The following is a 72,089-nucleotide window of genomic DNA, read 5'->3' on the forward strand; positions in this document are numbered from 1 at the left end:
CCAATGGGTAAAAAGGGTGACGACTTCGGACCAATCAGAGGGTGACACACGTACTGCGGTCCAATCAGCAGCGAGCACATGTCCGACACGTGTAAGCCTCGCATGCGAGGGTGACGTGTCCAAAGATGACTCATCCGAAATTTCTCGAAAATTGTGCCAAATCTTGTAAAATCCATAACTTTCTCATACGAGCTCCGTTTTTGACGTTCTTTATATGCACGTGTAGAGAAAATTATGCTCTACAACTTTCGTTTAGATTTCGTCGGAAAATTTTGACTTTATTTTTATATTATTATTTTTAACACACCGGGCTAGTAAATCCGTTAAAAATTCATAACTTCTTCATCCGACGTCCGTTTTCGTCAGACTTTTTACCGTTTTACTACCAATGACGAGACCTTCGATTCTCGTTTAGGTTGTGTCGGCTAAAAATCACTCGATCTAAAATTCGAGTTTTTAGCTGTCTACTACTAAGTTGAAAATTAGAAAAATCATAACTTCCTCATACGAAGTCAGATTTGGGCGTTCTTTTTATCGAACTTCTCGGTTTAACGAATACTACGAGTTTCGTTTAGTTTACTAAGGCTAAAAAGTAGTTTATCAAAAACTCACTTTTTACGACATTCAGCACCGTGCCAGTTTGTCGCGAAACTTCGACTGTCATAACTTCTTCGTTATAACTCGGATTTCGGCATTCTTTATATATCCGGAAACCTTGAGACATATACTACAACTTGGTTAAGATTAATCCTTCAAAATAATCTTCCATCAAAAAGTCGTTTTTGATGCTTATCGTCTCTAAATTGACTAGCCCAGATCTACGGGCGTTACAGAGGAGATATGGCTAAAGAACTTCATTGGAGACCTTGGAGTTGTACCAGCTATAAAGGAGCCCATGGAGATTTTTTGTGATAACGAGAGTGCAGTTGCCTTATCAAAGGAACCAAAGGATCACGACAGATCTAGGCACATCGACAGAAAAGACCATTTCATTAGACATCGTATAGAAGAATAACTCATCGTGGCAAAGAGGGTATCATCAGATGAGAACCCAGCAGATCCCCTCACAAAGGGACTGGGTAGGGTTAAACATGTACATCATGCGAGGCGCATCAGGTTGTAGGTTGATATTAGTTTTAGTAGTTAGATAGCTTTCAAAACTTGTAATAGATGAAATGTAACTGACATTTGATGTTTAAATAAAAGGTGTTTTTTTGTTTACTAGTATGGTACTGTCTTGTGTCAATCATTCACTATTGTTTCATTTTTGCATGTTTTGACTTCCAGAATAAATTTATTATTCAAATTCTCCACTGTCGATCATACTTTGGAAGTAGGTATTGAAATAAGACTGTCATGAATTGGGTTTGTAGATTTGTCTAAATTGTATTAGACATAGCAATGGTTGCTGCACCATTCATGAGTGCTCATAAGGTATGAGTATTGGATTCAACCAACACTCATTTGTTTCTCTTCATGGAATTCATCTCGAGTGATCGTGAGACGGTAATATCATATGACTCTTCAAGCAAAGAGATATGAGTTGTTGAAGTGTGAGTTGGTTGTACATTGATAGTACGAAACCACATCAGTAACTTGATGCTATAAAACGTGTTGGTGTGTACAATTTTATGAATAGTTACTACAAGCATATGAGTCTAAGCTCATCTGTTCCTTCTAGTCCTTGGAGGATTAGAGGTGATATCTTGGGACCCTCGATGATTTTGTTTTCACTTACGCGTCGGGCCCGGTCAGAACTAAATTGATGTGTTCGATTAAGTTCTATGTCAAACAAATCAGAAATCGGGAAACAAACTGCTAGACAATAAGTACGACGGTGTTCCATGTATTTGTCCAGCTAATATCTTGAGAACAGAGGATTATATGATAACTTATCTTAAATGGCGCATCATCCTAGTTCCGCGAGACTTTGAAAAAGCTACGATTGCTGGCCGGGTTCTGAAGTCATACCTGTAACAATAGTTATTAGACTTATCCAAGTGGGAGAGGTTTGGATATAGTGTCTAAGTCCATAACTATATTTGGTAAGTACTTGACCCGACATGGCATGGTCTATTTGGGTTGCATGGCATCATAACAATTAGATAGATAAAATGAGGAAAAATGTCACTTATGATTTATTAATATATTATAAGTTCTAATATATTAATATGAAATCATATTATTTAATTAGTATTGATCAAGAATTAATTTGGAATTAATTTTGTGATCAAAAGGAGACTATTTAAATGTATGAGGATTGATTGTGTATATCATTCATTCTTATATGATGGGCTTATGATCCATGGTTAACAAGATTGGGCTAAAACCCATAGGGTTCCCCATGGATGCTCCATGGAGGTTAAAACCCATGGATCATGGAGTAAGTGAAAGGTCATGCACATAAGGGTTTGCATGGTGTAACCCTAATTGCATGACACTATATAAGGAGCCTCATATGGAGCAAATTCGGCACTTAGATAAAAAAGGAGAGGGCTAGCTGAAAATTGCATAGAAGTGTTCTATTCTCAAGTTATTCCAAGAGTTTTTGGTGTTGTGTGAAACATTTGAGGCATCACACTTGGGGTGCTAGGCTCACAACGTCTTAAGGAATCTAGCAACAAGAAAAAGGTATGTCATTCTACTAGTTGTATATTACATATACCTCATGATGTGCTAGATAGGATGAAACCTTGGAGAAATCAATATTTGCATGTATAATAGAGAAAACATAGATCCAAGGTTTCTAGGGTAGCATGTACACCATAGGAGTGTTAGAATGTTCAAAACCCAACAGTTATAACCTATAATTATGTATAGAATTTTGGTAATAAGTTTATTTATGTTGCCTCATTTAACGTTTTGAATTATTGAATAATATCTACCAAATACTTTGAGCTAGTATCCATCCACCACATCGAAATCATGATGAAGGGTTGACGACGGTCCTCTCATCCACTCTTTATTTGAAATTGTTTTCTACAATTCTCAATTTCAATTAAACCTTTATACAAATATTATATGCCTTTATTAAATCATCAAAGTTTTTGACTTGTACAAACGAGAAAACTGTTAAGATTGATTCATCCCTCGGTCAATTTAGAAACGAATTATACTAAAGGTACATTTGCAATATTTGTATTGTACGTATGTGATTATTTCAAATACGATCTATCAAATCGAAGCCATAGTAGTGGACATAATATTGTGTGATTTAAATGTATATTGTAATGATTTAACATCAAGAACAACACCAATACAACATGGATGTATGAAAAAAAAGATAGTCAAGGTTTTATGTCTTCTGTTTTCCTACAAGGAGTGAAAAAATTCATAGGCTTTGCTACCAATAAAGAAAGGTTTGTGGACCAATATAGAATTAAATTTCCATGCATAAAATGTCGTAACATACCATATGTAGAGCCTGATACTATAAAGCATGACTTGTATAAGTTTGGTTTTGTTTTATATTATTGGTTTTGGGATATACATGGTGAAACATCTGTTGATGAGAATACGTCTTCAAGGGTGGATGAATCATACACAACTTTGACTGGAGATCATGAATGTAGTTATAGAGAAATGGTTATAGATGTAATGGCTCTTGATTTTTTTACTAGTAATCCTAAGGAGGAGCTAAATGCAGAAGATAAATTTGTTTTTTGATATTCTAGAGGAAACAAATAAAGAGCTGTGGTATGGATGTTAAAAAGTCACACAATTGTCTGTTGTAGCTAGACTATTGAATATAAAGTCAGAGTATCGCATGCCTGACCAATGTTATGACACTATCTGCCAATTGATGATTGATGGGTTAGCGAAGGAGAATAATATGGTATGTAGTTTATACGAGAGCAAAATTTAATACAGGCACTAGGTTTTCATGTGTAGGTGATTGACTTCATTAGATCTAGATGTATGATATATTGGAGGGGAGACAAAGAGCTTTATCAGTGCAAATTTTTCAATGTAGATAGGTACAAACTGTCAAAAAAAATTTGACACGTTCGTGCGTACCCTTTAAGAGAATGAATTACTTTCCTTTGACTCCAAGGCTGAAGACACTGTATGCTTCACAAGCCACAACCGCTTCCATGCAATGGCACTCCGATGATCATGGACATGATAATTGTGTAATGTGTCATCCATCTGATTTTGAAGCTTAGAAGCACTATCACATAATTGATCTTGTATTTGCATCCGTAATACGTAATGTTAGATTAGGACTTTGTACATATGGCTTTGCACCACATGGAGTATTTGGAAAATAATATTCATCTTCGCCTATTATTATAACACTTTATAATTTTCCACTTTCTATGTATATTAAAGAGCCTTACATGTTTTTTATTGCAGTCGTACCAGGACCGAAAATCCTAAGAATAAAATAGATGTATTTCTGCAACAAGTTGTTACAGAATTGAAGCAGTTATAGGTTCAATTACGATTAGCTTTGATGTGGAAAATTAGCGATTTTCCAGATTATGCAATGTTGTCAGGATGGTGTACAATAAGTAAGCTACCATGTCCACATTGTGGGAAATGTACACAAGCATTCAGGCTAAAGAATGGTAATAAGATATCATGGTTTGACTACCATAGAAGATCCCTCTAGGAAAATCACCCATATAGAAAGGATAAGAATAAGTTCAAGAGGAATTGTGTAGTGACAGAAGATCCTCCTCCAAATAAGAATGGTGAACAAACTTTAACGAAAAATGAAAAATTAGGATTGTTAAAGATGACTGAACTAAATGTTGATTATGTTAACAAAGCATGCGACAATGATGGTTGGAAAAAGAAAATCATATATTTGGATTTGCCATATTGGAAAACTAATCTCATTAGACATAATTTTAATGTTATGCATATTGAGAAGAATGTATTTGAAATCTTTTTTTACACTGTAATGGATGTCAAAGCAAAGAGAAAGGAGAATTCAGCAGCAAGAAAAGATCTGAAAATCTATTGTAGGAAGAGAAAAGGAATGGGAGAAGAGAAAATAGGGTACTATGCTTTAGACAAGAATCAAAAGAAGGCCATATGCGAATGAGTGGAGAAATTGCGTTTCCCTGATGGTTATGTTCTAATTTGGGGAGGTGTGTTGATTTGATATCGTGTAGACTATCCAGAATTGAAAGAAACGATTGCCATGTTTTATGAAAAGATTGATGCTAACTGCATTTCGTGAGATGTTGCCAAACTATGTGTTGGAAGAATTAACGGAGTTGAGTTTTTCTTCAAAACATTAACTACAACATCAATCACTACACAAGACATGGAAAGGATTGAAGCCAAGATCCAAATAATTCTTGGTAAATTATAGACCATCTTTATCCTTTGTATATTTAACTCCATGGAACATTTACCCATACATTTGCCATATGAAGCTAAGATAGTCGGTCTCATCTAATATCGGTGTATGCATCCATTTGAAAGGTTTCTCTGTTACATCAGAATTAATGTTGCAATTTTTGTAAATCGTAACTATAACTTAATTTGCATCTGTTTTACTATAGATATCTTAACTAGTTAAAAAAAAGATGTGAAAAATAAAGCTCGATTGGAAGGGTCCATTTTGAACGCATACTTGCTTCATGATGCATCAGTATTTTGCTCTCATTATTTGGAAAGTGGTATACGCACACATAACATAAAGTTTCATCGAAATGATGATAGCGGAGAAGAGCAATCTGATGATGATGACAATGAAACTTTAGATATATTTTAATATCCTGGTCGTTATTATGGAAAACTGAGGGCTAAAATGTTTTCTGATGAGGAATTCATTGCTGTCCATTCTTACATACTCCTTAACGAAGTTAAGATCAAACCTTACATAGGGTAATATATACTTTCATGTTTTAGATACTATATTTATTTGTTGTTTAATTGATCCAAATAACATTAACAAGATTTTGTTTACTAATTACATCATAGTAGCTTTGAAAATGTAATTTAAGCGGTAATACAGGAAATTTGAAGATCACTTGAAAGGATCTTTTGGGGATATAGATGAGCATGAGCTTGCAGCATATGTGGAGAAGAACTTTACAACATGGTTTCAAAACTATATGGGTGTTTATTTTTTTATTTTTTTAGTTTTATTATATCTTATATATGGTTATAATAATTGATTCACCAATTTTCATACAGGTATATAATAACAAGATAAAGAACAAGTATATATTTGACCTTTGCAGAATGCCATTGAGGACATCCAAATTATATAATGTTTACTTTGTCAATGGTTATAAGTTTCACATAGAAGCTCACAGTAGGAACAAATAAAAAATGAATATTGGATTGTGTATTACTAGCAAAAGAGATGACTATTATGGTCAGGTAGTGGAAATTTTGGAATTCGAGTACCCTGGTTACCCAACGAAAAGCACAAGTTTATTTAAATGTCACAGGGACGATCCAACAACTAACGTCGGAGTTAAGGTTCACAAACAATACAACTTGGATGAAAGAAACGTCAAAAGGAAATACAACAAGTTTGAGCCGTTCTATTAGCCATGCAAGCCACTCATGTGTCTTATGTTATGTTGCCAAGTTTGAAAACAAAGAACTCCAACTGGTTGGCTGAATTGAAAGTTAAACCTCGTAGTAGGACTGATGTATATGAAAATGATAATCAAAAAGACAACTATGATGATTGGGATATGTATAACATCGATTCAGATGATGAAAGTTGTATTGATCAAGAAAGTGAATTTTATGATGATAAAAATGATGGTATTCCTGACAGCGAGGGTAGTTATGAGTATAGTACATCTAGCAATGAAGAATAAGAGGAGGAAGAAGAGGAAGAGGAATTAGATATTGAGTAAATCTTATATTGATTCTTTAAGGATGGTTACATTGTATAATATCTTGTTTAGTAAATGTGATGTTATGTATTGGTGCCCTTGGAGAGAACTAAATGTTGTTTTATCATTCTTTGGTACATATCAATCTTTTACTACAAGGACACATGTGTTTTGAGATATATTATTATGTACAATATTTTCATTAAATATCCAATGCAATTCACTTTTAAGTAGTAATATATTCTCTTTAATTTGGAATGGTATAATGTTATTCAAGATAAAATATAGTACATAACAGCATATTAAATTTCAACCATAAAAGAAACAAATTATATAATCACTTCAAATACATATCATTCAAACCATAGGTTACTAGATACATTTATCATAATGACAATTCCTCCATTCGAATTCCAATCATTAATAATTCAATTATATAAATATAAAGATTAAGCAAAAACATCGTAACAAAGAAACAAACAAAACGAACTAGCATGAACTTGATAATTCCAAATTAACAATCTTCAACTCAATGGCTATTACCATGTCCATTATTATCTTGAATAACAATATGAAGAGGGCCTTCATTAACATGAAAATTAACGGGAGTGTCGGGGGGGGGGGGGGGGGGGGGGAGGGGGGATCCGAAATGACATGTTCACCATTGGCTTAAGCTCTCAGTTCATAAATCTTCTCTCTATACTACTTGTTCGGGAGTTATGGGTCAATCCAACAGTAAAAACCCATAATTTTTGTCTTCATCATTGTAGTTTCTGTAGCCAATGAACCTCCGACCATGATTCTTTCGTGTCCATGTCGTCCACATTTCAACCGGATCTCCACATCCGCACAGTCTCATGTTACTACTTGAAGATGACGACATCGATTTTCCCTAATTTCTCTTCTTCTGCTTGTGGGTTAGCGAATATGGGTGTTGGAAGGCCCGCTTTATGCAAATAAGTTTGAAAATATGGAATTTTAATGTAATATACTTTTCAAATTATAATTCCTAACAACTTAGCTACGCTTGTTTTTCCTTAGGAAAGAAGCAAGATAAATATTATTTTGTAGCCCAATTTCATAGGTAAATAGCTATCAATTCTACTTCCATAGCAAAGCAAATATGGAATTTTATTCTGTTGAAAATTTTTGTTGCATATTAACCATGATATTTAATTCCATTGTAGAATTACAACAGAAAGTATTTTTGTAAAAAATTTCATTGCAACTTTGCAACGACTGGTTCTCCCATAGATATATCAGTAGCAATATACCAACAGATTTCGAGTCAATAAAAATTTTCATAGCAATTCCCATGTTGTCTACCGAAAAATAATTTCGTAGAAAATATGGTATAAAATTGGCTAGGGAACGCCATTCCATAACACGATCCATTGCAGAATAACAATGGAAATATGTTCCATAGCAATCTTCCCTAACAATATCGGTTTTTTCTTGTAGTGAAAGATAATTAAAGTAAAATGTATTCTGAACATCGAAGTGAATCATAAAAAGATAGATCTGAATAAAAATTTATAGGATTCAGTCCAATCAGGCCGAACCCTTCCTTTTTTAACCAAAAGTACTTGAAGTATTTAAACATAAAATCGTAAGCACAAACCTTTACGAGTTCCCTAAACTACCACATACCATACATAACCATAAACATGCAACACGACCTATTTCATCCATCGGGCCTATTTCATCCCAAGTGAAGGATATTGGCCAAATCATAGACTTATAATTACTTCTACAACGACCTACTTCAACCAATGGGCCTATTTCATCCCAAGTGAATGCTACAGGAAAAATTTATAGTCTTATAAGACTCCTATAACTGCCATGGCCTTCCCTATGGCCTTCATGAAAATATAACACCAAGAGTCACAAAGACAACAAGCATATACGACACCTAGTGTCCTACATAGTATAATGAGAAAATTCACCTCACAATCGAACTCAGATATATACCACAACTCGGAAAAGCATGAAACTGGTGCTACAACCGACCTAACAAGAAATTTGACCAAAAGTCAACTACGTCAAAAAGTCAACTATCAAAGTCAACACAGAAGATTGCCACGTTGTGGCCCGCCTATGGCTACGTCGAGGCAGCTGAACGTCAAAACAATCATGACATTTCCCTTCGCCACATCATGGTTGCTTCATCTGGACAAGTTAATGGTATGAGTCCTTAATTTATAAATCCCTTAACTCATACTCTTAAGTAAACTTCTTGGGACCCTAAAGGTCCATGAAAATCAAAACTTTATGGGCATGCATAACCCATGCATGTACTTTACGCAAAAAAGGTCAAAAGGTGGAAAATGAACAAAATGTCATGCATGGCTACCAAGACGTACTCATCTAACTTCTAGATCCAGAATGTATTATGCTTAAGGGACCTTGATGGGCCATGAGGTTGAAAACTTTATCTCATCAAACTATTCAAAACTCAACTAGGAACCAAAACATGAAACAAATCCTAGATCTACAAGATAGGGACTAAAATATGAAGGTTGATGACTTACAAAGAGTTTAGAATATGCACAAAGGACGGAAATGGCTTATTTGTTGAATTCATGCAATTGAATTCCTTCTTCTTACTGCAAAAACCACCAAGACAAGCAAATTGAGATCAAAAGTTGCAAAAAGGAGGTTAGGGTTGATCAAGGCCCGAAAGTTAAGGGTTTGCCACAAAGCATGCCACCACGTCATGGCTATTTCATGACCACATAATGGTGTCTAAAAGAAAACAAACATTTCATTCAACAGTGCCATGTCGTGGTGATCCTTCCACAACGTTGTGTGCGACATCCTCTAATTTTCAGAACCAAATAACTTTCGTTACGCTTTAAAAATCGTGATACTTTTTTTTTGAAGATCCTAGTATATAAAAATCTTTTGAGAACAAGGTTTCCTCAAATAAAATCCTAAGGATATAATAGTTAATACAGATACATAAGTTATAGCGTAAAGACCTAATGCACAAAAATTGAGTGGGTTAGGTTGGGAAAACTGGTGAGATACATAGAGATTTTGAATCCCACAATGTTATAATATATATATATATATATATATATATATATATATATATATATATATATATATATTGTGACAACCCGAAATTTCTATTATGTATAACCATTCACTTCAATAGAAGTCAGAATAGTTTCTACTAACTTTCAAGCTTTCTGGAATAAGTTTGAGGGTTTTAAGGTTAGTACTTCAGGAGATATCAGGAGAGAGGATGCCCTAGGGTTTATTGTGTAGAAATAATGTCCCAAAACTCCAAGAGTTTGGAGTTTACGGCCTAAACAAGGTGTTTACGGCCGTAAACCCCAAGGGTATAAATATGGCACTTAGCCATTTTTAACAATTTTTCACAATTACAAAGCTAGAACTCAAATCCTCTCAAGTATCATCCGATTTTTCTTCTTGATCTTCAACTTTGTAAGTGTTTCTATCCCTAAAAAGTTGATATCCTACTTAATCAAGTGATCTTACATGATTCCATCCGTGAAATCATTCCAAAAGTGTAGATCATCAAGTTTCACCAAGAACACCAAGAACACACACTAGTGTTCTTGGACTTTTAACACCTTTTCAAGCTTCTACCTAGTAAGTACTCTTACCCTAGTGTATTATAAGACTTTTTACACTTCTAATCATCAATAAAACACCCAAGAATCAAGATCAAAGGTGTTTACGGTCCAAAATGTTCTTGGACCGTAAACCCTAACAAAGGGGCTAAAGAGGCCCTAGTCCCGTACCAAGCCTTGGAAACTAGCCTAGACCCCTTCCTTGATGTGCTTAGTACTAGAAAACATCAAAAGAGCATAAACCACTTGGGTTTACGGCCGTAAACCCAAGGAGAAGTGGTCCAAGGACCGTAAACTCCCTAAAGGAGTGAAATGGTGCCCTAATCTCTTCCTAAGGCTTAAACATGAAGTAGGAATGCTTCTTATGATCTTAATGGCTTCAAAACACAAAATGGTCAAGTAGCATGAGTTTATGGCCGTAAACTCATGGGTTTAAGACCATAAACTCAATGAGTTATGGTCACCAAACCGTAAACACATGGGTTTACGACCGTAAACTCAATAAGAGTTGGTCACAAAACCGTAAACTCTAATGGAGTTTACCCTTGAACCCTAAACTCAATTACAAGGTCCTACCACCCTTAGATGCAATCCTTAGGACTTATAGCACTTAAATCAAGTGTTTTACATGTCTTAGGATGTCTTAAATTTGGTTAGTTAGTTGTTTTATGACTAATTAGATACATATATGTGTGATTATATGTTAACTAGGATCTTTGTGTGTGTACAAGTCTTCACTTGACACCTAGCATCCTATCCATTCCGTTCATCCAAATCACCCACTACGGGTGAGTTCATACCCCCTTAATCAATCTTTTAAATGATTTCAAATGCTTTCATGGGAGGGGGGAATACAAATAGAAAACAGGAAGTTATAGAATCAATCACATGTGATTTATAACTGTGTTTTCAAACAACTGATTTCACATACTTGAAAATGTGATAAACACAATGCTTTTCAGTTATTTTTACTTTGTTATCAACAAATTACTTTTGAATTATTTTATAAACTGACATCAAGTCATTATTATTTACTGCTCAAAACTCTTAAATGTTTTACAAAACCTCTTTCAATTTACTGTTAAAAACCATATCTATACACTTATGTTTCATGTATATATGTATTGATATGAGAGCTTTCACTCTTTCTTCAGTTCCAACACTCTTGTGTAGCAAGGGTGTATAAACCTACTTGGACATTCAATTTACATTCCAGTAAACTATTATAGGTATAGTTTAGGGGATTTAAATTACTATTCCTATTACAAGGAATTACAGAGTCAGTTCATTCATGAGTGTATACTACTATATGAAGAGATACTATTACATGTTATCCAGAGAGAAAAACTATATCTATACAGAGAGAAATACTATATATATACTTTACGGGACTGACCATCCTACACATGGCTGTTGCTACAGCGGGACCTGTTCATCGACGGATGATCTCGGTTGTACTGTTCGGCGAGTTTCCATGTCGTGTTTATCCTAAGGCAAAAGGATACGATTTCAATGATTATATAATTTTCCCTATTACTTTTATTTTGTGACACATTCACATAAACGATGAGGTAGACTATATTTTTATAATAATAGTTGTATAGGGAAAAATCTTCATTGATACAAAAATGCAAACTTTCAAAGCATTCAGGTCTTGGTAGAAGACTACTTTTTATACTAGTAGGAAATATGGGATTTTCTAGGGTTTTCACACTTATACTAAATGTTTTATTAAACATTTACAAGTCTTTCATAACAGCTTTTCGAATCAATGACACCATAATACTTATGAATTCACCAGCTTTATGCTGATCTACACTTTCAAAATAACTTGTATTCTCAGGTCACCAGTAGACAGGTACGATGACCAGGTTTTGAGAAGACGGAGTGCAGACAAGACTCGTCTTTTATTTTGATTACATATTTTTGTGTCTTATTACTATGAAAGAACACTCATGTATTAAAACTTTACTTTTAATGCAATGGATGATGTTGTTTGCTTGTTTACTACTTTGCACTGTTATGATACTTTACATGACGTCCTCTACCCCCGAACGTTTCCGCCGTTCCGGTTTTAGGGTGTGACAGATTGGTATCAGAGCTTTGTTTATACTGAATTGAGTATATCAACCCATGAAAGATATATTAACTATAAATACAATGGGATTAAAATACTCTGACCAAGAGTTTATACTTTTAAATAATAAAATATTTAACTAAGTATACATGCCTGCATTCATACTAAAATCAGTGTCACAATGGCAAGAACAAAAGTATTACGATTGTTGAATATCACAAGTAAGCTCGGGGATATATGGTCAGTCCTGGGAGTGGCATAGCCTGATAAACTATGCTGGTCCGAGCAGTGATTAGCATATGCCCAAGAATGGTTGTGATATGGCAACAAGTCTAAAAACTTACCAACATTACCACAATGAAATACCATAGGGGTATTAGGGGTTACTATAATTACTTATCTGAGAACTAAAAGGTCTTTATCAGTAGGTCAATAGTTGCTGAGTAGATACACTAAGGTTATATGCACCTAGGACGTCATAGACTTAAAATCTGTGAATCTTTGCTTTACTTCTTGTTCCTTGTTTGGTTGTGGGCTTACAGTTAGGGTCACTTATTCGAAGGTCTATCCTGTCCTGAGTACATATAACTGGTATGCACTAAACAAGTGTTGAAGTAACTGATAAAGATCATCTTATAATTATCTTAGTTAGTATGTCTATTAATTTCTTCTTATATCCCTTTTCTAGCGTAGATATCATGGCTGGATTCCATCCCCACGGCGACCCGTACTACCCTAACCACGACAATGCTAGATGGCTCGGAGAAGAGCCAGAGAATGATCACCCAATTCCTTTGGATGATCACGAAGTTGAAGGCTTTTCTGATAGTTCAGACTCAGAACCAGAAGTGAACAATCTACCCCCAGCTGCTCATGACCCAAACCCTCGTCCAACATTTCAAGGACCCACACCTCTGTGGGCCACAAACTTGAATAGATGGAGTCAGGAACAGAGTCAACCCATCCCCGACAATGAAGACAGAAGCTTCTACAACCTCACTGAGGGAGGTTCAGCTGACAGGGTCCTACCCATCATGGTTCGTAGGATTTCCCGGAACATCAAACAGGGTCGAGCCGCTATCGACCGAGTCATGGAGATTGACGCCAACTCTGGTCTTAACACAGTCCGTATTCGCCAACTAGAGTCTGCTCATGAAAGGACTCTGGTACACAATGCAGCTCTGCAGAGAGAACTTGCTGGAACCCAAGCTGAAGTCAGGGAACTTCGAAGCAAGTAAGATCTGACAGGCGTGTGAGGGACATAGAACGCCTTCTGTCGGGATCAAGAACTAACTCTAGTAGTTCTCGTCGCCGATAGAATCTCATCGACTTCTCTTTTGGATATAACCTAGTTATGTAAAACTCTGGTCTAATTTTCTATCTTTGTAAATCTTAGACCTGTTAGGTCTTGATTAGGTCGTAGTCCTGTCAAAATTTTCCATCTTGGTTGATGTTAGGCCTCCTACTAGGCCATTTTTCCCGAACTTGTTACATCTGTAATTCCAGTAATATTGACAGGTACCTAATCTCATGGAAATTATTATCCAAATGCTATCATCTGTTAGTTCTAGGTCTACATTCAATCGTGCTGTTGGGCTATGAAGAGTTAGTCCATGAGTCATTTTCATCAACTTTCCTAGTAAATTCTTATCAATATCTTCATCTTTCTAAACTTACAGTTAAAAGATGCCTCCTCGCAGAAATCCGAGGCGTAACAATAATAACGAAACACCGATACCACCACCTCCTATGTTCGACGCTGCTATGTTCCAAGCAGCTGTAACGGCGGCCATAGCAGCTGCCATGTCACACATCAATACTCCTGTCCCTAGTGGATCAGGAACTGGTGCACCTATTTCTAACCATGGCGAGAGCCATGGGCACCCCCGGGAATGCACCTGCAAGGATTTTACGAATGCCAAACCCAGAAATTTCAATGGAACTGGAGGGGTTATGATCTTAAGGCAGTGGATCGAAAAGACAGAAGCAGTCTTTGAAATATGCGCCTGTCCAGAGAACAATAAGGTCAAGTTTGCTACTTGTACCTTTTCTGATAGGGCTTTAACTTGGTGGAATGGCCACGTTAAGTCACTGACCCTAATAGTGGCAAATTCGATAAGCTGGGAGAACTTGAAGGCCATGCTGATGAGAGAGTACTGTCTACGAGGGGAAATTCAAAAACTCGAGCAGGAACTATGGGGTCTTGAAATGGTTGGTTCTGACATATCAACCTACACTAATAGATTCTGTGATCTGACAATTCTTTGCCCCGATATGGTTGCTCTAGAGAGCAAGAAAATAGAGAGATATATTTGGGGACTGTCGCCCCAGATCCAGTCAAGTGTGTTAGCATCAAGGCCTGTTACTTTTGATAGCGCTAAGGAGCTGGCACAATCTCTTATAGACCACGGAAACTACCAGAACCCAACGATTTCTACACCCAAGCAACAAAGGGGAAACAACAACAACAACAACAAGAAAAAGGGGTGGAACACGAGGAAAAGCGGGACTTCGCAAGAATCCTCAAAGAGAAAACAACTAGTTACAATCAATGCTGCCACGGTATCTCCTGTTGTCCTTGATAATCCCTTACCAGCAAAGCCTTATGCCGGTAATCTTTTGAAGTGCAACAAATGCACCTTCCATCACAACGGACCTTGTCGGGAAATGCAGTGCACCAACTGCAACAGAAGGGGGCATACTACCCGTTTCTGCAAGACTCCAACAAGGTCGACTGCTCAAGTTCCTAACACCGTGTGGGCCAAGCTTGCTACGGTTGTGGAGAAGTGGGCCACTACAAGAGGAACTGCCCTAAGGCAGGGATAGCGGGCGGAGTAGGAAGAGTTCTGGCCATAGGCCACGAGGAAGCCGTAGCTGATCCTACAATAGTTACTGGTACGTTTCTCCTCGATAACTCATATGCTTGCATACTTTTCGACAGTGGAGCGGAGAAAAGTTTCGTAAACCAGAAATGTGCACACTTGCTTAAACAAAAACCACGTGCACTAGATAAATCTTTCACTGTAGAAATGGCAAACGGGAAAACGGAAAGTACTAACTGCACATACGTAGGTTGTACTCTAACTTTAGATGGCCATACTTTCAAGATAGACCTCATGCCGGTCCCAATTAAAAGTTTCGACGTCATTATCGGCATGGATTGGTTGAGTCTTCATCGCGCCGACATCTTGTACGTTGAAAAAGCAGTTCGTCTTAACCTCCCTAACATCGAAACCCTAGTTATCTACGGCGACAAACGTAGTACGAACCTTCGCATCATTTCGTGCATACAAGCTCAGAAGTGCTTTCGAAAGGAATATCATGCATTCCTCGCACACATCGTCGATACGAGTCAAGAAGTGAAAGATATTCAGAACATCCCAGAAGTACACGACTTTCTCGACATCTTTCCGGAAGAACTTCCAGGATTACCACCCCAAACGCCAAGTCGAGTTCAGAATCGACTTAGTGCCAGGAGCTACTCCAGTAGCCAAATCTCCATATCTTCTGGCACCAACGGAGATGCAGGAACTTTCCAGTCAGCTTAACGAACTTCTTCAGAAGGGATTCATTAGGCCAAGCTTCTCACCATGGGGAGCACCGGTCTTGTTCGTCAAGAAGAAAGACGGATCATTTCGTATGTGCATCGACTACAGGGAACTCAACAAGCTTACCATTAAGAATCGTTATCCCTTACCCCGCATTGACGATTTATTTGATCAACTTCAAGGAGCCAACTACTTCTCGAAGATAGATCTACGATCCGGGTACCACCAACGACGAGTGTTAGAGGAGGATGTTCCCAAGACAGCCTTCCGAAGTCGTTATGGGCACTACGAATTCGTAGTGATGCCATTCGGATTAACTAACGCGCCCGCATTATTCATGGATTTAATGAATAGGGTGTGTCATCCTTACTAGGATCAGTTCGTCATCGTCTTCATCGATGACATACTCATCTACTCTCGTAGTAAGGAGGAACATAGTCAACATCTTCGTCAAGTCTTAGAAACATTACGATCGGAGAAGCTCTATGCGAAGTTCTCAAAGTGTGAATTTTGGATTCGAAGAGTCGAATTCTTGGGCCACGTAGTTAGTGAAGAGGGAATTCACGTGGACCCTTCCAAAATCAAGGCCATTGAGAACTGGTCAGCACCGAAGACACCTACAAAAATTCGTCAATTTCTGGGTCTCACTGGCTACTATCGCAGGTTCATTCAGAACTTCTCCCGAATTGCGAAACCTCTTACAACCCTGACCCAGAAGGGCGTGGCCTTTGACTGGGAAGAGAAACAAGATAGAGCGTTCCAAACGCTCAAGCGAGCCTTGTGCACCGCACCAATACTATCCCTCCCCGAAGGGATAGAAGACTTCGTTGTCTATTGCGATGCTACAAATAAAGGGCTCGACTGTGTTCTGACGCAACGAGGTAAGGTCATCGCCTATGCCTCGAGACAGCTCAAGACAGACAAGGTCAACTACACCACCCACGATCTTGAGCTAGGAGCAGTTGTGTTTGCTCTGAAGATCTGGAGACACTACCTGTATGGTACAAAAAGTACTAGCTTTACAGACCACAAAAGCTTACAACATATATTCGACCAGAAGGAGCTCAACATGAGACAACGACGGTGGGTCGAGCTACTCAGTGATTACGAATGTGAAATTCGTTATCATCCGGGTAAAGCCAACGTAGTAGCCGACGCCCTAAGTCGGAAAGAATACTCTGGTCGTAGAGTCAGATCATTTACTATGACTATCCATTCATACTTATCCACGCAAATTAAGGAGGCTCAGCTCGACGCTTTGAAACCTGAAAATGTGGCGAGTGAAACCCTAAGAGGGATGGATAAGAATTTGGAAGTCAAGGGTGGCAGAGCCTTATACCTCATGGATCGGATCTGGACACCGAAACACGGTGGCTTCAGAGACTTGGTCATGACCGAGGCACACAACACTCGTTATTCCGTCCACCCAGGTTCAAATAAGATATATCTGGATCTTAAAAAGCTATAATGGTGGCCTAACATGAAAGCAGAGATTGCTACCTTCGTAAGTAAATGCATTACTTGCGCCAAGGTCAAGGTCGAATACCAAAAACCCTCCGGTCTTCTTACAACAGTCGGAGGTACCTGAATGGAAGTTGGAGCGGATCACTATGGACTTCATAACCAAGTTGCCCAAGACAACGGGTGGACTTGATACCATATGGGTCATCATCGACAGATTGACCAAGTCTGCACACTTCCTGCCTATCAAAGAAACGGACAAGATGGAGAAGCTTACAAGAACCTACATTCGGGAGATTGTACGACTGCACGTTGTTCCCATATCCATTATCTCGGACAGAGATAGTAGATTCACTTCGAGGTTCTGGCAGTCGCTACAAAGTTCCCTAGGAACTAGGCTGGACATGAGTACAACCTACCATCCACAGACCGACGGAAAAAGTGAGAGAACTATCCAAACCTTGGAAGATATGTTGTGAGCCTGTGTGATCGACTTTAGGATGGCATGGGATACTCATTTACCCCTTGTCGAATTTTCCGACAACAACAGTTATCACACGAGCATAAAGGTTGCTCCATTCGAAGCCCTCTATGGCTGAAAGTGCAGATCCCCTCTGTGCTGGGCTGAGGTGGGAGATACACAGTTAGCTAAAGGACGAGTTCCTAAAAGCACTCTCACAGGTCCAGAGATCATTCGGGAAACGACAGAGAAGATCGTTCAGATTCGTGAACGATTGAAAGCCTCTAGAGACCGACAGAAAAGCTACGCTGATAAGCGAAGGAAACCATTGGAATTCCAGCTGGGCGACCGTGTTCTATTGAAGGTCTCACCCTGGAAGGGCTTGATACGCTTCGGATAGCGTGGAAAGCTAAATCCAAGGTGCATAGGGCCTTTCCAGATTCTCGCAAGAATCGGCCCTGTAGCTTACAAACTTAACTTACCACGCGAACTCAGTAACGTACATTCTACTTTCCACGTCTCGAACTTTAAAAAGTGTCTGTCCGACGAGACTCTTGTAATCCCACTCGACGAGATCGAGATCAACGAGAGCCTCAACTTCATGGAAGAACCAGTAGAGATCATGGACCTGGAGGTCAAGCAAACGAAACAAAGCCGTATCCCGATAGTGAAGGTTCACTGGAACGCCAAGCGAGGACCTGAATTCACTTGGGAGCGAGAGGATCAGATGAAACTGAAATATCCACGTCTTTTTACTTAGTTATTTGTAACTACTTATTTGCTTAAACTCTAATTTCGGGAAGAAATTCCTTCTAACGAGGGGATGATGTGACAACCCGAAATATCTATTATGTATAACCATTCACTTCAATAGAAGTCAGAATAGTTTCTACTAACTTTCAAGCTTTCTGGAATAAGTTTGAGGGTTTTAAGGTTAGTACTTCAGGAGATATCAGGAGAGAGGATGCCCTAGGGTTTATTGTGTAGCAATAATGTCCCAAAACTCCAAGAGTTTGGAGTTTACGGCCTAAACAAGGTGTTTACGGCCGTAAACCCCAAGGGTATAAATATGGCACTTAGCCATTTTTAACACTTTTTAATAATTTCAAAGCTAGAACTCAAATCCTCTCAAGTATCATCCGATTTTTCTTCTTGATCTTCAACTTTGTAAATGTTTCTATCCCTAAAAAGTTGATATCCTACTTAATCTAGTGATCTTACATGATTCCATCCGTGAAATCATTCCAAAAGTGTAGATCTTCAAGTTTCACCAAGAACACCAAGAACACACACGAGTGTTCTTGGACTTTTAGCACCTTTTCAAGCTTCTACCTAGTAAGTATTCTTACCCTAGTGTATTATAAGACTTGTTACACTTCTAATCATCAAGAAAACACCCAAGAATCAAGATCAAAGGTGTTTACGGTCCAAGATGTTCTTGGACCGTAAACCCTAACAAAGGGGCCAAAGTGGCCCTACTCCCTTACCAAGCCTTGGAAACTAGCCTAGACCCCTTCCTTGATGTGCTTAGTACTTGAAAAAATCAAAAAACCATAAACCATTTGGGTTTACGGCCGTAAACCCAAGGAGAAGTGGTCCAAGGACCGTAAACTCCCTAAAGGAGTGAAATGGTGCCCTAATCTCTTCCTAAGGGTTAAACATGAAGTAGAAATGCTTGTTATGATCTTAATGGCTTCAAAACACAAAATGGTCAAGTACCATGAGTTTACGGCCTTAAACTCATGGTTTACGACCGTAAACTCAATGAGTTATGGTCACCAAACCGTAAACACATGGGTTTACGACCGTAAACTCAATAAGAGTTGGTCACAAAACCGTAAACTCCAAAGGAGTTTACCCTTGAACCCTAAACTCAATTACAAGGTCCTACCACCCTTAGATGCAATCCTTAGGATTTATAGCACTTAAATCAAGTGTTTTAAATGTCTTAGGATGTCTTAAATTTGGTTAATTAGTTGTTTTATGACTAATTGCATACATATATGTGTGATTATATGTTAACTATGATCTTTGTGTGTGTACAAGTCTTCGCTTGACACCTAGCATCCTATCCATTCCGTTCATCCAAACCACCCACTACAGGTGAGTTCATACCCCCTTAATCAATCTTTTAAAGGATTTTAAATGCTTTCATGGGGGGGAATAAAAGTAGAAAACAAGAAGTTATAGAATCAATCACATGTGATTTATAACTGTGTTTTCAAACAACTGATTTCACATACTTCAAAATGTGATAAACACAATGCTTTTCAGTTAGTTTTACTTTGTTATCAACAAATTACTTTTGAATTATTTTATAAACTGACATCAAGTCATTATTATTTATTGCTCAAAACTCTTAAATGCTTTACAAAACCTCTTTCAATTTACTGTTAAAAACCATATCTATACACTTATGTTTCATGTATATATGTATTGATATGAGCGCTTTCATTCTTTCTTCAGTTCCAACACTCTTGTGTAGCAAGGGTGTATAAACCTACTTGGACATTCAATTTACATTCCAGTAAACTATTATAGGTATAGTTTAGGGGATACAAATTACTATTCCTATTACAAGGAATTACATAAGGATCAGTTCATTCATGAGTCTATACTACTATATGAAGAGATACTATTACATGTTATCCAGAGAGAAATACTATATCTATACAGAGAGAAATACTATATATATACTTTACGGGACTGACCATCCTTCACCTGGCTGCTAGCTACAGCGGGACCTGTTCATCGACGGATGATCTCGGTTGTACTGTTCGGCGAGTTTCCACGCCGTGTTTATCCTAAGGCAAAAGGATACGTTTTCAATGATTATATAATTTTCCCTATTACTTTTATTTTGTGACACATTCACATAAACGTTGAGGTAGACTATATTTTTATAATAATAGTTGTACAGGGAAAAATCTTCATTGATACAAAAATGCAAACTTTCAAAGCATTCGGGTCTTGGTAGAAGACTACTTTTTATACAAGTAGGAAATATGGGATTTTCTAGGGTTTTCACACTTATACTAAATGTTTTATTAAACATTTACAAGTCTTTCATAACAACTTTTCGAATCAATGACACCATAATACTTATGAATTCACCAGCTTTATGTTGATCTACACTTTCAAAATAACTTGTATTCTCAGGTCACTAGTAGACAGGTACGATGACCAGGTTTTGAGAAGACGGAGCGCAGACAAGACTCGTCTTTTATTTTGATTACATATTTTGGTGTCTTATTACTATGAAACAACACTCATGTATTAAAACTTTACATTTAATGCAATGGATGATGTTGTTGTTTGTTTACTACTTTGCACTGTTATGATACTTTACATGACGTCCTCCACCCCCGAACGTTTCCGCCGTTCCGGTTTTGGGGTGTGACATATATATATATATATATATATATATATATATATATATATATATATATATATATATATATATATATATATATATATATATGTGTGTGTGTATGTGTATGTGTGTGTGTATCTTAATCCTGTAAAACCAACTTTTACCAAACAATATATCTCAATCACATATACCTATAAAAGAAATCACACCCATCCCAACCGATTCTCACAGATGCTAGTTCACGATTAACAAGGACCTAAACCGTTTTATAGTAAGGATTTGACTACCATCTAGGGGCTTCCTTGGTCAGTTTAAGTCGTAAAGGCACTTGAGCCATCATTGTATTTGACAAATATGGTATCCCATTTCATATATGTCTGTGGCTTATTAACCCACACTATAAACGTAATTCACAAAAACTTCTAGAATGACCAAGTGTTGCCATCTTGCTCTGGGAGATGACCACACATACCGTTACACTTTCTTGATCTGGACCGACCATTTTTGGTCATCTAAGAAGTAATACTATCTTGTACTCCATTACATACTTCATACCATCCGCACCAGAAAGTGTCATGGAACATAAATCTACTATTCGTTCCTAACTTACACAAAATCTCTGAATGATACTACCCAATATCAAATTTAATTGAACTAGGTATCTATAATAAGACTTATCTCATTAACGGGAAAACCTAATAGGATTCCATTACCAACTTTGTTTACGAAATACTATCTTAAATCAATGTATATATTTAACACAGAGTATTTAGGCATTAATATACATTTATCATTCTCTCTAATCATACTACTATTATTATTATCATGTAATAATAGATATATATCTTAACACATAGTATTTAGGCATTAATATATGGTTCGCATTTCGTATATCATCAAATACATTTCTAACACATATTCCAGGAAATAAGCATATTGCTCACATATAAAATATTCGACCTATATTTAGTAATTTAAATAATACTTGTATTAGAATCATGTTCATGAAAGGCCCTATGCACTCACTTCCTAAAGTGGATGACTTGAATTTTGAGCAACGCTTCGCCTTCGAACTTGGATTTTCTTTTGATATGATATAGTTTGTTTATTACAAAGTCTCAAGTCTAATATTATTCATGACCAATAATAGTCTAGATTCCTCAAGATTCCCAATTTCTATTGATCTATAGTTGATAAGGAGCAACCAGGTAAGATCATATCGAAGGAAGGGTCCGTTTGGTATATAGAGTATACTGTTTGGAAATCCCACTCTAACCACCACACCAAATCTAGCCTAGACATCACCCCCGTAAGTAGATCACTTTGTATAAGGACATGGAATTACTGATAAATCTTATTTCTAGATTCATAATAACGACTATGAGTATAAATATTGGAAAGTCATGCCTTATGATCTGATGAGTCAAACAGTATACACGCTAACCACCAGCGCCAGCACCGACAACATCACCAGCGCCAACGCCAACATATAGTCTTATTAGCGTTAGCGTGAACCAATGATGTTGGTGATCTTTTCTAAATTATGCAGTTATACTTATATATAGAGAATAGATATCTGATCTATAATCTTGGTGATTAGGATCAGACCTTTACCTAGATTTATATATATCCCCTAATTTAAGTCTTGGTGACCGTCTTTATGAGCTTTGTTCTCTTTATGAGAACATTCTTTCTTAGTGAAAGCATCTTTGTGATTACTTTTGTTCTTTCATTTTCTGTTTAGTCTTTTGCTTAGTTTGTTTATTCATTGTTATTCACACTTGAGTACATACAATCTATACAAACCTTCAAATGGTATCAAAACAGGTTTTTGATACACTCAAGTTGTCATGTTGACGTCATATAATCCCAAGTCGTCAGTTTTGGATAAGGTGTCTAAGTCCATAACTATTTCTGGTATGTACTTGACCTGGTTGGCATGGTCCATTTGGGTTGCATGGCATTACAATGCTTGGTTAGACCAAAATGAGAGAAAGGAAACTTAAGGTTTATTAATATATTATAAGTTCTAATATATTAATAATATTATTTAATTAGTATTGATCAAAGAATTAATTTGGAATTAATTAAGTGATCAAAAATAGACTAATTAGATATATGGGGTTGATTGTGTAAATCATCTATTCTTGTATAGTGGGCTAATGATCCATGGTTTGTTGGATTGGGCGAAAACCCATAAGGTGCTCCATGGATAGTCCATGGAGGTTAAAAACCCATGGATCATGGAATATGGAAAGCCATGATAATTAGGGTTTACATGGTGTAACCCTACTTGTGTCACAACTATATAATGATCCCTAGACTAGCAAAAATCGGCACTTTTACAAGAAAGGAAGAGGGCTAGCCGAATTTGAGGTATTAGTGAACCTCGCTCAAGGTTATTCCAAGTATTGTGGTGTTGTGTGAGACATTTGAGGCATCACACTTGAGGTGCTAGGCTCACAAGGTTTTCAAGGAATCCAAACAACATAAGGTATGTTCTAGAACTAGCATTTATGTTTAAAAGTTCCCCATGCTATGCTAGACAGGTTATGAACCTTGGAAATCAAATTTGCATGTATCATAGTAAAACATAGATCAAAGGTTTCTAGGGTTGCATGTACAACACAGGAGTGTTAGAATGCTCAAAACACATCAGTTGTATCAGAGCCTAGGCTTGTTTGTTTGATACTTGATGCAAACTTGTTGAAAAAACTCAGTTTTCTGCATTCTGCAGCATGAACTCGCCGAGTCCATGGGAGGACTCGACGAGTCCATGAGTTAATTCATCGTACTCGTCGAGTAGGTTCTTGCACTCGACGAGTAGGAACCCCTGAATGCAGATTTTCGAGTTTTGCTGCTGGAAAAGGACTAGAAACATTACCCTAAACTGTTTTGGTGTTTTAAAACTTGTTTTAGATTGTGTAATGCTTATGCTGATCCATTTACAATGGCTAATATAAAAATTCCATGTTTTATATGTGTTAATATGATTCTTGTAATTTTCATATGAATGTTCATGTTCTTATGAGTTTTAGAAGATCATAGGAATTATGTGTAACTTGCTTGTTAATATGATTCTTGATCTTAATGACTAATGATGGAGTCCATAACTTGTCCTCAAGTTATGGATAACCAAAAGTCACTTCTTTAAAAGTGTCATTAAAGAATAAGAGGTTACATAAAATGAAGAGTCTTCATTTTAATGGGCCATTAAACTCATAGGTTATGAAATGAAAAGTCTTGAATAGTTTCAATACTTGCCCTCAAGTTTTGGAATTTTTAAAGTCTTACACCCTAATACTTTAATTTCCAAATTGAACCTTAGAGTTTTAAAAGTTTAAAATTCAACCCTTATACTATTATTATATTAAAAGTTTAAATATATAGATATATATAAGTGTAAGTTAGTCTTACCTTTAGTAGGCCTTATTCCCGAAGCCAGTATATAAGGGGGGTATAAGGTAGTTGCCTATAAAATGGACGCTTAATGGGTGTCCACTCTCACCCACCGCTTCCTCGACTGGTGGAGGGTCGTTAGCCGAACGGGTAGGATAGGACCTTAATGCTCATTAAAAGTATAATGAAATTATAAAGTAACTTTATTTTAATAATTCCCAATCTTAGTTACTTTAGGAAAAATGAGAAATAGGTGATAGCCCATGAAATTACACTTTGTACCTTACCAAGTCGTTAGTGGAGCACGTATGGTTAACCGACACACTAACAAGGACTAGTAAGAGTGGCAAAGGATAACTTAATTTTATCATAGATCGGTGGAGCGCGTGTGGTTAACAGACACATCGATTAGGTGATAAAAGTTAAGGGTACCAAGTCAATTTGCATGGTTATTCACACCTTGTTTGTGATCCTCGGCATCCCAGTCACAAACTTGAGAGGGCACAATCGAGATTCAAACATGCCATTGAAAGTTCAATGTATCTCAAAAGATCTAGGAATTTCAAAATCCAATAAAACTTAATAATATATTTCGTTTTTGTGGTGGAAATTGGTAAATCGTCATTTACCTACCTTCAAATATTTTATAGCTTGGATTACGACATCCCTCTTCCAACTATAAATAGTTTGTTGGGTCCTAGCCTTAATATTTTTTTTGGGTGACTTATTAAGGACTCTTTATCTAATAAAACTTGTCTTTCTTTCTTTTAGATGTCTTCCAACACTGCTACTGGCTCAAACCCTACAGGCTCCTTTTCCCTAATGAACTTGTATGGGAAAGTCACTTTTGATGGTTCCAATTTCAATGAATGGATTAGGAACATCAGAATGATTACTCGCTATGAGGGCAAAGAGTATGTCCTCGATAAGGAGCTAAAGGTTGTCGATGAGTCGACTGCTACTCCTGCAGAGATTGCTGAGTACACTACCCATGAGAAAGATGCCAATAAGGTGTCTTGTATCATGTTGGCCACAATGACAGCAGAACTCCAGAAATCCTATGAAGATTTCTACCCTTTTGAGATGCACCAGGATCTGATGGATAGGTACCATCAGAGTGCTCGTCAGGAAAGGTATGAAATCATTTCCTCCATGATAACAGCTAGGATGAAGGAGGGAGAATCTTTCACCGGTCACTTGCAGAAAATGCAAAGGTTCGTGGACCGGTTAATGAAGCTTAATGTGGACTCCCTGAGGACATGGCGATTGACATCATTCTCCATTCCTTACCTGCAAGTTATGATCAGTTTCGTATGACTTATCATATGAACAAGGAGGAGGTCACACTAAGTAAGCTTCAAGGACTTTTAAGGAGCGCTGAAAGTGGTCTTAAAAGTAAATCAGCTGTTATTCCTACTCCTACTACTGCTCCTGTCCTGGCAATTGGGCAAGGAAAGGGGAAAAGGAGGAAGACCCCTTCTAAGGGTACCAAGGGAAAGTCTCTTGATGGATCCTCTTCAAGTGGAACCAAGAAAGGTTTCATTCCTCCTTCTTCAAACCCAAAGGAAGCACAATGCTTCTACTGCGAGGAAAAGGGGCACTGGAAGCGAAGCTGCTCCAAATACTTGCAGGATGTAAAGGATGGGAAAGTTGAACCCACCCATGCAGGTATTTACACTATATTGTCTAATAACTCATTGCATACTAACTCTTGGGTGCTTGATACAGGTTGTGGTATTCACATTTGTACTGATTTGCAGGGCCTAAGAAGAAGTGAGAAAGTGGAGCACGGGAAGATAAACTTAATCATGGGGAATAGGAAAGCATCACCTGTTACCAAGATAGGAGTTTATTCTTTATTGCTTAATAATGGGTTAATGTTAGATTTGAATAAATGTTGTTACTCGTCTAAAATGGCGAGAAATATTATTTCCTTTCATGGCTTGTACAAACAAGGGTTTACTTTTTCATTTGATAATGATAATGGTGCTTTTAATGTTTATTACAATGATGTATTTTACTTTAAAGCATTACCTTGTGATGGTGTATATGAAGCTGTGAATGTTGTAGATAATATAGGAAATAATGTGTTGTGTATTGATTCTTCAAATAGTTTAGACAAAGCATACTTGTCGCATTGTCGTCTTGAACATGTTAACAAGAAGCGCATGGGCCAACTCCAAAAGGCTGGAGTTTTGGAATCATTTGACCTAAATTTGAATGATAGTTGCGAGTCTTGTTTACTTGGAAAAATGACAAAGTCACCATTCACTAGTACTTGTGAGAGGGGTGAGGGTTTGTTGGACCTCATACACACTCATGTGTGTGAACCCTTCAAAACCGCCACAAGAGATGCTAATCGCTATTATGTGACTTTTACTGCTGATTATAGTAGATATGGATATATCTACTTAATCAATCATAAGTCAGAAACCTTTGAAATGTTTAAAGAGTTTAAGTAGGAAGTGGAGAATCAACTGGGCAGGAACATCATGATGTTCCGATCCGATCGAGGAGGAGAGTATCTTAGTATTGAGTTCCTTGACTATCTTAAGGAATGTGGGATTGTCTCACAATTGACACCTCCTAGGACACCACAGCTGAATGGTGTGGCTGAGAGGCGCAATCGAACCTTGTTCGACATGGTTCGTTCCATGATGAGTCGAGCTTCACTACCAATCTCATTTAGGGGGTATGCCTTAGAGACTGTCACCCATATCCTTAATCTAGTCCCTACCAAAAAGGTTGCCAAAACACCTCATGAGATGTGGACTGGAAAAGTTCCCAATCTAGATCACATCAAGATTAGGGTTGTGAGGCTTTCGTGAGGTCCGAGACTCACGATAAGCTCGAACCTCGAAGTGAGTGGTGTATTTTCATCGGCTACCCACAGAGATCCTTTGGTTAACTCTTCTACAGACCCAGTGATAATGTGTTCTTTGCAGGAAGGAGAAGAGTCTTTCGAGAGAGAGAATTCATAATCCAAGGAAACAGTGGGAGGCAAATTGACCTTGAAGAAATACAAGAGTCAAGTGGTGAAGGAACCTCAAACCCGAGCAATCAGCCTGATGAGGAAACTCCTGTTGATCCAACTGACGAACCCATACCTCTGAGGCGTTCCACAAGAGTTAGGAATGCACCTGAGCATTACTATGGTTTCCATGGCTTGCCCTAAGGCTGCTAAATGGAAAGAGGCTATAGACAGCGAGATACAGTCCATGTATGATAATCAAGTTTGGAACTTGGTTGAGAATGTACCAGGTCGCAAGACAGTCGGGTGCAAATGGATCTTCAAGAAGAAGACCGACATGGATGGTAATGTACACACTTATAAGGCGCGACTTGTTGCAAAAGGCTTTTCACAAACTCCGAGAGTTGATTATGATGACACCTTTTCACCAGTAGCAAAGATTAAGTATATTAGGGTTATGCTAGCCATTGCTGCATTTCATGACTTTGCAATATGTCAAATGGATGTCAAAACCGCTTTCCTTAATAGAGTGTCTAAGCTTGAAAAATCCATCTATGGATTAAAGCAAGCACCTCGCAGATGGAATCTTTGCTTCGATGAGAAAGTCAAAGAGTTTGGATTTTAGAGGAGCGAGGATGAGTCCTATGTATATGTTAGGGCTAGTGGGAGTATAGTTTTCTTTTTGGTGCTGTATGTGGATGACATACTACTCATAGGAAATGACATCCCAACCATGCAGGAGGTTAACTCCTGTCTTGGGAAGTATTTCGCTATGAAGGACCTTGGAGAAGCTGCCTATATCCTAGGGATAAGGATTTTGAGTGACAGGAGTAAAATACTAATTGGACTTAGTCAGAGTACTTACTTGGATAAGGTGCTGAAGAGTTCAGTATGCAGGATTCCAAGAAAGGGGAATTACCGATCCAGAGTAACGCCAAACTGAGTAAGACTCAGAGTCCGATACAGAGGCTGAGATAGCTGAGATGAGTCATGTACCATATGCTTCCGTTTTGGCTCAATCATGTATGCTATGACTTGTACTCGCCCTGATGTGGCATTTTCCTTGAGCATGGTCAGTAGATATCAAGGGAACCTTGGCAAGGCTCACTAGACTGCGGTAAAGAACATTCTTAAGTATCTGCGAAGGACTAAGGACTGGGTCCTTACCCTTGGTGGCAATGATAACTTGAGAGTGGCAGGGTATAGCGATGCTAGCTTTCAGACTGATAGGGATAATTTCCGCTCTCATTCAGGTTGGGTATTTATCCTAAATGGAGGAGCAATTACTTGGAAAAGTTCCAAGCAGGAGACGGTAGCTGATTCAACTTGCGAATCAGAGTACATAGCAGCAAGAGAGGCAGCAAAATAGGCGATATGGCTAAAGAACTTCATTGGAGACCTTGGAGTTGTACCAGCTATAAAAGAGCCAATGGAAATTTTCTGTGACAGCGAAAGTGCGGTTGCTTTACCTAAGGAACCAAGGGATCACGGGAGATCCAGACACATTGACAAAAAATACCATTTCATTAGACATCGAATAGAAGAAGGACACCTCGTGGTAAACAGGGTATCATCAGATGAGAACCCAGCAGATCCCCTCACGAAGGGACTGAGTAGGGTTAAGCATTTACAGCATGCGAGGCGCATCGGGCTGAAGGATTATATTAGTTGTACTAATTAGATAGGTGTTTGAAACTTGTAAAATGTAATTGACATTTGATGATTAAATAAAAGTTGTTATTCATTTATGAGTAAAGTGTTACTATCTTATGTTAATCGTTTACTATTGTTTCAACTTTGCATGTTTTGACTTCCAGAATAATTATATTATTCAAACTCTCCACAGTCAGTTATAATTTGGAAGTAGGTATTGAATTAAGACTGTCATGAATTGGGTTTTTAGATTGTCTAAGGTGTATTAGACATAGCAATGGTTGCTGGAACATTCATGAGTGCTCATAAGGCCTGAGTATTGGACTCAACCCACGCTGACTTGTATCACTTCATGGAATTTATCTCGAGTGATCGTGAGACGGTAATATCATATATATCTTTAAACCTAGAGATATGAGTTGTTGACTATGAGTTGTTTATACATTGATTGTACGAAAATGTATTGGTAACTCGATGCTATAAAACGTGATTTTGTGCATAATTCAATAAGTAGTCAGTATAAGAATATGAGTCGAAGTTTATCTGTTCCTTCTAGGATTAGAAGCGATATATTGGCCCCTCGATGATTTTGTGTTGACCCATGTACCGGGCCCGGTCAGAACTAAGTTGATGTGTTCAATTAAGTTCTATGTCAAACAAATCAGGAATCGGGAAAAAACTGTTGGACAAAAAGTAAGACATTGTTCCATGTATTTGTCTGGCTAATATCTAGAACAGAGGATTATATGATCACTTATCTTAAATGGCGTATCATCATCATCTTAGTACCGCGAGACCTTGAAAGAGCTACGATTGCCGATTGGTTCCTGAAGTCATACTTGCAGTTATAGTTATTACACTTATCCAAGTGGGAGACTGTTGGATAAGGTTTCTAAGTCCATAACTATTTCTGGTATGTACTTGACCCGGTTGGCATGTGTAACAACCGTCAAATTTAGGTCAAATTTTTAACTTTTATAAAACCATAATTGGGATGTACCAAGTGGTAGTTATCGTAACGAGGTTTCCAAAAATATAAAGAACACTAAAATCCGAGTTATAACGAAGAAGTTATGACCAATCGAAGATCCGCGGCAATACCGGTAAAACACTGTAAAGCGTAAAATGGGAAATTCCAATAAAATACTTTTTGGCCTTAAGTATCTAAATGAAAGTCGTAGATATCATTAAACCGTGAACATACATAAAAAGAACGCCCAAATCTGACTTCATATGAGGAAGTTATGATTTTTCGAAGTTTTGGACATAGCAGTAGACACCTAAAAAACTCGAAAACGAGATCAAGCGATTTTTTGCCAAAATGACCTAAACGAGAATCTAAGATCTCATCAATGGTATTTCAACGGTAAAAAGTCTGACAAAAACGGACATCGGATGAAGAAGTTATGGATTTCTAATAGAGTTTTCCTGTCCCGGCCTACTAAAAATAATATATTAATAATATATTAAAAATAAACTCATAGTTAGCCAACGAAGTCTAAACGAGAGTTGTAGAGCATAATCTCACCTACGCGTGGATATAAAGAACGTCGAAAACGGAGTTTGTATGCGAAAGATATGAATTTCTGAAGTTCGAGGCACGAGTTTCGACGCTGTGTCAGATTTTTCAGAGTTCACGACGTGAACACTAAAATTAACGACGTGAACGGTCTGACTGACCATTTCAGAGCCACTTGACGATGACGCATGCCATGAGCGAATCTGGATAAACTCACGACATGAATTGGCAAAACTCACGACGTGAACTTCGATTTTTAGCCTATATATAGAAATTGAAGCCTTTCGAGTTTGGCTGCTCATTCCTATTCTCTCTCCCACTTCTACTATGTGTTAAGCATCCCGAGACCACCCCGAAGCCCCGATAATAAGCCTAGCACACGACGCAAGGCTCGAAGTCCCGAAGTTCCCGAGGAACTTGCTTCTTTCCAGTCGAAGTACAGCCCGAGTTTAGTCTCGCCTTCTTCAACTCACCACTTCTATCAAGTGAGTTCATACTCCTACACTTTTCTAAGCTTTTTATATGGTTTATAGGGGGGAATACAAGTAAACACCCGGTTAATTCCGAGTGAAAACATCAATCTTTTGCTATGCCTTTCATGTTGCTTTTATAACTATCATATGGAAATTGTTAACATGCAAAACACCTCACAAAACAACTTTACCCTTATGGGATACAACATGTTTTATAAATGAAATACATTTTATTTATACGTTTGCATACTACATTATATCAAGGTAACCATTTCAACTATAACACCATGTAGTTACAAGTAAATATAACTCATCATTATGTTGTTATTAACACCGTCGAAAGGATAATCTTTTCATACAAAATCATATAAATTATATTGATTATACTTTACAAATCAATCCACTTTTTCTATTGTACAAGGTTATAAATAAAAAATCGTTATTTTTATTTACTAAAAGGTTTTTCATATGTTACTAGTGAACTTATTGTTAGCGAATCATCTGTGAGACAGCGCCTTTGTTTAGTAATAAACGAAAGTTCATCACTTATAACCAGAGTGTCCTGGATGGAGAGCGTGAATTTGTGTATAGATCTATATGGGACTGACAATCCCGCACCTTGACTGTTAACTACAGTCGACTCGGGGTGACAAATGTCATTTACAGTAAGGATATCCATCATATTAGCATGGTTATAGGAACTCGCAACGCGGAAACAATGACTCTTAGTAATACACAACTCAATCAAGCTCAAAGGGATAATAACTATATGATTACTTCGTATTTACATTAGGGTTATATATGGATTTTACTTTATAGACAGTGGAATGTATGATTTCCGCCTCATTTCCTGTTCCATGTTTGGTTGTGGACTTAGGGCATATTCACCCAATCGACTGCCGGTTAAAATCTTAGTTATATATATAATTCGTAGGAACTAGGTAATCATGATAGGGTATTATCAACACATTCAAAACTCATGGTAAACACATCTTCAATTAGTTTTACTTATTAATAAAACTACAAGATACCGAACTAAGTATGACATATTTACTTACAAATCATAGTCTTGGACATTTGAGACTACTCCTCATTGTTAGGAAAATATAGGTTTTTCCTGCGTCAAAGTACAAACTTCTTATAGTTTTGTTTACTAATAAAACTATGCCTCATTATTTTAAGTATGACATGTTTACTTACAAAATCATAGTCTTGGACATTTGAGACTACTCTCCACTGTTAGGAAAATATAGGTTTTTCCTGGTTCGACACCTTCATTCTATACAAACAAAGATTCATAACTCCTTTTATGAGAAAATATCGGATTTTCTGGAAACATATACATATAGTTACATATTGATATGACTACTTAGTGGATATGTTTGGGTTATATAAAATGAAGATTTGATAGATAGTGGAATGTTTGATTTCCGCCTTATCTCCTGTTCCTTGTTTGGTTGTGGACTTAGGGCAGATTCACCCAATAGACTGCCGGTTCAAGTCTTTGAGTTTATATAACTTATATGCACTAAGTAATCATGGTAGGAAATAACATTGGTCACTTTTCATATACAAATTCAAAGTATCATATATCACACTTTAAACGTAAGAATCAAATATATTATGTTATCAATGCTAAGGGCTACACTTCAAGCTATTAAGAAAATATAGGATTTTCTGTAATATCATACGAACATTTTCAGGAAACAATAAACTTACCTTCTAAATCAAATATATATGAACTCACCAACTTAAATGTTGATACACTTTCCATATCACTTGTATTCTCAGGAAACTAATAAGCAGGTACTCATACAAGTGTCAAGAAGATGGAGCATAGTAGCTTCAAGTCTTAGTTTTGGTTTTCTACTTTTGAAATCAAACAATCTACGTTATGTAAACGATGTAAACACTCTATTATCAATACAATGGTTGTTGTTGCTTTATTTACTATTTTACATTTGTTATGATATTGTACATGACGTCCTCTGCCCCGAATGTTTCCGCCGTTCAGGTTTGGGGGTGTGACAGCATGGTCCATTTGGGTTCCATGGCATTAATATATTATAAGCTCTAATACATTAATAATATTATTTAATTAGTATTGATCAAAGAATTAATTTGGAATTAATTAAGTGATCAAAAAGAGATTAATTAAATATATGGGGTTGATTGTGTAAATCGCCTATTCTTGTATAGTGGGCTAATGATCCATGGTTTGTTGGATTGGGCTAAACCCCATAAGGTGCTCCATGGATTGTCCATGGAGGTTACAAACCCATGGGTCATGCAATATGGAAAGCCATGACAATTAGGGTTTACATGGTGTAACCCTACTTGTGTCACAACTATATAAAGACCCCTATACTAGCAAAAATCGGCACTTGTACAAGCAAGGAAGAGGGCTAGCTGATTTTGAGGTGTTAGTGAACTTCTCTCAAGATTATTCCAAGTATTGTGGTGTTGTCTGAGACATTTGAGGCATCACACTTGAAGTGCTAGGCTTAAAAGGTTTTCAAGGAATCCAAACAACATAAGGTATGTTCGACAACTAGAATTTATGTTTAAAAGTTCCCCATGCTATGCTAGATAGGTTATGAACCTTGGAAATGAAATTTTCATGTATCATAGTAAAACATAGATCCAAGGTTTCTAGGGTTGCATGTACACCATAGGAGTGTTAGAATGCTCAAAACCCATCACACTTATCTTAAATGGCGTATCATCATCATCTCAGTTCCGCGAGACCTTGAAAGAGCTACGATTGCTGATCGGTTCCTGAAGTCATACTTGCAGTTATAGTTATTATACTTATCCAAGCGGGAGACTGTTGGATAATGTGTCTAAGTCCATAACTATTTCTGGTATGTACTTGACCCAGTTGGCATGGTCCATTTGGGTTGCATGACATTGCAATGCTTGGATAGACCAAAATGAGAGAAAGGACAATTAAGGTTTATTAATATATTATAAGTTCTAATATATTAATTATATTATTTAATTAGTATTAATCAAAGAATTAATTTGGAATTAGTTAAGTGATCAAAAAGAGACTAATTAAATATATGGGATTGATTGTGTAAATCAACTATTCTTGTATAGTGGGCTAATGATCCATGGTTTGTTGGATTGGGCTAAAACCCATAAGGTGCTCCATGGATAGTCCATGGAGGTTACAAACCCATGGATCGTGGAATATGAAAATCCACGACAATTAGTGTTTACATGGTGTAACCCTACTTGAGTCACAACTATATAAAGACCCCTAGACTAGCAAAAATCGGCACTTATACAACAAAGAAGAGGGCTAGCCGATTTTGAGGTGTTAGAGAAATTCTCTCAAGGTTATTCCAAGTATTGTGTTGTTGTGTGAGAAATTTGAGGCATCACACTTGAGGTGCTAGGCTCACAAGGTTTTCAAGGAATCCAAACAACAGAATGTCACACCCCAAAACCATGAACGGCGGAAACGTTTTGGGGTGGAGGACGTCATGTACAGTATCACAACAATGCATAATAGTAAAGACAAGCAACAACATCCATTGCATTAATATAATAATTGTAATACAAGTGTGTTCTGTATAGTTTGAAAGACACCAAAAGTATAATCAAAATAAGAGATGAGTCTTGTATGTGCTCCATCTTCACAAAAGCTTCATCTGTACCTGTCTACTGATGACCTGAGAATACAAGTTATTTTGAAAGAGTTTATCAGCATAAAGCTGGTGAGTTCATAAGTATTTAGTGTCATTGCTTGTATAAAAATGTCTACAACGATGTAGTGTAATAACTGATTTCAATGTTTGTAAATAGTATGCTCCCTAGAAAATCCTATATTTTCTAGTAAAAGTAGTCTTCTACCAAGACCCGATTGTTTGTATATTTGTTCTTTTGTAAATGTAAGGGTTTTTCCCCAGTGAAGCTATCTGTATGAAAATATAGTTTACTTAAATGAGTATGTGACAAAATCACAAAATAATGAAGTACAGACTCCAGGTACTACTAAATGTACAGTACACCTCGGAGAGTCTAAAATAGTAATGTGTAGACTCCAGGTGGTATTAAATGAACAATACGACTTGAAAAGTCTATTTTTGCCTTTAATTCTTAATTGGTTAATTAAAGGTTTGAATGTGAACTCGTATGTAACCATGCTGATCGACGGCTGAATAACTAATGACCCTCCAGGTCATATATAGTGGGGTAGCATTCTGTCACCCCTTGGCCTTTCGGCTGGAACTGTAGCTAGCAGTCGGGATGTGGGAATGTATGTCCCGTATAGATCTATACACACAATGCCCGTTCTCCCTCTAGGAGACTCTGGTTACAAAGTGATAGCGCAATCAAGTGTCGTATCGAGAAGTAGTATGTCACATTCTTTTTATAGTATTCAAATGTTTATGTAGTATGTCATAGTGTAGTAATGTTTTCTTGTAGTAGTATATAGTGTATTCTCTTGTATATTGTATAATATGTTTTCTTGTGTAATGTATAGAGTGTTATCTTGTAGAGTATAAAATGAGTATTGATTCATAACTGAACTGACCCTGGTAAGTGTCATTGTAATAGTAGTCATGAATAGTAATCCTTAACTATACCTATTATAGTTAAAGAATAATGTTATTTGCATGCCTTTGTTACACAAAGGTACTGAACTGAAGTGGAAACTATTATATCCAACATATATATATATATATATATATATATATATATATATATATATATATATATATATATATATATATATATATATATGATATATAACTAAGAATTAGACGACAATCAGACAAATAACAGAATACCCTAAGCCCACAACCAAACAAGGAATAGGAAATAAGGTGAGCTATCAGTCCTAAGTCCTTCAAGTCTTACTTATATAAATATATTGGTGTAGATATGGGTTTGAAAATAATGTAAGTTTAAAAGAATTTGAAAACAGTTTTAGCATTTAAAGAGTTTAATAAAATGTTTGAAACACTTGAAAATCCATAAGTTTGATAGCAATAGAAAATCTTTCTGTTCGTTCTAGTTATTAATCACATGTGATTAAAGCAATAACTAGAACTGTTCAACTTTTATTCCACCCCCCCCCATAAAAGCACTTAAAATCATTTCAAAGGTTAATTAAGGAGTATGAACTCACATGCAGTGAGTGGTTTGGATGGAAGTGTCGGATAGGATGCTAAGCGTCAAGTGAGGACTTGAACACACACCCGGGTCCTATGTAACATGTAGTGATACATGAATGTATCTAATTACTCATTTAACCACTAATTAATCAAGTAAAGACATCCTAATACATGGAAACACTTTGTTTCAAGTGCTAGGAGTACTCAAGGGTTGCATCTAAAGAGAGTATGGCCTCACATTGGAGTTTACTTCCCAATTGGTAACCCTATATGTGTTTACGATTTTTGGTCATTTTCTCCCATGAGTTTACGGTCGTAAACTCATGGTAATTGGCACATTTGTGTGTTTTAAGGTCTTATACCCCTCAAGGAAGTATTCTAGGTTTTAATCAAAGGCTTAGGAAGGGACTAGGGCTCAAAATGGCTCATCTTTGGAGTTTACGGTCCTTGGACCACTCCCTTGGAGTTTACGGTCGTAAACCCATGTGTTTACGATCGTAAACCCATGAGTATATGACCGTAAACTCATGGTTACTCCTACCATTTCATGTTTTGGGGTTTCTAGATCATGCATGCAAGGTTCTAGTCCAATATCCAAGCCTTAGAAGGTGTTAGTGGCACTTAAACACCACTTGATGGTGTTTACGGTTCAAGGATATCCCTTGACCGTAAACACAAGTGTTCTTGAGGGTTTTTGATGTTCTTCAATGGTTTAGCAAGTATACTAAGCAAACAACTAGATAGGAAGAGGGTACTTACTTATAGGAAGCTTGTAAGAGTGTTTAAGGACCAAAAACACTAGTGTGTGTTCTTGGTGTTTTGAAGAAAACTTGAAGATATAAGTAGAAATGAAGAATTCATGGATGAAATGATGTATAAACACTAGATAAGGTGTTATAACAACAAAACAAGTGAAGGAACACTTACATTTTTGGAAGATTTGGAAGATGATTCTATGATAGTTGAGAGCAAAAGTTGGGTGTTCTTGAGCTAGGAAGTGAGAAATGGGGGAATGAAGAGTAAACTCATGTTATATGCATGAGTTCTTGGTCAAAGAGGAGTTTACAGCCCAAACTCCTCATGTTTGGCCGTAAACACCTAACCAAGGTGTTGTTTGTTTATTTGCTACTCAATACTCCTAAAAGATACTTCCGTTTATTTATTCGTTTGATGAAAATTAAAATAAAAACACCCAAACGAACTTTAAACCGGCCAAAAATGTACTGAAATGAATTTGACTATTATTTGTTGTGTTTGACTGTAGAGTTTATACAAATGAAAATTTCGGGTTGTCACATCATCCCACCGTTAGAGGGAATTTCGTCCCGAAATTAGAGTTCGAGCAACCAAGTTATTACAATATAACTAAGTAAAAAGATGAGGATGTTTAAGCTTCATTTGATCCTCGCACTCCCAAGTGAACTCCGGTCCTTGCTTGGCTTTCCAGCGAACCTTCACGATTGGGATGCGGCTTTGCTTCGTTCGTTTGACCTCTCGGTCCATGATCTCTACAGGTTCTTCCATCAAGTTGAGGCTCTCGTTGATTTCGATCTCGTCGAGTAGGATTACGAGAGTCTCATCGGATAGACACCTTTTCAAGTTCGAGACGTGGAAGGTAGGATGTACATTACTAAGTTCATGGGGTAGATTGAGTTTGTAAGCTACGGGGCCGATTCTAGCGGGAATCTCGAAAGGCCCTATGTACCTTGGATTTAGCTTTCCACGCTTTCCGAAGCGTATTAAGCCCTTCCAGGGTGAGACTTTCAAAAGGACTCGATCTCCCACCTGGAACTCCAAAGGTTTCCTTCGTTTGTCTGGGTAGCTTTTATGTCGGTCTCTAGAGGCTTTCAATCGTTCACGAATTAGAACGATCTTCTCTGTCGTTTCCCGAATGATTTCCGGACCCGTGAGAGTGCTGTCAGGAACTCGTCCTTTAGCTAACTGAGTGTCACCCACTTCAACCCAGCACATAGGAGATCTGCACTTCTGGCCGTAGAGGGTTTCAAATGGAGCAGCCTTTATGCACGTGTGATAACTGTTGTTGTAGGAGAATTCAACAAGGGGTAAGTGAGTATCACATACCTTCCCAAAGTCTATCACACAGGCTCGCAACATATCTTCTAATGTTTGAATAGTCCTCTCACTTTGTCTGTCGGTCTGTGGATGGTAGGCCGTACTCATGTCTAGCCTCGTTCATAGGGAGCTTTGTAGTGACTGCCAGAACCTCGAAGTGAATCTACTATCTCTATCGGAGATAATGTATACGGGAACCGTGCAGTCGTACAATCTCCCGTATGTATGTTCGTGTCAGCTTCTCCATTTTGTCAGTTTCTTTTATGGGTAGGAAGTGTGCGGATTTGCTCAATCTGTCGACGATGACCCAAATGGTATCAAGCCCACCCGTTGTCTTGGGTAGCTTGGTTATGAAGTCCATAGTGATCCGCTCCCACTTCCGTTCAGGTATCTCTGGTTGCTGAAGTAAACCTGATGGTTTCTGGTATTCGACCTTAACCTTTGCGCAAGTAAGGCATTTACTCACGAAGATAGCAATTTCTGCTTTCATGTTACGCCACCAGTACGACTTTTTAAGATCCAGATACATATTATCTGAACCTGGGTGGACGGAATATCGAGTGTTGTGAGCTTCCATCATGACCAAGTCTCTGAAGCGACCGTGTCGCGGTGTCCAGATCCGGTCCATGAGATATAAGGCTCCGTCACCCATGACTTCCAAGTTCTTATCCATTCCACACAAGGATTCTCCCGTCACATTTTTAGGTTTTAAGGCTTCGACCTGAGCCTCCTTAATTTGTGCGGATAGATGCGAATGGATAGTCATTGTTAATGACTTGACTCTTCGACCAGAATATTCTTTCCGACTTAGGGCGTCTGCTACTACGTTGGCTTTACCCATATGATAACGAATTTCGCATTCGTAGTCATTGAGTAGTTCGACCCACCGTCGTTGTCTCATATTGAGCACCTTCTGGTTGAATATGTGTTGTAGGCTTTTGTGGTATGTGAAGATAGTGCTCTTTGTACCATACAGGCAGTGTCTCCAGATCTTTAGGGCGAACACTACCGCTCCTAACTCGAGATCGTGTGTGGTGTATTTGACCTCTTGTGTCTTCAGCTGTCTTGAGGCATAGGCTATGACCTTTCCTCGTTGCATCAGAACACAACCGAGCCCTTGATTTGACGCATCGCAATAGACCATGAAGTCTTCTGTTCCTTCGGGGAGGGACAGTATCGGTGCGGTGCACAAGGCTCGTTTTAGCGTTTGGAACGCTTTCTCCTGCTTCTCTTCCCAGTCAAAGGCCACGCCTTTCTGGGTCAATGTCGTAAGGGGTTTTGCGATCCGAGAGAAGTTTTGAATGAACCTTCAGTAGTAGCCAGCGAGGCCTAGAAATTGACGAATTTCCATAGGCGTCTTCGGTGCTGACCAGTTCTCAATGGCCTTAATTTTGGATAGGTCCATGTGGATTCCTTCTTTGCTAACCACGTGTCCTAAGAATTCGACTCTTCGGATCCAAAATTCGCATTTAGAGAACTTCGCATAGAGCTTCTCTGATCGTAAAGTTTCCAGGACTTGTCGCAAATGATCGCTATGCTCCTCCTTACTTCGAGAGTAGATAAGTATATCATCAATGAAGAAGATGACGAACTGATCCAAGTAAGGATGGCATACTCTATTCATCAAGTCCATGAATACTGCGGGCGCATTGCTCAACCCGAATGGCATCACTACGAACTCGTAGTGTCTGTAACGAGTTTGGAAGGCTGTCTTCGGAACATCCTCCTCAAGCACTCGTAACTGGTGATACCCGGACCTCAGATCAATCTTGGAAAAGTAACTCGCCCCTTGCAGTTGGTCGAATAAATCGTCTATGCGCGGAAGAGGGTAACGATTTTTGACTGTAAGTTTGTTGAGTTCCCTGTAATTGATGCACATACGGAACGAGCCATCTTTCTTCTTTACGAACAAGACTGGTGCTCCCCAGGGTGAGAAGTTTGGTCTTATAAAGCCCTTACTGAGCAGTTCGTTAAGTTGACCGGACAGTTCTTGCATCTCAGCAGGTGCTAGACGATAGGGCGATTTGGCTACGGGGGTCGCTCCTGGAATTAAGTCGATTCGGAACATGACTTGACGTTGCGGGGGTAATCCCGGGAGTTCTTCCGGAAAGACGTCAGGAAAATCGCGTACTACGGGGAGGTCTTTCAGGTCATTTGTTTTCTGGCTCGTATCGACAACGTGCGCCAGGAATGCACGATATTCCTTACGCAGGTACTTTTGGGCTTGAATACATGAGATGATGAGAAGGCTCGTACTGGGTTTGTCTTCGTAGATCATCAAGGTTTCATGATTCGGTAGGTTCAGTCGGACTGCTTTTTCGAAACACAGAATGTCGTCACGATAAAGACTCAGCCAGTCCATGCCTATAATGACGTCGAAACTCTGGATGGTTACTGTTATGAGGTCGATTGGGAATAAATGATTATCTAGCGTGAGGGTACAACCTATGTAAATCTCGTTAGAATTCTCTATTTTTCCGTTGGCCATTTCTACGACGAAGGTCTCTTTTAGTGCTTGCGGTGCTTGATTTAGTAAGTGTTTAAATTTTTGATTTACGAAGCTCCTTTCTGCTCCACTATCGAATAGGATACAAGCATAAGAGTTATCGAGAAGGAACATACCCGTGACTACTATGGGGTCTGCCACTGCTTCATTGTGGCCAATGGCAGGTAGTCTTCCCGCTCCTCCCGCATTCCCAGCTTTCGAACAGTTTCTTTTGAAGTGCCCTGTCTCGCTGCACCCGTAGCAGGCTTGACTCACTCCGGTACCGGGAACTTGGGTGGTGGGTTTGGGTGGTGCTCTGCAAAACCAGGCGGTATGGCCCTTCCGGTCGCAGTTGGTGCAGTGAATTTCCTGGCAGGGACCGTTGTGATGGAAAGTGCACTTGGTGCACTTAGGTAGGCTCCCTGCATATTGTTTGGCTGGTACAGGGCAGCAGGAGTAGTGGCAGCATGGACAGCCACCGTCTGTTGGTTCTTGGAAGATGGTTGAGTTGACTTGCCCTTCCTTCGGTCCCCACGCTTCCTTTTGGTTTCGGTCGCGTTGGTTGATGATGGAGCAGTAGTTGCGGTCGTTGTTGGGAAAGAAGGAACCTCATGATCGATGAGCCTTTGGGCCAATTCCTTGGCACTATCAAAGGTCGCAGGGTGTCACGCTAGAACGTTCCCTCGATATGGGGGTACCAGACCCCAGATGTATCTTTCGATCTTCTTGCTTTCGGTGGGAACCATGTTAGGACATAGAGCCACCAGGTCGCAGAACCTGGCTGTATAACCCACTATGTCGGAACCCTGCATTTTAAGGTTCCACAGTTCCTCCTCGAGTTTCTGGATTTCGCCCCTCGGGCAGTACTCCCTTGTCATAAGGTCCTTCAGTGTGTCCCAACCCATGGCGTTGGCTGTTATCAGCGAGAGTGATTTGACATGGCCATTCCACCACGTCAGGGCCCTTTGGGTGAAGGTGCACGGAGCAAATTTTATCTTGCTTCGCTCAGGGCATGAGCACATCTCGAAGATTGCTTCTGTTCTTTCGATCCATTGGGATAGTGCGATGATCCCTCCAGTTCCGTTGAAGTATTTAGGTTTGCAGCTGATGAAATCTTTATCAGTACACTCCCGTGCACGTGGATGGATCTCACCATGGCTAGAGTTCGTGCCAGTCCCCGTTCCACTAACGCCACCAGAGTTTACTTGGGCCATGGCTGCGGTCACAGCTGCCTGGAACATCACCGCATCGAACTGCGGAGGGGGTGGTGGTGGTGGAGTTTGATCTGCAGGCGTGTTTCTGGTCGGACGCTTTCGGGGCGGCATCTTTTACTGAAAGTTCATAAAGATGATAATAAAAGTAAGAATTGATTGTAAGTATAATGAGTGTGTCTCATGGACTAAATCGCCATAGACCAACTATCAGATAGAGTCATAACAATAGAGTAGGGAAACATAAGAGTACAGACTTTTCCATAGAGTAGACAACTGCCAAAATTACTGGTATTAATGATGTAAAATGAGTTTGAAAAAAAATGACCTAACAGTAGGTCTTACATCAAACCATAAGGAAAAATGTTGGCAGTTTAGAAGTCTAGTTAGAGTACTTTCAAAGTTTGGAATGTTTACACACAAGTGCTCCATAGAGCATAGAAAAGAAAGGCTATTCCTTAACCAAAAGAGAAAGATGAGTCGACATCTTATACCGGCGACGGGTATCCCTTGGGCGAACCCTCAGGTCTGCCAGTTAGCGTACAACTTCCTGAAGATGCCGTTCATGCGCCCTCTGACGCACTCGAAGTTCCATGACCTCGACTCGGGATGCAGCTAGTTGTTGCTGCAGAGCCTCATTGGTCCTCCTAGCTCTATCCATAGCCTCCTCGAGTTGGCGAATACGGACATTGTTAATGCCAAAGTTAGCGTCAATTTCCACTACTCGGTCGATGGCTGCATGACCTTGCTCGACGTTCCTAGCAATCCTACGGACCATGATGGGCAGGACTCTGTCAGCTGAACCTCCCTCGCTTATATTGTAAAATCTTCGGTCTCCGTTGAAAGGTAATGGCTGACCCTGCTCATCACTCCATTGATTCAAGGTTGTTGCCTACAAGGGAGTGGGACCTTGGAATGCCGAACGGGGGTAGGGTTTGGCGCTACTGGGGGTAGGTTGTTGACTTCTGGTTCGGAGTCGGAGCCATCCGAAAAGCCTTCTGCGAGGTGATCATCTAGAGGGATTGGGTGGTCATCTTCTGGCTCCTCATCAAGCCATCCACCAATGCCTTGGTTGGGATAGTACGGATCGCCAGGGAGATCGAAACCAGCCATGTTATCTACGCGAGAATGGGGAAAGAATAGTTAATAGACGTACTAATGAAGGTCATGTTCGTTTGCACATAAGTAATTATAGTAATACAAAATACTCATATAGTATTTTAGGTTTGTGTTATGTTCTAATGCTCTTGTTGTAGTAGTGTTGGTAAGTTTTTAGACTTGTTGCAACACCACAACTATCCTTAGGCACATGCTAGTCACTTCTCGGATAATATAGTTGATCAGGCTATATCTTGCCAGACTTGACTATATGTCACTAAGTCTAATTGTGTTGTCCAACAATCGTAATACTTTTGTTCTGTTCTAGTATGATACTGACCTTGGTACGAATGAATGTATGTATATACTTAGTTAAATATTTTATTATTTAAAAGTATATATTCTTGGTAAGAGTGTTTTATCCCGATGTGTTTATAGTTCGTATATCTTTTATGGGTCGATATACTTGATTCACCATAAACAGTGCTCTGATACCAATTTGTCACACCCAAAAACCAAGAACGGCGGAAACGTTCTGGGGTGGAGGACGTCATGTACAGTATCACAACAATGCATAATAGTAAAGACAAGCAACAACATCCATTGCACTAATATAATAATTGTAATACAAGCGTGTTCTGTATAGTTTGAAAGACACCAAAAATATAATCAAAATAAGAGATGAGTCTTGTATGTGCTCCATCTTCTCAAAAGCTTCATCTATACCTGTCTACTGATGACCTGAGAATACAACTTATTTTGAAAGAGTTTATCAGCATAAAGCTGGTGAGTTCATAATTATTTAGTGTCATTGCTTGTATAAAAAATGTCTACAACGATGTAGTGTAATAACTGATTTCAATGTTTGTAAATAGTATGCTCCCTAGAAAATCCTATATTTTCTAGTAAAAGTAGTCTTCTACCAAGACCCGATTGTTTGTATATTTGTTCTTTTGTAAATGTAAGGGTTTTCCCCAGTGAAGCTATCTGTATGAAAATATAGTTTACTTAAATGAGTATGTGACAAAATCACAAAATAATGAAGTACAGACTCCAGGTAGTACTAAATGTACAATACACCTCGGAGAGTCTAAACTAGTAATGTGTAGACTCAAGGTGGTATTAAATGAACAATACGCCTAGAAAAGTCTATTTTTGCCTTTAATTCCTAATTGGTTAATTAAAGGTTTGAATGTGAACTCGTATGTAACCATGCTGATCGACGACTGAATAACTGATGACCCTCCACGTCATATATAGTGGGGTAGCATTCTGTCACCCCTTGGCCTTTCGGCTGGAACTGTAGCTAGCAGTCGGGATGTGGGAGTGTCTGTCCCGTATAGATCTATACACACAATGCCCGCTCTCCCTCCAGGAGACTCTGGTTACAAAGTGATAGCACAATAAAGTGTCGTATCGAGAAGTAGTATGTCACATTCTTTTTATAGTATTCAAATGTTTATGTAGTATGTCATAGTGTAGTAATGTTTTCTTGTAGTAGTATATAGTGTATTCTCTTGTATATTGTATAGTATGCTTTCTTGTGTAATGTAGAGAGTGTTCTCTTGTAGAGTATAAAATGAGTATTGATTCATAACTGAACTGACCCTGGTAAGTGTCATTGTAATAGTAGTCATGAATAGTAATCCTTAACTATACCTATTATAGTTAAATAGTAATGTTATTTGCATGCCTTTGTTACACAAAGGTACTGAACTGAAGTGAAAACTATTATATCCAACATATATATATACATATATATATATATATACATATATATATATATATATATATATATATATATATATATATATATATATATATATATGATATATAACTAAGAATTAAACGACAGTCGGACAAATAATAGAATACCCTAAGCCCCCAACCAAACAAGGAACAGGAAATAAGGTGAGCTATCAGTCCTAAGTCCTTCAAGTCTTACTTATATAAATATATTGGTGTAAATATGGGTTTGAAAATAATGTAAGTTTAAAAGAATTTGAAAACAGTTTTAGCATTTAAAGAGTTTAATAAAATGTTTGAAACACTTGAAAATCCATAAGTTTGATAGCAATAGAAAATCTTTCTGTTCGTTCTAGTTATTAATCACATGTGATTGAAGCAATAACTAGAAATGTTCAACTTGTATCCCCCCCCCCATAAAAGCACTTAAAATCATTTCAAAGGTTAATTAAGGGGTATGAACTCACCTGCAGTGAGTGGTTTGGATGGAAGTTGCGGATAGAATGCTTAGTGTCAAGTGAGGACTTGAACACACACCCGGATCCTATGTAACATGTAGTGATACATGAATGTATCTAATTAGTCATTTAACCACTAATTAATCAAGTAAAGACATCCTAATACGTGGAAACACTTTGTTTCAAGTGCTAGGAGTACTCAAGGGTTGCATCTAAAGAGAGTATGGCCTCACATTGGAGTTTACTTCCCAATTGGTAACCCTATATGTGTTTACGGTTTTTGGTCATTTTCCCCCATGAGTTTACGGCCGTAAACTCATGGTAATTGGCACATTTGTGTGTTTTAAGGTCTTATACCCCTCAAGGGAGTGTTCTAGGTTTGAATCAAAGGCTTAGGAAGGGACTAGAGCTCAAAATGGCTCCTCTTTGGAGTTTACGGTCCTTGCACCACTCCCTTGGAGTTTACGGTCGTAAACCCATGTGTTTACGGTCGTAAACCCATGCGTTTACGGCCGTAAACTCATGGTCACTCCTACCATTTCGTGTTTTGGGGTTTCTAGATCGTGCATGCAAGGTTCTAGTCCAATATCCAAGCCCTAGAAGGTGTTAGTGGCACTTAAACACCACTTGATGGTGTTTACGGTTCAAGGATATCCCTTGACCGTAAACACAAGTGTTCTTGAGGTTTTTGATGGTCTTCAATGGTTTAGCAAGTATACTAAGCAAACAACTAGATAGGAAGAGGGCACTTACTTATAGGAAGCTTTTAAGAGTGTTTAAGGACCAAAAACACTAGTGTGTGTTCTTGGTGTTCTTGGTGTTTTGAAGAACACTTGAAGATCTAAGTAGAAATGAAGAATTCATGGATGAAATGATGTATAAACACTAGATAAGGTGTTATAACAACAAAACAAGTGAAGGAACACTTAGATTTTTGGAAGATTTGGAAGATGATTCTATGATAGTTGAGAGAAAAAGTTGGGTGTTCTTGAGCTAGGAAGTGAGAAATGGGGGAATGAAGAGTAAGCTCATGCTATATGCATGAGTTCTTGGTCAAAGAGGAGTTTATAGCCCAAACTCCTCATGTTTGGCCGTAAACACCTTACCAAGGTGTTGTTTGTTTATTTGCTACTCAATACTCCTAAAAGATACTTCCGTTTATTTATTCGTTTGACGAAAATTAAAATAAAAACACCCAAACGAAATTTAAACCGGCCAAAAATGTACTGAAATGAATTTGACTATTATTTGTTGTGTTTGACTGTAGAGTTTATACAAATGAAAATTTCGGGTTGTCACACATAAGGTATGTTCTACAACTAGCATTTATGTTTAAAAGTTCCCCATGCTATGCTAGATAGGTTATGGACCTTGGAAATCAAATTTCCATGTATCATAGTAAAACATAGATCCAAGGTTTCTATGGTTGCATGTACACCATAGGAGTGTTAGAATGCTCAAAACCCATCAGTCAGTTCCCAAAAATATCCTTTCTTTTGATGAACACAACTTCACTATTTGGAAATCAAGGGCCACGGATGCTCTCGAGATCATGGACTATGATATGTTTGATATCATCAAAAAGGGTCCCCATTGTCTTTATGCATTAGTTATCCAATGACAATGCATCCGGTAGTAAACTAAAATAGAAATCTGTGTCGGGATACAACAAGGAAGAAAAAAGGGTCGTAAATCTTGATGTAAAGGAGAGGATTGCTATTGGAAATTCTCTTCCATTTCATGTCTATCGTTTGGTTCAAAATTGTTGAACTGCACAAGAGATGATGATCACCCTATCATACGATTTTGAAAGATAAGATCTCTCAAATTACTAGATCTATAATTCTAAGTCCATTAAGTCCATACTGGGGCCAAAACTTGAGCAGGGGACGAAGGATCGTCCAAATTAAGACCTTTTTCTCACTCAACAGAACCTATGGACCACTAGTGAGCCATAGCAATATATCGAGTTCCTCAAAACTTCAACAGCATTCTTGGAAAGAATCAAAACCACCCATAGATAACCTTAAACTTGAATCTAGAATAGGAAGTGTCAAGGTTAGAACTTTAAACCTCAAATAGCTAAGAAACTGAAGATAAAGATGGATCCCAACCAACTCCTTCCTTCCTTGTGAACTTCCTTTTTCTCAAGCTTCACTAAAGATCCAAGAAATATGGTTCAAATCAAACGAACAAGCCCTCAAATCTTCATGGAGTCTATGGTTTCATTTGAAATGATTGGAGGGTGAAGAGGATACCTTAAACCTTGAGTTTAGGAGCTTAAATATGGACGAAACCATAAAAGATCATGGTCTTGGGTTTCATCCGATGTCACATCCTGGCCTTCCTCTTTCCATGTCGTGACAACCATCCGACTATGCTTTCATGCATTTGGCATGCCACGTCGAGACACTCCCTGCACCACGTTGTGGCATAGCGTTTTCCTCAAAACCATGCATTGGCTCCTTTATAATATCAACCAATCCATTCTAAGAAACAGGTGTTATAAAATAGCTATTCATCTTATTGAATAATTTAACCCTCAAATATGTTAATTGTTAGTCGTATGCATTACAGACCATTTATTTTAAACATTTGTAGTAATTAATCAATGGGCGATAAAATAATGTATTGATAGATGATTATTTAGGATAAATAATCTTGATGAAAGTGTATTAGTCTTAATGATGATTCAATGGGGATAAAGAATGATCAAATCTGACAGCCCATTAAGAAGTTATTATTGTTCGAAGTTTTGTGTTTAGTCCTATACGGAAAAGTGTGTCGTAAAATATTAATCGGAGATAGGTTGCTTGCTAGCTTAAGTGATCTAAAAACAGTCATAGTAATCATAAAAGAAAAGGAGTGCATGTAAAGAAAACCTAAACCTGACTTCATATGAGGAAGTTATGATATTTCGAAGTTTCAATGGGACATAATACAACAGTGTGCAACACAAAAATCAAATTTTAGATCGGTTGATTGTTATCCAAAACAATGTAAATGAGAGCTGAAGATCTCATAAATACACATCTATCGATATAGAGACAACCGAGAAAAGATTTCGTATGAAAGAGTTATAATTTTTTCACAGACATTAACAATGTAATCAGTAAAAAATGAATTTAAAATAAAGTGAGAATTATTTGTTGGGGTCTTAAGGAAAGTTGTAGTACTTGTAAATACCTACAGGTGGACATAAAGAACGTCGAAAATGGAGCTCATATGCAAAAGTTATGGATTTCCGAAGATCTGTAAAAAGTAGTTGGCCTAAATACATTGTGGCCCGATAGCACCCCACATGGCGATGTAGCGACCCAACCCCTGACCGACAAGATGATGTGGCACCACGAATCGTCGAACTATGGCACCACCAAAAGCAGACATGTGGCATGGACGGAGGCTGCGTTGATAAAGCGACATAGCCGAATAACCACCTAACACGTGGCATAAGCTGATAGGAGCTACGTAGCAGAGACGTGAAGTGCCTCTAGCTTACAGAGCGATGCGCCTCCCCAAGTTCCATCTAAATTGCTGACGATTTTTCCTTATTTCACACCTCTTTCTCTCCATTTCCTTCATTCTTGAGTCTGACTTTTCCTGAGTTGTGGAGCACTTTATCAAGCCTCTGAGGTATCCAGGAGCTTTCGGGTCGAGATTCTGCCAGCGGTTTTCCGACTTCTTCGCTAGAACTCGGTAGGTTAAGCTGCACTTATTATGCTTTAAGTTTATTATCGTTATTATTAACCTATAAAGAAGATTTTTTTAGTGATTCCATGTCGTAATAATGATTGATCTGGTTATGGGAGTGATGTCTAGGCTAGATCTAGTGAGTTTTTTAAAGAGGATTTTCCAAACAGTATACATTATATATACCAAAGGGATCCTACCACCAATATGATCTTACCTGGTTGTTCCTTATTTGATAGATCTAAATGTATTCATTGGGATTGTTGAGGAATCCGTGAAATATTATAAATACAAAAGAATACTAATGCATAACAATATTCATATTTAGGATGTTCAAAAGGGATAACTTGAAGTATTAGCAGAGGAGCTAGCTTTCCTCAGGACCTTCCACCTAAATCAAGCGAGTGAATAGTTACTTTCATAAAAATAAATTAATACAAGTATTAATAAAAATATTAAATATTTTTTGAAAGTTTATATGTGAATTATATGCTATTGACTGGAATATGTGTTAGAGGTATATTCGATGTTATACCTTGTGCGAACCGGATATGGTTCTATATGTGTTAAGATACATATATGATATTATTACATGATAATAAAAATAAGATTATTTTTTCTGAGAAACTAAATGTATATTAATACCTAGTACTATGTGTTAAATGTATATGCTAGAATAGGATAGTGTTGCTTAAACAGAGTTGGTATTGGGAGTTGGTATTAAGTATTGTAGGCTTTCCTAACGATGAGATAAGACTTATAAAGAAAACTTAGTTTGATTAAAGTTGAAGGGATATTAGATTTACCATGTACTGTAAATATATTAGATAGGCTAGAACTTTGGGATGATTATCGGTATCACAATCTTGTTTAATTATATATACCCTACGACTTAAATAAATGCTTAGTTCTATTAAGTTTGGATATGGGGTAGCACCAGATCAAGGGACTTTGTGAGATAGGAACGGAGAGTACAAATATGTTCGATATAATTGTTGTGATTATTTCTGGTACGTTTACACCATGAGTACTATATTGGTAATCCCCTTCCTTTGAATATAATTATGTTCGATAACATTGTTGTGGTTTGTTATGCTATGTTTTACGTACGTGAGTACTATATTGGTATTCCCCCTCCTGGATGACTGGACTGTATCCGAATAAAGGGTGAGAAGTCATCTGCTGGAGCAAGATGACAAAGGGTGACCGCCAACCATTCTAAACCCTCTGTTTGAACACTAACATGATCATTACCCATAGGTGTTTATGAATCATACTATTCAAGGTATTTGGATTGTGTGTTCATCTATGTACACTATTCCTCCGATTTGTTGTCTTTGTTGATCCTCGTTGGTAATTGAGGAATACCCAAAGAAGTATAGTCAAATCATTGTTGATAATGATCCATCAAGAGAGATATTAAGATCATTGTATAAGATCAATATATGAGGATCGACGAGATGGGGTACATTGTTTTATAGATATGAGATATATTTGTGTCGTTAACAACAGTTGGTCTTTTCAGGTTGGAGATATATGATTTAATATCATTATAATATTATGGGATTTAAAACCCTATGTATCTCACCAAATTTTCCAACCTGACCCACTCAGTTCATACGCATCACAGCTAGCGGTGTTAAGACTGTTGAAGACTTTACTAGGTTCTTGAGTAACATATGTTGTGTATGGATTATGACATCCTTAAAGTTTGGATATATTGGTACAATCAATTGTAATTAAAAAACTGTAATATACTAGGAATTTCCACAAAAGATATTATGAATTTTGAAAGCATAGAGAAAGTTCTTTCGGTTCTGAAAATTGGTGATGTCAAGGAATCCATTTAAGTCAATGGGAAACAATTTCTCATGGAGCTTATTCTCATTCATGTAAATGACTATGTTTTTCATCATAATTGCTAACAGGTATAAACGTACCACTAGCAACTTCAAATATTAAGGTATTTTCAAGTTTGTGTAAAGGAAGTGCTAGTTTCTACCAAATTAATGAGATATAAAGGTGTAGTTTGCTCCCCGATCAAATAAAATATTGGGAGGTATCGCATTAAAGCGTCATCTTCTTTGTGGGTTGCTGCCTCAAGGGTCATATGGAGTGCTCGGGCTTCTGGGTTTTGATACACGTTTGACTTGACAACTCTTTTCTTCTTCTGGAAATTATTTTCGAAATGCCCTTCCTCTCTACGGTCAAAACATGCATCCTTCTTGTCCTGCAATTCATTAGCATAGTGGTCAGTCTTCCCACACTTGAAGTAGGTCACTATTGTTCGATTAGGTGTCTAAGCCCATAACTATAATTGGTATGTACTTGACCCGATACAAGCATGGTCCATTTGGGTTGTAACACTCTGGAACAATTTGATAGGATGGATATTTGAGAAAGAGGTTAATGTCCATAACTATTATTTAATTAGTATTGACCAAGAATTAATTTGGAATTAATTTAGTGATCAAGTTCATGTAATTCTCCATGAAGAGTTAGACCAAAGGGCTTATCATATGGATTATTGGATTAAGGCCCAAGGAAGTGGATTTGGGTTAAACTCTTGGATTCTACATTATATAAATGTAAACCCTAAGCCAAAAATCATGCATTAGTGATTCCAAGAAGCTCTAGATGATTTTTTTTGTCTCCAAACCTCTCTCTCAAGCTCCTCCTATTGTTATTGGTTTGTTACAAGACATTTGAGACATCACACTTGAGATGCTAGGCTCTTGAAAGACCAAATCCCACAAGCTACAATTAAGAGGTATTCTTCTAACTTACTTCTATGTTTCAATTACCAATATTTCATGCTACTTGTAGGTTTCAAGCTTTGGAAAATTTTTGTTGCATGTATAACTAGAGAAAAATTAGATCCAAAGCTATTAGGGTTGTATCCGCACCATAGGAGTGTTATAGTACATAAAACCCGACAACTACTTCATAACATCTCCCTAATGCTTCTTCTTACACTTTTCAGACCACTTCGCCTCATTTTTACCCTAATTATCTTGTTATTGGGGTTAGAATTCGAAAACCTACTCGTCTTATTGGAACTTCAAGATCCTTCAAACATCCTCTTCTCTATAGTTTCAACTTTTTCCATACCCTTATCTCTTATTTGCATCTCTACATTCTTAGAAGTGCAGACGGCTGCTCTCAAAGTAGTTGTTAGCTTCGCAGTTAGACAATAATATGTTGGCAGTCCATTAGCAAACTTCTCAATCATCGATATCTCAGTAGGGACAAAGTGTGAAGCTAACTTCATCTTCTCATTGAAAGCTACAACATACTTGTTGACGCTCATCTTCCCCTTTTTTCAGATTTTAAAACTCTTTATTTATTTCCAGGTGATGTCTCTTCGAGAAATACTCCTTATAAAATTGTTCGAGGAAGTTTTCCTATGACATCTTTATCACTTGTACTTTTGGTATGGTCTTCGAAAGTATATTTCACCAACATAACAATCTAGTATTTAGTTTTTTGACCCTGAAGGCGGTCTTCTATCTGCCGTTGCAGTCGTAGTTCCCAAACACCATCTCTATTTAAGAGATCCGATCCATAAATATCACTTGTCTTATATTAACAAAAAGACTTGGTGGCATGGAGACCTTGATGTCCTTGTATAGGCATCCGTTCCTATCAATGCCTCCATCTGGGTTGTTCCTCCTGACCGCTCGTAGTGAAGCTTGACTAGCATTTCTGCTATAGTTTCCAACTTCCGAGTGTTCCTCATTCAGTACAAGTTGCACAACTAGTCCAGTAGGCATGACCCTATTCTCTTGTAGTAGTCTTCTTGTCTCTTCTATCTGTTGATCTAGCCTGGCTTGCATCATGGCCTATGTTCCTGCCATTATGATAGGTTTGGGTTCGGGTGTAACGACCAGTGCACGTCGAACCACTCGTTGAGGCTCAACCTTTTGATTTTGTTATTACTTCCCAATCCGCTAAGAGTTTTCACCATGACGTTCTGTACACCAAAGCAATCATTTAGTGTACTGGCACACAAGTGTTTTATGATATGAAAGTTTTTTGTTAAGTTTGACGCATAAGTCCTTCTTATCACTCTGAAAAGTTGCATGCCAGTTCTAATACTATAATTATATATTTAGAACAATGATCACATAATATTTCCTTTTCTTAGTCAAGTTCGGTAACAGACCTTATTTAATAGAAAGCTAGGTGGACAACCCCTATGGCACAATATAATAAAAAACATTTAGCACATAATAGTAATTAAGGCTTATATCATAAATTATTCTAGTACTAGTGTCAACTTAGATGTGAAACCTAAAATATGCTAGATACACACCTCACCATCATCGCTTAGCATTCTAAATTTAAGCCTATAATCTACCAAAATTCCTAGTTCGTTTAAACTAATGCTCAGATACCAAATATGATATCCCTAAATTTCGCAGCCACATAAAAGTTTCTCTTTATGCTTATATCCAATAGAGTATCCTCTTGAAGAATACGTTATTTTAGAATTTGTCCCAAAATATTTTTCTTTTAAGATAAATCAGAGTTAAAACATTTTTAAAGAGACATTTTAATATTTAAGACTTTGGATGTAAAATCTGATATAGAAAACACAAGCATAACTAGTTATTACATGCCTTATGACTATTTATTACACTAATGGCTTTTAAACTCCACAAATCTCTCAATAGATTTAAATATTACTACCTCTGTGCCTTCGTACCACTACCTACAATACAAAAAAACTGAGCGGGTCAGAGTCTAGTGAGCACATAGGGTTTTCAACCCACAATAGTATCGTTAAATCTTTTAAATATATATCACACACCAAATAAATAACCCGATTACCCATCCCTGTTATTCTTACTACCTGATCCTAAAATGATGATTGCAAGGAACCTATCCTTAAGGATCACTATAAAAAATGAGTAGACAATACTGCTTCAGGGATTCCATAGCAATATATGGCAATAATGCAACAATGGGGGGGGGGGGATAGAGTACCTGAATGAACACACAATCCATACTCCCAGATAGTATTATTTGTTAACACATATAGATAGCGAGTATGCCAGTGTTCCACAAGACTATCTAAAATAGTCAGTGGTTAGCATCTGTACTTACAAAAGTACAATGTTCGTCATGAGCTCTCACGATTATTTTATTCTCAACAACCCTTCACTACCCAAAATAATTTAAATAAGATATTTAAAATAAATCATGTATTCCAATATATCAATTTTGCAATCAAAATCTTGTCATGCTATTTTTTCTATCATATTTATTAAAATACAAGTAAATATAGCCCATAACATTAAAGCATTTAAATATGTTGTATCTATGTGTAAGATAAAAGTAACTACACACTCACTTGTTAAAAGTGAATGATTTGTGCTTAGGTCAGCACTTCTCCTAATTCCTTAGCTTTTCCTTTCAAAATACCTAGATATAAATATCATTAAGTCTTAGTCTTTGTTTATTATTTCACGACACTATAATAACAAAAAATTTGATTCTGAAATAATTCCAATGAGTACTTCAAGTTCTAGCTGATAAGGAATAACTGGGTAAATCATATCAGATGTAGGATCTGTTTGGTATACATAGTATACTGTTTGGAGAAATCACTTTAAACACATCACTAGATCTAGCCTAGACATCACTCGCCTAAGTAGATCAATTTGTATTTGAATTTTTGTATCGATCAGATACACTTCAAGTATAAGGACTAAAAAGAAACTTAAACAATGAAAAATAAAGAACAAGAATTAAAAGACACAGAGAGTTCTCCAAATTGTTTCTTTCACCAAGAAAGAGGTTTTGTCCTCACAAAGAAGATGTTTGTCACAAATACGATTACGACACCAAGTTGTGTTCACAACATTATGGTTTTCCCTAATGTTGTATATATACTAATTTATACATATCAATCCCATGATTAAACGAATTGTATCTAATCAACACTAAGAAACGATCTTATCATAAAGATACCGGATTGGTGATCTATTCTATATTTATATATATCATTACCTAATATACAAAAGATTACACATAATAACTACGATATACGCTGACGTTGATAAGCTTGATACGCTGGCGTTATCGATGTACATGATGTTGACGCTGACAGATAGTTTTAGAGTGTTTGACTCATCAGATAATAAGGTGTGACCTTACAATCTCCCCTTATCTGATGATGTCAAAACTAATCTCCAATGAACTCTTTAGCCCATACTCCTCTTGAGAATAAAAATGAATGTTTAACTCTTCAGCTTTAACGAATGTTCCCCCTTAGATTAACTCCCCGTTAGATTAGCTCTTCGTTGAATATCCTGTTCTCCCCCTTTTTGACATAAGCAGGAGAACAAAACCGAACGAGAGTATCAGTGAAGCAGCTTTGTTATGTAACATAGGATTGTGATGTCTTCTGATAATGTGGGTTTTAAACTATCAGTCATTGACATAGTATTGCAAGATCTCATCAACGTGTGGTTTCATACGTTGAATCATAAATCTCTTATATTAGAAGAAAAATGGAAAGAGTGGATAGTAACGTGTAATATATCACAGACAATGATATACTCATCGATACAGATTTGTCAAGCTCTCTTCAGTGTATGGTACATTACGCTGAATCATAAAGTTTTTAAAGAAGAATATAAGGGCAAGAATGTATTGGTGTGTGTGATAGCCTACAGTACATAGACTAACCATCAGCACATAGTTTCAAACTTTTATCAGTGTGTGGTTTTACATAGTGAATCATCAAGTTTTATTAAGAAGATAAAGGAGAGAATGGATTGTTTCAGTCACGCTGAGGTAAAATCAGCGTGAATCACTAACAATTTAACTCATCATCAAGAAGTGGTTTAAGCTTCCGTATCATTAAGTAAGTTGCAATCTAGAATCAAAGATTCATCGTTAATTCATAATGGTACCATGTCATACCTCAAACTAGGAGGTCAGGGACATGAACAACCCTTTGTCATTTAAGTACCAGACAAGTATCTCTTACGTTGATGACTATGCAATTAGGGTAAGACATTGGGTTTTGTTGAATGTTTCAGCAGAACATAAGACTTGATGCATATGGCAAACATGCTTCCATGGACAGGGTCAAGTAAACATTATTAATTTAAAAATAAATACCCCATCCTTTCTATCAATAATTTTTGCTTTGGACCAAGCAATCAACGTGGGAGGGTGACTCAATATGTGACATCCCCAAATTCACAATCATTTTAAAAATTGTATTTATATTTATTTGAAAATCAGAGTATTCCTTTTAATGAATAATATTGAGGAATTTGTTCCCAGAAAACATGATAAATATATTATCAAAGCATTTCCGAAGAAATGTATTTTGTTTATATTAAAACTTTGGGATGTCATCGTCAATAGAAAAACATAAGCATAAACAGACCTTACATTCATTTACACTAGTGATTTATATCTCCTTTAATCTCTCAGTGTAATGTAGCTTCGTATCGATACATGTGATACAAATAAACTGAGTGGGTCAGGTTGGGAAACCTGGTAAGTACATAGGGTTTTCAACCCACAATAATATAATTATTATGTTTAATCATCAAACAATTAACCCAATTACCCATCCCCATTATCTTCATTTAGGTGTTGTTTGTTTTGGAAGTGGTTAAATGTCTTTTGTCTTTTTTCAAGTTTGCGGAAGAAGACGTGCACTTGCGAAAACGTCTACCAGCCAGAAAGGAAAAGTGCTCAAAAAGTACTTTTGTAGAAAAACAAACAAGGCCTTAATCTTCCCTAAAGATTTATCCTAACGGTCATCTCATGTATCGTATTTACCTCTCATCTCCTTACATCGCATTTCCTTATATGTTTATTCCTAAGGACTTTTCCTAAGGATCATAGCCTAAATCGGATAGACCGTACTGATTCGGAGATTACTCCCTCAATACGTGTCAGTAACTGTTAGGGTATCATCGCATGAATACGTAAACAATTAACCCAATTACCCATCCCATTATCTTCCTTTAATCTTCCCTAAATATTTAACCTAAGGTTCATCTCCTATATCGTATTTATCTCTCATCTCCTTACATCACATTTCCTTATATGTTTGTTCCTAGGGACTTTTCCTAAGGATCATCGCCTACATCGCATAGACAGTACTGATTCAGAGATTACTCCCTCAATACGTGTCCAGTAAGGGTTAGGGTGTCATCGCATGAATACGTAGTTACAACATCGCCTGAACTCGTAACTCATAATAGGGATTAGAGTGTCATCGCATGAGTACGTAGTTACAACATCACCTGAGCTCGTAACTCATCACCTACAGGTTATAAGCCTGTTGGTGTATCCACATGATTGTCTAGAATAGTCCGTGGTCGGCATCTATACTCTGGTAGATGACTACATCGCCGGTCAAGGTTATTGTATCTCCTCTCATCTCACATCACCTATTTATCATCACCTATCTATAATCACCTAATTATCATCATCTAATTATCATCACCTTTCTATCATCACCTATCTCTCATCACCCGTCGCTACCCAATATATATTTATAAGTATAAAAATACGTATAAAGTTTAAATCACGTAAACATGTATAAATCGTTCATCTAACATAGATTTTAGGAACACATATATTATGCACACATAACACGTAATTTATATTAAATCATTCATATATATGTGTAAGATGAAATTAACTATGCACTCACCTTAGTAGCATGATTTGATAGAATCTAACTAGAAACAATCAGCGGTTCATGACCGTCGGGCTCGGGACGCGGAACGCCTTTAGCAAACGAGAGAGTGAAAAGAATTTGGTGTAAGAATAGTTAGGGTTAAACTTGCTATTTATAGGTTGTTATGGGTAATTCCACGTCATGGACATGACATGTTCACGTTGAGGCGCATGGCTGAATCACTTCGTAGGCTTGCCATCTGCATTCTAGCTTCGAAAGGTGTCCAAATGACATTTCCACGTCGTGACCTTTGCGTCCACATCGTGGAATCTTAACACATCACTCCCGTAGACTTAGCACATGTTTTATAGCCTCGATTAGTGTCCTTGACTAATTTCACGTCGTGGACTTAATGTTCACGTCGTTGTGTTCAGGCCGCTAGGGTTTCTGCCACGTGTCATGCCCTTAGACAGCTACATCTTCGAAAGATCAAAACTTTTGCATACGAGCTCCGTTTTTGACGTTCTTTATATCCACGCGTAGGTGGAGATGTACTCTACAACTTTTTTAGATCACTAAGGCTAAAAATATTTATCGTAAACTCACTTTTTATGATTCCCGATGTCGTGCCGGTTTTGTCTTGAAAATTCGACAGGTATTATTTATTATAAATAATCTTCTATCAAAAAGTCATTTTTGAAGCTTATTGTCTCTAAATCAACAAGCCCGAATCTGCGGGCGTTACACAATGTTCTCAGCAGATGGTGTCGCTGATGAGAAACTTAGAGAGATGTTGTCACATACAATAACATGCTTCTAGGGACTATGATGTGTCAAAAGTTGCATACTAGGCTTAAAGTTGCCACTGGCAGATTCCCTTTCTAAAAAAATGGTATAAAATAAAAATACAAACAAAAGAGTTAGTCAAACAAGAAATTAGTTTAAACAGGGAAATATGTGCAGCTTTTTTAGAAAGGAGATTAAGACTTGTTCCATCATCTCTTTGGAATTGAATGGTCATAAATGCATTCCCATTTTCCAAGATATCTACCCCTTGAAATTTTTAGCTATAAAAGAGAGCACAAGCAAAGATAAAGTTATCAGTAAACATCTCATTATGAATCAAGAGTGATTAGGCCATTTATCATTGAAGTGTTTCAGATACTTTCCAAGGTTCATGTATATCAGGGGCAAGAGAAGATCAAGAAGCAGTCTTTGTAACCTATGAGTTAACTAACACAAATCCATAAATCTATTGTATCTTCAAGATCAACACGAGTGCATTCGAGGTTTTATCGGATTATGAGTCAGGAGATGAAAGAAAGACTTAATACTTTGATGGTTGTACTTTACATCCATAACAGTGAGTGGAGGAGAAGGAGGGTATCCTCAAGAAGAAGAGGACATGATGCCACTGTTTTTCTCAGCACCAAGAGCATTGACATCTTTCAGCTCTTGCAAAATCTGAATAAAGAAGATGTAGACAAATCTTAAATAGGCCAGGAAGATGTATAAGAGAGAAAAGAATACTTGTAAATAAACAAAGCTTAAATAAATGTGTAAACGTCTATAAACATAATAAAAGTAGCATTTGTTTTTTGTGTTTTTATAGCAAGCTAATAGACGCAATCTTAAATTGAAAGTTAGAGAATAATTAAATCACTGAAAGCATGCCAAGATCTGCTATCAATTTGTTCAAAGTATTTTCATCCAACACCTTGGTGAAAATATCAGCCAGCTGATCGGTGGATGGGATGTAAAACAACTCCACTTTTCCCTTTTCAATTATGTCCCTGATGAAATGATGACAGATGTCAATGTGCTTGGTCTTGGAATGATGCACCGGATTTTGTATCATCTTAATGGCGTTGATTTTGTCCTAACAAATGAACGTCTTCGAGAATTTTAGACCATAGTAAAAGAGCTGATTTTGAATCTATAGAATTTGAGTACAACACCTTGCAGCGACAACATATTCAACTTCAACGGTAGAAGAAGCCATTGATGTCTGTTTTTTTCTGGACCAGCTTACCAATCTATTTCCATGCATTTTAGCTCCTCCTGAAGTACTTTTTTGATCGATGCCACATCCACTATGATCGGAGTCAGTATATCCCACCAGCTTGAACTCAGAATCACGAGGATACCATAAACCAAACTTGGGTGTATGCTTTGAATACTGAAAGATTCTTTTCACAGTGAGTGGATAAGTTTCCTTTCGACTGGCCTGATAACGAGCACAGAATATAGTAGCAAAAATAATGTTAGTAAGATAGAGTAGAGAGCATATCATTCATCTAAACAGATTTGCATTCACATCATCACCTTTTGGATCAGCACCAATAGAAGCTAATGAGGACATTGGAATCTTGGCCGGCTTGTAATCAGAGACTCAATACTTCTTCACCATATCTGCAATATATTTAGCTTGTCAAATGAAAATACCATCAAGTTAGTTCTTTGACCTGCAAAACCAAAATAAAAGTTAATTCACCCATCATGCTCATCTCGAACTTTCTTGACATAATCTCTGTGAATTCTGAACTAAGCTTTTCATCAGTTGATCTGAAGATGATATCGTCCACATACACATGGTCAAGAATGATATGGGATCCCTAATTCTTTATGAAAAAAGTATTCTCAATATTTCCATGATTGTATCCATTTGAAAGATAGCTTGACAATGTATCATACCATGCCCTAGGCTCCAACTTTTAAACCATATACAACTTTGTCATAATGATAAACATGGTTTGGAAATTCTTCACTTTTGAACCCTATAGGTTGCTTTAAAAAAACTTCTTCTTGAAGATCACCATGTAGAAAGGCAATCCTGACATCCATCTGATAAACTTTGAAGTTCTTGAAAGAAGAAAAAGCGAAAAACATGCAAATTGTTTCAAGTCTGGCAACAGGAGCAAATGTTTCATCATAGTCCAACCCTTCAAGCTAACAGAAACCTTGAACCATAAGTCTAGCTTTGTTTCTTATAACAATTCCATCCTCATCCAGTTTGTTCCTAAAAACTTAACGACTGCCAATGACAGTCTTCCCTCGAGGTTTTGGAACAAGAGTCCACACACGATGTCCTTAAAATTCATTCAACTCATCATGTATAGCCTTGATCCAGTCAGCCACTTTCAATGCATCAGCGGCATTTTTTGGTTCAATCATTGAGACGAAATTGAAAAACATGCAAAAGTTGTTTCTGACTCTGTTGTGGGTGGGAATTCCAGAATTTACATCTCCAATGATTTGAGATTCAGGATGATCTTTGAGAATTATTGGATGTAAAATTTCTATTGTATTACTCTGAGCAGAATCATCTTGATTTGATGGTTCAAATTCTTCATGGATCCCAACCTGATCTTCATAGATTGGTTTTGAAATGATTAATTGATCAATGTTTGGTACAACAGACTTAGCGTCACTAGGTAAAAACTCAGGAACGGGATCAGAGAGACTACCAGTAAGTTCATTCAGAATTGATGAGAGATAATCAACTCGATAATGAATGAATGAGTCTTTATCAATGTTAACATGAATTACATATTCAACAATTTGCCTTAAATAATTGAATACCCGAAAAGCCTTGAATACATTGGAGTAACCTAGAAAAACTCCTTCATCAGCTTTAGCTTCAAAGTTCGAATGCTGATCTCTTTGATTCAATATATAACAAACACATCCAAACACATGAAAATAAGAGATTTCTGGTTTCCTTCCTTTCAGTAGCTCATAAGCAATTTTCCCATGACGTTTAACAATGATAGATCTGTTTTGGGTGTACCAAGCTATATTGACAGATTCAGCCCAAAACGACAAGGAAAGACCAGCTTCAATGAACATAGTTCTTCCATATTCAATGAGAGTTCTATTTCTTCTCTCTGAAATACCATTTTGTTGAGGAGTTCTAACTGCCAAAAAGTTCTAAGAAATCTATGAGATTGAGCAAAAATCTTCTAGAGAGGAGTTTCTGGATTCAGTTCCATGATCACTACGTAATTACCTTACTTTGTGATCATAGAGTACTTCCAACTGCTTAATGAGGGAAACGATTTCATCAGTGGCATGACTCTTCTTTCTTAAAAAAAACAACCCACGTAAACCTTGAAAATTCATCCACAATGACAAGAGTGTGTTTCTTTCCAGCCCTTGACTTAACCGATACTAGTCTAAACATATCCATGTGAAGAAGATGAAGAGGTTTGACAACAGAAGAGCGTGACTTTGCCTTGAAGGAAGAGTTGGCTTTCTTCCCATTTTCACATGATGAGCACAGCTTGTCCTTGAAAAAATGCACTTTAGGAATTCCTCTTACAAGCTGATTCCCTGCAATCTTTGAGATGTTCTTGAAGTGCAGCTGCAATAGCCTCTTGTGCCAACGCCAATTAAGATGAAATTGATAACGAAAAAAGAAACAATGACGAAGAGATTTGTTAGCAGAAAACATATCCAGAACATAGATATCGTTTTGTTGATTTACAGTAAGAACTGTGTCATTCTATTGAGCAACAACCTTTCATTCTCTCTTGTTAAAGAGAACTTCGTAGCCAACGTCACTAGTTGACTGATAGAAATGAGATTATGTTGAAGACCATTCACATAAGAGAGATTTTAAAAAAAACGGAGTTGCACTTGATAGATCCAAATACCTTCGTAGCTCCCTTGCCATTATATCCATACGTGACAGTCGGACCATCTTTCTTTATAAAGTCTTCCAAATGTGACTTGAATCTTGTCATATGTCTTGAGCATCCTTTGTCTAAATACCAAATATATGTTGGATTAGTGTCTAAGTCCATAACTATAATTGGTATGTACTTGACCCGACTTGGCATGGTCCATTTGGGTTGCATGGCATCATGCATTTGGATAGACTAAAATGAGAGAAATAACACTTAAGGATTATTAATATATTATAAGTTCTAATATATTAATAAGATTATTTAATTAGTATTGATCAAGAATTAATCTTGAATTAATTAAGTGATCAAAAGAAGACTAACTAAATATATAGGTTGATTGTGTAAATCATCCATACTTGTATATGTTGGGTTTTGAGCATTCTAACACTCCTAAGTGTACATGCAACCCTAAATACCTTGGATCTATGTTTTCTCTATTATACATGCAAATATGAATATTCCAAGGTATTACCCTATCTAGCATACAATCCTTGATACTTGGGTAATATAACAAGTTATAATACATACCTTTTAATGAAGCTTGAAGTCTTGAACTTTAAGAGCTTAGCCCCAATAGTGTGGAAGCCTCAAGTGGAATCACAAATCACCAAAACACCTTGGAAGACTTTAGAGAATATGGATACTTGGCTCACACTTATGAAATCGGTTATTGCCCTCTTTAGTGTATCCACACTATCCACTAGCCTAATTTCATGAACCATAAGACCCTTTATATAGTGTGGAGGATTAGGGTTAATCCCTAATACCCATGACCTTTCATTTCCTAGGATCCATGGGTTAAAGCTCCATGGACTATCCATGAAGACTTAGCCTAACCTAAATGAACTTGGCCCACTACCCATATATATCTAAGAGTCCATATTTAATTAGTTCCTTTTGATCACTTAATTAATTATAAATAAATTCTTGATCAATACTAATTAAATAATATGATTATATATTAATATATTAGAACTTATAATATATTAATATAAATCATAAATATACTATTCTCAAAAGACTATCCATGTAAATTGTGCCGGTGAAGTGCAACCCAAATGGACCATGTCGGGTCGGGTCAAGTACATACCAAATATAGTTATGGACTTAGACATTAATCCAACAGTCTCCCACTTGGATAAGTCTAAAACTATTATTGAGTATGACTTCAAAAACCAACTGGCAATCGTAGCTCTTAAAGCCGCTGTCAAACTCTGATCTTGTCAACGAACTCTGACCTTTGTCAATGACTTGTCCATTAGATAAGGGATCATATATTCCTCCATTCTAGATATAATATGGACTGAGACGTGGATTATAATCATTCTCTCTGTCCATATGTTGTTTCCCGATTTTCGATTTATGACGACTAACTGATTGAACAAATCAAATCAGTCCTGGCTTGGCCAAGCACTCACATGTGTCATCACTAAATCATCGAGGGGCCCACATATATCGCTTTTATCCTGAAGGTAAAAGGAATGGATAAACTTCGACTCATATGGCTTCTTCTACTACTTGTTGAATCATACACAAAGGCACGTTTTATAACATCGAGTTACCGAATGCGTTTTCGTGCAATAAATGTACAACCAACTCATTGTAACAAATCATATCTCTAGGTTTGAAGAATATAAGATATTACCGTCTCATGATCACTCGTGATAAAATCCATGAAATGATTCAAATGAGCGCGGGTTGAATCCAATACTCAGAACTTATGAGCACTCATGAGTGTTGTAGCACAACTTTGTCCACCAACTTGGACCTCTACAAGCCAACCCATGGCAGTCTTGATTCATATCTACTTCCAACATATGACCGACTGTGGATGGTTTGAATAACTTAGTCAATCCAGAAGAATAACCTAGTTATTATGGAAGTCAAAACATGCAAAGTGAAACACAAGAATAAATGAATCTAATATGGTATCAAAACCTATGAATATAAATAAAACACTTTCTATTTATCACCATACTGATTACTCATTATTCATTCTGTCAGTTTTATCAACTTTATATTTGAATTAAAACACTAGGTGTCCCATGCTCCAAGCATGTACACTATGTTTTCTAAACAATAGTTTTGCCATACACCAAGTATGAACTCTATGTTTGTCTATGATCCTTTTCTTTGTGAACTAGATCAATTGAACATAATTTCAATGATTCTCTTTTCACACTCCCAAATCCTTGTCTTAAATGTAAGAATTCCAAATTCCTATCATTTATCGAAATCTGTTTAGATTTTAAACTTATATGCATTGTTCCTCTTGTAATGATTATGCACAAAGCCACAAAGGCTTGGCAACAATCATTACAGAGTATCCCAATGGAGAGCAATTCCATGGAAACAATGTCTCAAACTCAAAGCGCATTTCTTTGAACATGCTTCTTGCATTAAGTTTCTTTAACCTTACACAGATTGCTTCCATCTATGAAGACAACTCAATATTCCCATTTTGACTACCGCTTCTGAACAAGAGTTGCCTCTTTTCAGACTATGTCAATATGGTCCTTCCAATATTAAACAGTATACTTCCAACTGTCCTTGAGCAACCAATCTTTGGCAAACCTTAGATTGTCCTCGACAATTGCTTAATCACTTTAGTCATATCTAATTCTAGACATTGTTCCCCTTAATGCCCCAAGCCATTTGGAAAATTTAGAAAGGATAAATATTATAGCACATGTAATCGATCTTGTACCCACAGTAAATGGGACACGATTCATGATGTTTCACATAAAGACATGGTTCTAGACCAGTCTTTTGCCATAATAATTTTTTGTTTGCCATATTCTCAAAATTTGACTATGAAAAGGGATGTCGTAATCATAATCAAATTTTGAGAACGCAATATATAGAATTTTCTTAAGTTGAACCAATCCAACATGAAATTCATATATATATTCTTGACTAAAGGTGATTAAAATCTCAATATAAGCTCTTTAGAATGATTATAAACTCAATCTAAGCTTTTTAGAATTGAAATCAAGTATAATTTCCTCTCCCTTAATTATAGCAAAACAACTTTTTCAACCCCTGCAACCTCACGAATTGAAACTTTTGTTTTCTATAATTAACAAGACTAACTTGCAATACTTATCATAATTATCATGCTCCCACTAACATGATGATTATTAGCATAACACTTATGCTCCCACTAGCTTTGACATGTATCCAGAAAACAGTTGGACCTCTAGAAGTCAATACTTTATTGACATTCTTACCAAAGTTCAGATTTCTGATACTAGATTGCTTTGATAAGACTTTATCAAAATCATGCACCTTATCTTAGATAGATCACAGATGTGTCTAAACAATTTCAGAACTATGAAAAGGGATGCCATAATCATAGTCTCAATTGTTTAGACCTTTTGCCATTTCTCATAAGTCAATGTTAGTGTGTCGGTTAACCACGCACGCTCCACTAACGACTTTGAGAACTGCAAATATCATAATTGCTATCTACTTAAAATCTACTTAGTGAAAGAATTTCCTCACCATCATTTTCATGAATCAGAGAGAAACCTTATGACACTTAGATTTTATGATGTATGTGTTCTTATCCATGTGCATTTGTCAAGCCATAATCACAAGACTAGGTTAGTGACAAATCCTAACTCATATGGATTGAACTTGTACAATCTTAACCTCTTCCACCTGGCAGCACAAGGGCCTGCCATTGCTTCCAAGTAGTTATGCAAACAATTGAGAATATGTAGAACTCAATATATATATATATATATATATATATATATATATATATATATATATATATATATATATATATATATATAGCCAACTTAACTGGAATGGGCACAGAAATGTCAACACGATACGTTATAAACCTCTAGTTGTGTGCTAGTGATGAAATATAGGTTTTATTCTTGAATACTCTTGAAACCCTTTCAGGATCTTTTAGACTCCCACTGTCTCCTTAACCTATAAGACTTTCTTGCCAAATATTTAAGAGATAGTGTGGATTCTAATCAAGACAAACACTTAACACAATTGGCCTAAGTTGGTCTCTGTTTTATCCAAAACATCACAACTTACCAAATTCAAATGTACAAGAGTAGAAAACCTTTTACTCTTACATTTCACTAGTGTTAATAAACCTTCTTTAAGATGTGTCACTCAAGTTACATTTGTGGTGGGCTTGATCAGTGCACAAGAATGTGTACTCGATCCCTTAGTCCTTTACTTGACTCACACATCCATGTGAACAAGTAATTAATCTTAATTTACCAATGCTTGAAAGTTCTCATTCATCATACTATACAACTTGCATGATTCCAAGTTTCTATCCAACTGAAACTTGGGTGATGAGAATCTTTCCTTATTTGGAAAATTTAGACACTACCACAAATGAAAGAATCAAATTCATATTTCCACTCTTGCTATTAATGGAATCATATAAGCAACAATTTTTTTCCTTTTCACAAATGCCATTGTAAGGATATTTTAAAATAAATAAAATCAAATTTTTTTTCTTTTATTTTAAAAACTTTGCGGAAAAACTATCCTTACAGTGCAAAAACACATGAAAAACTTTGTTGCTATCTATTCCTAAGCAATATATCATAACTCCTAACCAACAACTCAAAATTCTGATCACAGAACCATGCGATCGAGATCCATCTTCGCGATCAGAATCAGCATATACTTCCTTTAAGTTTCTTCACTTTTCTTTGATTCTTAAAACATCAACATGTGACCCAGTCACATCATGTAACAAGAATCTCAGAATAGAAACTTAACAGAGTTAGATAGTGGACTTTACCTGAAGTAGAGTCAATCTTCTTGACTTGATTAACCTTATGATCTTTCAGGTAAATAGACTGCTTCGCAATCAATGCCCCTTCCTTTGGCAAGAGAAGCATAGGGACTCTTTGGGAATGGTACATGGGACTATCGCAGACTTAGCCTTTCTCTTTACCATTTGGTCAACCTAGTTGACTATGGTCAATCCCTTTCCTTGGGAAGAGAAGGCTTTTCTAGATATACAGTGTTACCATTGTCAATGTCCATGGTAGTTTGGGAAGTTGATCTACTAATCAAATTTGCTCTCCCAGTGCTCCAAGTTATTGCTGATTCAGCAGCACCAAGCAAATAGATAAGATCATTAAGGGTCATGTCATAGTCTGTTTCATAGTAGTCCCAAAGGAATTCACTATGTGGCTTACAAAGTGATTGAACCACCAACTTTCTCAAGATTTTGACACCCAACTCTCCCGGCTTGTCAATATGTGACTTCATCTCCAAGATGCGATCACACATAGACCTTGCTTGCCAATAGGGCTTGAGTGACCTTGAACTTGTGGGTTAGGGAGAATAATTGGAGGAGGTGGAGGAGGTGAAGTTCCAAGAGATTTGGGAGGATCATAGATGTCTGAACCAGACATCTTTTTGGGAGATATTCAAGATAGTTGATCCAAAGTCCTTAATATAACACCCAATATGAAATATTAAGGCTAGGACCCAGCAAACTATTTCATAACTTGGAAGAGGGATGCCGTAATCCAAGCTATAAAATATTTGAAGGTAGGTGAGTGACGATTCACCAATTTCCACCAAGATAAACGAAATGTATTATTAGGTTTTAATTGGTTTTGAAACTCCTAGATTCTTTTGAGATTCATTGAACTTTTCACAGGCATGTTTCAATCTCGAGTGTGCCCTTCAGGTTTTGTGACTGGGATGCCGAGGATCACAAAACAAGGTGTGAATAACCATGCAAATATACTTGGTACCCTTAATATTTACCCCTCAATCGATGTGCCGGTTAACGACACACGCTCCACCGATACTATGGTAAATATTAAGTTACCCTTTGCCTACCTTGTTAAATCAAGCTAGTGTGCATGTTAACCACACACGCTCCACTAACTGACTTAAGCAAAGTGCAAAGTGTAATTACATGGGTTAGCACCAAATTCATATTTTCCTACGTAACTAAGATTGGGTATTAATAAGAGTTTAGTTACTTAGTATTTATCATTAATACTTTTAATGAAGGGAGAATTATAGTCCTTGTCCTACCCGTTCGGCTAACGACCCTCCACTGGTCAAGGAAGCGGTGGGTGAGAGTGGACACCCATTAAACTGCTATTCTATAGGCAGTAACCTTATACCCCTTATAGACCGGCTTCGTGAATGAGGGCTACTAATGGTGAGACGACTTTACTCTTATACATATATATATAAATATTATTAACTTATAATATTATAAAGTATAAGGGTTGAATTTTAACTTTTAAAATTCTAAGGGCTTAACTTGGAATTAAAGTATTCATAAGTGAAAACTTTACAAATTCCAAAACTTGAGGGCAAGTTTTTGAAACTATTCAAAACTTTTCATTTCATAACTTATGAGTTTAATGGTTCATTAAAATGAAGACTCTTCATTTTTTATGTAACCTCTTATTCTTTAATAACACTTTTAAAGAAGTGACTCTTAAACATCCATAACTTGAGGACAAGTTATGGAGTCATAATACTATTTAATGAAAATGACTTCATTTTTTTTATGTAACCTATGGCACTTTTATGAGTTTTAAGATTCATAAATGTGACCTTTTATGTAACTTGAGGACAAGTTACAAAAACACATTTTATGAACTACCTCTAGATTAATTAGGATTGAAAACAACTAAAACACAATTTTTTTTTGAATTAATCTAAACTAACTCATAAATCAAGGAAACATAAAACTTTTGGTAATCCATAGCTTATGGAGTTAAATGCTTGTTTTATGATGAAACTTTGCATGTTCCATAACTTAAGAATAAGTTATGGAATTCTTTAAAACATTAACACCAAATTTTGTAACTCCATAAAAACTTTGAATCAATTTTTTTTTAAAACCTTTTCATATCCATAACTTATGGAGGTTTCAAAACACTTAAGATCACAACTTTAAAAAACTTTTGAGCTCCAAAATTTTATGACAAAATTTGTAACTCCTTAAAACATTTAGATCAAACTTTAAAAACTAATAAAATAATCATATCATTTTATCTTTTACTAAATTTGACCTAATTCAACTCATATAGAAAATGATTCAAATTTTACAAATAATTAGTTTTTCACAAAACAAGTAATTATCTTAAAATTTGACAAACTTCATGTTTTTTTTTTCTTTTTTTTCAACTTTGAAAATCAAACATTTGCATGAATATAACAGAAAACAACCCATGGCTCTGATACCACTGTTGGGTTTTGAGCATTCTAACACTCCTAAGTGTACATGCAACCCTAAATACCTTGGATCTATGTTTTCTCTATTATACATGCAAATATGAATATTCCAAGGTATTACCATATCTAGCATACAATCCTTGATACTTGGGTAATATAACAAGTTATAATGCATACCTTTTAATGAAGCTTGAAGTCTTGAACTTTAGAGCTTAGCCCCAATAGTGTGGAAGCCTCAAGTGGAATCACAAATCACCAAAACACCTTGGAAGACTTTAGAGAATATGGATACTTGGCTCACACTTATGAAATCGGTTATTGCCCTCTTTAGTGTATCGACACTAGCCACTAGCCTAATTTCATGAACCATAAGACCCTTTATATAGTGTGGAGGATTAGGGTTAAACCCTAATACCCATGACCTTTCATTTCCTAGGATCCATGGGTTAAAGCTCCATGGACTATCCATGAAGACTTAGCCCAACCTAAATGAACTTGGCCCACTACACATATATATCTAAGAGTCCATATTTAATTAGTTCCTTTTGATCACTTAATTAATTATAAATAAATTCTTGATCAATACTAATTAAATAATATGATTATATATTAATATATTAGAACTTATAATATATTAATTTAAATCATAAATATACTATTCTCTAAAGACTATCCATGTAAATTGTGCCGGTGAAGTGCAACCCAAATGGACCATGCCAGGTCGGGTCAAGTACATACCAAATATAGTTATGGACTTAGACATTAATCCAACAGTATAGTGGGCTAAGACTTCATGGATTATCAAGTTGGGCTAAAACCCATAGGATGCTCCATGGTGTATTTGAACCCATGGATCCAAAGAAATGGAAAGCCATGACAATTAGGGTTTACCCTAATTGTGACACTATATAAAGATCATATTCTTGGGAAAAATTGGCTTACAAGTGTGTGAAAGAAAGGGCAAGCCGATTTCATGAAGTATCATTTCTCTCTAAGTCCTTACAAGTGCATATGATGTTGTGGGAACCATTTGAGGTGTCACACTTGGGGCACTAGGCTCTCGAGCTACATGGAGTCAAGCTACATCAACAAGGTAGGTATATCTATCTAGTTTATTACCCAAGTATCAATGTTTTTGTATGCTAGTTAGGGTGATACCTTGGATATTCATATTTGCATGTATAATAGAGAAAACATAGATCCAAGGTATTTAGGGTTGCATGTACACTTAGGAGTGTTAGAATGCTCAAAACCCAACAGTGGTATCAGAGCCTAGGCTTGTTTTCAATTATACTTGATGCAAAGTGCTGAAAAATGCTGAAAAAGTCGATTTTCGGGCTGTCTGGGCACTGGACTCGCCGAGTCCACTGATGAACTCGTCGAGTAGGTTCATACACTCGACAAGTAGGAGCCCCTGACAGCATATTTTCGGCTTTTAACGCTGGAATTGGACTAGAATCATTACCCTAAGTTGTTTTTGAACCTATAAACTTGTTTTTGATGTGGTAATGTTCATTCTAATCCAATTTAAAAGATAATTGTCAATAGATTCATGTTTTGTATTAGTTTAATGGTTAGTATAATTACATGAAAAAGTTTGATTGAATTATCTTGTTCTTATGAATTGCTTAGATTAATAGAAAAGTTATGTGAAATTGTTGTTTTCAATCCATTTTAATCTAAGAGTTGATTCTAAAATGTGTTTTCGTAACTTGTCCTCAAGTTACATGAAAAGTCACATTTAAGAATCATAAAACTCATAAATATTTCATAAGTTATGAATAAAGGAAAAGTTGCATTCTTTTAATGGTTTAATGTCTTCCATAACTTGTCCTCAAGTTATGGAACTTGAAGAGTTTTTAATTAAAACTACTTTAAACACATAAGTTATGGAATTGAAAAGTTTTTGAATAGTTCAAAACTTGCCCTCAAGTTTTGGAATTTGAAAAGTTTTCTTTCATGAATACTTTAATTCCAAATTAAGCCCTTAGGATTTTAAAAGTTAAAATTCAACCCTTATACTTTATAATATTATAAGTTAATTATATATATATATATATATATATATATATATATATATATATATATATATATATATATATATATATAAGAGCAAGTCAGTCTTACCATTAGTAGGCCTCATTCACGAAGCCGGTCTATAAGGGGGTATAAGGTTACTGCCTATAAAATGGCAGTTTAATGGGTGTCCACTCTCACCCACCGCTTCCTTGACTGGTGGAGGGTCGTTATCCGAACGGGTAGGACAAGGACTATAATTCTCCCTTCATTAAAAGTATT

This window comes from Lactuca virosa, chromosome 6, assembly GCF_052849685.1.
Source record: "Lactuca virosa cultivar CGN04683 chromosome 6, Lactuca_virosa_CGN04683_v6, whole genome shotgun sequence".
In the NCBI taxonomy this organism is placed as follows: domain Eukaryota; kingdom Viridiplantae; phylum Streptophyta; class Magnoliopsida; order Asterales; family Asteraceae; genus Lactuca; species Lactuca virosa.